Here is a 72,089-nt window from a genome sequence, read left to right on the forward strand (position 1 = left end):
ATTCCTTCAGTATATACCCATGATGGACACATTGCTTAAAACATACCAAACATCATGTTAGGTCTAAGAGTCTCTGCTAAGCTTGGCACGCGGCCACTGTTTGCAAAAGGGAGCTGATGGTTCACTTGGCATGAAGGGCTTGTCACTAACCTCTTACGCATTGTAACCCGGCCGACTGATTTAAAAGCATTAAAAATCGCTACATGAATTGAGCATAAAGTGGTGGTAAAGTATTAGCCTAGCTGATTATTTATTTATTCAATGCGCCTCAAAGTTAGATATGGTAGAATTTATATAGTAGTAAAGGTGTGGAACAGTGTTAAAAAGGTGGAAGGAAGTTTATCCGTTTATTTTAGTGCCTCTTTTAAAAGTAACTGAATAGTAACCCAAATAATGCCCTTAAAACCCCTTGAAAAATACTTTTATGGACGTTCACTAATAATGTAACACAAAAACTTCACATTTTATTGACACTCCTCGTAAGAAAGTCTAACAACTGGAGAGACACCACTGACTTAAATACGTAACAAATATTTTTTACTCTTCTCAATTATAAGAGCATCGTGCAAGTTAAAGGGAATATAACCTCTGGTATTTGGTTTGGAACACCAACGTTTGCAGCTCTGGCCGCTATTGCCTTTGGCTTTAGAAATGTTTGGGGCGACTCTACCGGGTAATTTGAAAAATTGTAGGCGTCTTCCATAAAGATTGCTTTGCAGGTTATATTCCCTTTAATATTATTAAATTACATAAATATTTGACTTTATTTTTTATAATGAAAAACTGAAGAAAATATTAGTAATTATAGTTCAAATAATTTATAATTTAGTGTTCCGGAAGTATAATGTGATTTATTACTTAACAATACTCCTTTCCCTTAAACAATAGAAAATCACTTTGTGAACGGCCCCTTATCCTTCATTCTGAGCCACTTATAGTACGATAACAGTACTTCAAATCAGCGGGAGAATTGTTTAGTGTAGAAGTGTTTTTAATTCAACAAAATATACAAAGGCTGTGTAGACGTTTTAGGTTATTTTTAAGATCTCTTACTACAGCTGGCTCTCCATGTTGACAACAGAATATACCGCGACAAATATGCTACTGGTTTTTTACAAGAGCAATTAATTTTTTGTACGTGCTTATTATTTAATACCCTAATAGATCCAATTAAATGAGTAAGGCACTTGAAAGATGCACCAGAGAACCGTCTTCGTAAACTGACCTTGAGGATATAGTTGGAACCGTGCCTAAGCGTTTTGTCTTTAAGCTAGCTATTCTTGAGGCAAAATGTAATTATAGGCCAACAGTAAAAATTTTGGATTGAATATTAAAAGTAGTTAGGAACCGTATTCCTAATGCGGTGGGGGTGGAATTCTTTGTGTCCATATATTGGGGGATGCCAAGTTGGAAACACAACAGTTGTTAAAATAATTTTAATCATTTCGTGTATTGAAATTTCATTAAATTAAGACGTACCATTTTTATATCAGAGTTTTTATGTCTAGAAACATCGTGGGGTAAAGGAGTAACTAGTGAAGTGCGGGAATATGTGTTTAAGTCATATTTAGTTTAATGAATCAATGTACTTCGTGTTCAAGGTTGTTTTTGAGCAGTGCACATTTTTCGCTTTTCATTTGCCAAGTGTAAATTTTACATTGTACAAGATTTCACTGCCTGCCATTTTTTCTACAATTAACTTGTCAGTTACACTTTCTGTTTTTAGTTTGCCTTATATTTCGCCAGTTCTAATTAGTATTATCTGAAAACAATGAGAAATATCTTTTTAAAAATCATAACAATAATATAACTATAAGTTCACCGCCCGTACATAATTAGATTATCATTTTAATGTATACAGGGTGTCTCAATTTGTTCGATCAGGCCATTTTTCTCAAACTGTATTTATGCTAGGGTTCTGAAATTTTCAGGGTTTATTTGTTAGGTATGGAAGGCTTTGGTTACTAAATTTCAGAAAAATCGAACGATTTTGTGCCGTTTTGGAAAATTTATTTTTTCACCGGTAGGTGTAACGCAAAATGATTCAATAGAAAAGTTGTAGGGAATAGTCGAAAGTGTAAAAATAATTTTGGTTCGGTTGAAAAAGACCTATTTTTCACTGAGTTTGGAGGTCGGCGGAAAAACAAGTTGTACTAGCAGGCAATAGCCTTTAACGTAAACAATCGTACATAATCACAACACACATGTACATTTATTTTAGGGAACTTATGCTTTCAGCTATGTAGTTAATAATCAGGTTTGCAAAAAGTTATTGTTAAAGAAAATTATTACGTTCAACACCTAATTAGACAAAGTAGACAAAGACCGCGTCTTCCATTTCGACGTGGTTACGAGTAAGATCTTGAAACAAAGATTTGTAGACCAAAAATTACGCTTATTTTTCTTTTGTTGTTTTTTAATGTGAAATATCAATTGTTCGAGTAGTATTTAAAGCGTTTACATTTCAAAGTTAAAACATTATCTCAGCTTGGCCGATTGTTGTCCAGTATGCCTCTTTACACTCGAGATCAGCGCGCTCATATGCTAGAATTATTTTACGGAGAAGGTGGTCGTAATGCTACTCTAGTAAGTCAGTTATTTAGACGAAGATTTTCCAATTGCAGACCAAGTCATACGACGGTTCTTAGAGTGGTCCGCGACTTCGACAACTGGGGTAATATCAATCCGAGGTTTCGTGGTCGTGGTCTCCAGGACATCGACATGGAAAACACCATACTTGCCTACTTCGTCGCCTATCCTCGAGCGAACACCATTTTCATCCTTATCGAGCGACACTTCACCAAGGACTGCATGACGGTGATAGACAGCGCCAACTCGACTTCTGCAATTGGTTTTGCCTCATGGCTGACGCACACCAGGATTTTCACGATCAACTACTGATGTCCGACGAATGTTCATTCGGAAGAGATGGGCCTTTCAACCGTCAAAACCAACATATGTGGGACTACGAGAATCCACACTGGGGATTTCCTAACCGCCACCAAGTGCAGTTTCGCTTAAATGTGTGGGCTGGTCTGTTAGGTGACAGAATTATTGGCCCGTTCTTCCTGCCAAATCGTCTGAACGGTCAAAACTACTTGGAGTTCCTTCAAAATGAAATATCCAACGTGTTGGACGACATTCCTCTGGCCGAGTACAGACGCATCTGGTTCCAGCAAGATGGGGCGCCACCTCACCAATATCGTGACGTGGTTGCATATCTAAACGACGAGTTTCCTGGAAGATGGATCGTAAGAACTGGTCCTGTTCGTTGGCCTGCAAGATCCCCTGATCTAACACCACTTGACTTTTTTCACCAAACACCTGTGACGAGCGTTGAAGACTTACGACAAAGAGTCATCGAAGCATGTCGCCGGGTGACTCCAGAAATGGTTCGGGGAGCATTTCGCAATATGCAACATCGCGCATATTTGTGCATTGCATCAGAAGGTGACATTTTTGAAAACATTTTGTAGAAGTCATTAAAAAACATCTGTCACTTGGGCTAATTATTATTTGTTTATTTTTCGAAATCTTATAACTGAAATGCATGTAACCTACAATTCGTTAAAGGCTATTGCCTGCTAGTACAACTTGTTTTTCCCCCGACCTCCAAACTCAGTAAAAAATAGGTCTTTTTGAACCGAACCAAAATTATTTTTACACTTTCAACTATGCCCTACAAACATTTTGCGTGACACCTACCGGTGAAAAAGTAAATTTTCCAAAACGGCACAAAATAGTTCGATTTTTTTGAAATTTAGTAACCAAAGCCTTCCATACCTAACAAATAAACCCTGAAAATTTCAGAACCCTAGCATAAATACATTTTGAGAAAAATGGCCTGATCGAGCAAATTGAGACACCCTGTATATTAATTACATCCTATCAATGGTGTTTAAATATTTGGAAAAGTCATATTATTATTATTATATATTTTATTGTATTACCATTTTTTAAATCAAAGACAAACGTTAGAAATTACAGCAAAAACGTTAGGAAACCACAACATTTTTTAAGTACCTGTTTGAGTTTTCAAAGCGTCCCTCTAGGAGCTATAGGTAGTATAAATAGTTACCTGTCCCTCGCTTAGGTACAATCTTCCCAACACTAGTGAAGTTTCCCGGAGTTATATTTGAAAAAACCAAAAAATGTAAGTATCTAAGTTTTCTATTTTAACAATTTCTTAGGTTTTTTTTCAATCATATGGAATCTTACGTAGCGATACACAATCTTTTTTTTAATTTTTATTCGGGATTGTAAAGTGTGGGACAAATTCAGTCCGCTCATCCACCTGATTAATCAGGGCGAGATATGTGTAGCGGCCACGCCAACGGGGGATACGTGGGGACAGGGGTGGGGACACCGGTGGCGGAAGTATTCCGACCAGCAGTTACAGACTGGATACAAAACCAATGATGATCGGGAAGATTTTTCATGGTTTAGGACACCGGACCCTCAACATTATACTAGGGAAGATAACAGAAAAATGAACGCCATAGGCTACTATGCAAATAAACTTCCCACGGCTCAGGGGCATTACAATACGGAGGACGTGGGACACCATATTGTAATATAGCGCGAATGCCCCAATATATTTCTGTCACAAAAAGACAATGAAAAAAGAACCTGGGAATCTTTATTGATTTTCATTCTAGTTGCCACGCTATTTAAATGCCCAATTTTCCAAATTTAGAATTACAGCCAGGGGAGTTTCATAACCATTTTGACAGCAAGCATACGTGGTATTTCGTTCACTTCTATCTTTGAATATAATTAAACTAATCTGTTCTTTCATTTAAAATAAATGTATGAAAAAGCTAGACAACGTATAGCCATAGTACCACAAACCACGGCCAACTTCGATCGCGCGTACCACGCTTTAGCGGCCCCGTCAATCGCCTGAATTAACCGGGGATATATTTTCCCACCAGGCTTTCGCTACGACCAAAATTTAACGTTAGTCAGATAGGAAAAATCCACAAAAAACAATTATTTTTAAATAAATTTAAAAAAACATTGAATTAAACCGAATGTAGGTTAATATTTAACTAATAGTATAATATTTTTGTCATGATTCAAATTTTTTAACGGTGTTTATAAATTATAAAAGAGTTAAACAGAAACCAAGAACATCCTCTAAATGCTGCCAGGAACATAGTGTTATTGTTTAATACTTGAAACACATATAAATAAATAAAAAAAAAGTGAAAAGAAGATTCACTGTAACTTCAGGGTAAATATATTATTAACATTTTTTATTAAATAATATTAAGTTAAAATATATTATAAGCGCAATAAATTATAATTTTAGGTTTCAACAAGTTTTAAGCTTTCGCCTTTTTAAACCTAGAATAATATTGTATATTTAGAAAGGGCGGTTCGTAAATTTATCTGACTGAGATTTTTTTCCATAACAAAGTTACAAACCTGAACAATAATCTATCGTTTACCTATTTAATTCCAAAGATGTACCTAAGCATCATTTATCTTCAATTATATTAGTTTTATGATTCTTACTCTTAAATCTAATTAGATTTACAGAAAATACTACCTAAGAACGTTTATAAACTCGTGAATTTGCTATATATATACTATTAATAAAGATTTGTTATTATTTAAGATTTATAAATTTTAAGAGATACATTATTTACTCGTCAAAACGCTCTAAGCACCTCTACAGCCTTCAAAACTATGTATTCTAATATGGCGCCTTCGCGTAAAAAACGCGTCTCTTTTTCTTCGTTTAATATTTATAAGGTAATATTTTTTTTAAATTATGAATTATACATAAATATATTGCGCAAAGATAGTTTCACTTACTATACCTTGTTTTTTCTAAATAGGAAAGTGGAAAACCGAAGAAAAAGCATTTTTCCGCGATTTCGCTTATATTCCCCGCCTTTGGTGATAGTAGGTTTTTGGTCGTATGTAGCGCCCCTATCGGGATTATTTATACACGCAAATTAACATTAGATGCGAGGCGATTGATGGGGCCGCTAAAGCGCGGTACGCGTGATCGAAGTTGGCCGTGCACAAACAGTGCCAACTCCAACCGCTATAAAAACTCAACCATATGTACAGACCGAGGGAGATTAATCTACGAAATGGTAAATATAATACCAAACTATAATTTTTCTTATTTTTTTTTAAGGGATTACTATCATAATATAAGGAGGTAAGCAAATTGTTTCCAAAAAATATTAGTAATTCAAAAAGTATATTTATTTTCAGATTATGAATTGAAAATTATTTCGTATTTTTGTACTATGTCTATTTATTAATGTTTATTATTTTAAAAATAAAGTTTTGTAATAAGAATAAAGTTTTTGCGTATGCACTTTTATACAAAATAAATTCGCTTAAATAATTTCAATGAGATTTGGAACAATAAGCTAGTTTATCTTATCAACGCCCATATACATTTAGATTGATATGTATTACGATGACGGGAATTGGTCTACACCCTAAACAAAAAACCCAAATAATCGCGCCCCCTCTTACGATTCAACCAGGCGGAGTTTCCCCAGTATTTACATATTATTTAATAGTATCATTTTTTGGAACAAGAAATACTATTTCCTCCTGCCATCGCGCTGTTTGCCAAAGGAATGAGAGCTCGTTGTAGGGATTCATCACCTGTCAAACACGCATTCCTCACTCCACTTTTTATACTTTTTAAATAAGCGTTGCTTAGCCAAGTAAGGAAGAACAATCTAAACATTAGATTTGAAATAAAATTGGTAAATATACTCTTTAGTATTATATCTCATAGCCTAATTAGCCTTGAATTACTTGAATTGCATTAAAATTTTTATATAAACTCTTAAACTAAAACAATTAGAAAATCGGTTAAATAATAATAGAAACTGCACCTTTGCGCGTTTTTCGACGTTTTGGAAGCTGATTTTTGACGGCCATTACTCGGATACGGGTGAATTTAGGAAAACGTTTCTTAGGACCTTTTCATTTCTTGTTACCCAAAGAACATGCTTGTAAATTTGTGCCAGATTTCTCTGAAACACACTGTATAGTGAATTAAGCGTGTAATATCTGTGTGGGGTGTTAAATTTTTATATATAATTAATTAATTAAAATTGATACATTTCAAGTTTTTAATCAAATATGCTTTAAAAAAACATTTTTCAATTGTTTAAATCCATTAATATTATACACATATAATCAATCCGAATAGGTCTGGTATAATAGATTGTAATTAAAAAGATTTTTCCAATCTTCATTCGTTTTTGTAAGCCTTTACAGTTTCATCCTTGTCAGCGTGCTTATATAGAAAAGACAATGTCTTTGGTATGGGAGGTTGACTGTTCAATGACTCTCTGTGACCTTCATAAGTTTTCTTAGCTTTCTCAAGTAGTTTGGCAAAAAGACTTTATTATACCAGGTTCTATCTCAAAATCCACTTTAAATAACACCGTAATAAAAAACCCTAAGGATGCCAATTAACAAAAATTACAGCGAAACTTTTTTCGTAATAGTATTGAAACAATATTCTGGGTCCAAATTAAAGTTATTATTTTACATATGCTAAAGCTATTATATAAAAGCTAGATAACCCAAGCTTTTAATCCCAGGTAAGGTTAATACCATTCTCACTAGCACAAGAACCAAATGAACCAAAATGATGGAACTTTCAAGTAAACATATGTCCTGTATTTGGCGGTGAACCCAGGTGAATCTGATCTATAAACTGGAAGGCTCAGTTGAAGAAAATAAGTTATAAAAAATATAACTCAGTATGATATGTTGGGGGGCCCCCTCTGGTTGCGCAACTTATTCAATCAATTATTAACTTATCTAATAGTCTGTAATACGTAACAGCGCGGAATCCTGAAAAATCTACTTAGACTAAAACATTCGTAGTGCTTGCGAAGGTTAAGTAAAGATAATAAAATACTTTACATAAAATGTCACAAAAAACCTGGCAGCATATTTTTTGTACCATTTCCAAAATCCGAGAATAATTTATTGAAATGCCAAGTGTGGGAGACTTGAAAATTTTAGCATTAAAAACGTAAATAGAGGAACTTTTCCCTTACACAAAATGTATAAAAAATCTTAAGATAATCCTAGATAGCTCTTAGTAGTTTGAACGTTTGGAAATAGTATCTTAAAGGCTTAGGATTTCTTCTGCCTGTTTTCCTTTAAGTTTACTTCCCGCCGCGCCAATATCCTGGTGGTAGGCCAACCGCAGAACGCGTTTGAAAAGATAAAGGGAAGTTTTAAGAGAAATTTCTTTAGAATATATTTTGAAAATATCTTTTAAGATTTCTGAAGAAAATCAAACGGAAATTTTGAGAGAGACCTTTTAGGGAAATTATAGGAAAATCGGTCTGTGGAAAACGTATGAAAAATGAAAGAAATTTTCAAAAAAAATTTGGTTTTATTTGGAATAGTAATCGTTTGAACTCTTAGCATCAGGCCCGGAGTGGCCAGACCGGCTGGGCGACGGCACCAGCGCAAGGGGACCTCAAATTGCTTATAATAAATTTTTCCTAAAGGTCTTTTAGACGCGTTTGACTTTTCAAATTAATTTGCACATGGAATCTAGTACACTTTAAACGTTATTTGCTGTCCAATAAATTACCATTTAGAATTTTATTCCATACCCCCCCCCCCCGCGCGCCCGGTAAAGGAGGCCTCTCTTCAGTCTCTAACCGGAGCATAAATAAAGGTAAGTTTTGAGATAATTTAAGTTTGATTATATTACTATTTTTTGAAAGACAAAAGCCCAATATTACTCTTTTTGAGACATAGGAAATAATGCAAATTTAACCAGATCTTGTAATATAAATAATAAAACATTTTATTGGGTTTAAATATTTTATAAACTTTTAAAAATTATCAAAAAAATATTGGATATTAAAATCAATTACCAGTTGATTGAGTTTTAATATTTAAAATTAAATCTTAAATTAACATGATTAAAAAATATCAAATCGAGATAGATCAATTTTAAAATAATTTAACATTCCGCATAAAAAATCAAAAATTATAATCATTATTCAGTATCATTAATTTCTGTCTAAATTCTTTGGGAAATGTTAAGATAATTTTATGGTTTTCTTTTGAATTTATTTTAAACATTTCTAAAGAAACTCTTAAGAACGTTCTCGGTAAATTCCAAAGATTACCGTTAAAACATTTCTTAAGATTTCTTGTGACATTTTTTATAAGAGATAGAAGCTGCTAAAACATATTTCCCATAGACTTTTGCTCAATTTAAGGTTGCCTTTGCCAAACATTGAGAAAGACCCTTTTTACAAACTGCCTCTACTTGCAACATTGATCTAAATGTAGTACTAAAAGAGCTGTAATATTGCACTTTATCTTTATAACAATTTTGTGTATCTTAAGTAAATATCCTGGCCCTGCAAGTGTTGAAAAATTCGTATATAAAATAATACAAATTTTTAACCTTAGTTCTAAAATGAGGTATTTTTTATTATAAAAATGTATATCCGCAATTCTTTTTAAAAATTAATAACTGAAGTTTTTTGAAATATTTTCGGTATAAACGAAGGCTGTTCTAAACCTCGGCCCGCCCCCAATCCGAATACTGTAGAATACAGTGATGCAGCCAGAAATCCATCAAGGGGGGTCATACCGTGTAGGGGTGAAATTTAGTAAGGTCAAAGCTTCAACAAGGGGGGTTGGCATGGTAACCCCTTGTCTGGTCCACTGAACTGTTATGTTTTAGTTTGTACATTTGGGCAATACTACTTCAAAGTAATACTAGCTCCTGGTGGAATTGTAATACAAGTATTTCATAAAATATATCTATGATACATGATCCTAACTATTAATAACTCAACGTGAATTATGAAGAGTGTGAAACCGCTACATTCACAAAAAGAACAAGCATTTTGAATTAAAAATAATTACATAGTTTGTTGCAAAATATTTCGGGAGATTTGGTAATATTTTTACGAAGTTGAGATAGGCTAGGATGATTAACGCATGTACAAACAAAATATCATCATCATGTATTCAACATCTGTCTATAATTTCATAAAATTCAAAATACATAATACGGAGTCAGAACACTTCCTATTCAAAGGTTCAAATGCTTTTTAAAAAGGCAATTTGTATAAATCAATTTACCAGGTTTGGTATTTAACTCACTCCTTTGAATAATCTTCTGGTAATTCTGAAGGAGTGTAGCTAGTGTCTAAAGGATTTATTATTATCCTTCATTAGGCTCCTCATCCAAAACACTTTTATCTCCTTTAAAAATTCAGATGGTTCTGAAGAACCAAAATATGTTTGACTTGCTTTACCACTCATTGATTTGGTAGCTTGACACGCCTGTAATTCGTGACAAATTCTTATAGCCCAAAAATAAAACGGTTTAATACCTATACGTGTGTTATTTTTTTCTGACAACACAATGGGTTGCACTGTCCTTATAATATCCTAAGACGTTTGGATGAATGGTCGCTATTACAGTCAAAAGTAGGCCCAAGGGGGGGGGGAAATACCCCCCCTTGTCTACGCCACTGTTCGCAGTTGATGTTGAAGCTTGGGGGTCAAGGGGGACTAAAGCAACCGGTTTAGTTTCTAAATATGTCAATTTCGTAGGAATTGCTCCTCGTTTTAGCATGATTATAATTTGAGACTGCAAAGTGTTTTTCAAAGTCTCATATAAGGCTTATATTCGAAGTTAGAAACAGCCATATTTTTAATCCACGGTTTTCTTAGTACTTCGTCTTTTGGGAAATGATGAAACGAAACTCCTTTATTTGTGCTGTTGTTCTTGCAGCGTGGAGCTTCGCAGCGATTTGAGACAAGCGACCGAGGCTAAGATGCCATAATATCATAACCGGAATACAAAATATTAGAAATAATACTCGTACATGCAGATACAAATTAAAAAAAAAATCATGAGACGCTAAAAACTATACCATAACAGTAAATTATTTCGCGAACATTTTCAACTCGAAATAACGTAAAATAACACCTGTTGTGGAAGTGGTTGTAATTTCAGAAAGCAGAGTAAAACAACTATCTCAGTACTTCTGTTTTTCTTCACATTTACCTTGAAGCAAACCTCGGAAAGTTTGAAGCTACAGCCATGCTTACTCAGATACATCCGAAAGAGGGCGCGTCGACGAAATTACTGCTTTTAAAAGTTTTTTATTAATATAGCCTAAGCCTTACTAAGTTTCGATCAGCTTCGCTAATCATCTTCAGAGACAATGAAACTCAAAACTCCGTCAACCCTACATGAAAAACTCGGTCGGTCGTCTTTAGAAACAAGTTGGCAAGCCAAAATATACCTCTCCTCGGAAAAGTTTCTAATTTTCAATGTAGTGTAACATGTATCCGTGGTTCTGTGGTAGAACGCTCACTTGTCGTGCAGGAGGGTTTGGGTTCGCATCCCGCCCAATACTAACGCAAATTAATAAATATTTAAACTACACCCAATGACAACAAAATGGGGGCGCTTTTGGAAAAACATTTTCCCTAATTCTAAGAAACTGCGTACGCAGCGATTACCCTTCGCTCCGAAAATGCGAACGCGTTCTCTGCCCAGAAACACACCCCCACACCCACACAGACACACCCACAGACACCCATACAGACACGGTGATTGTATAACCCCCTCCTAGGGGACGTAGTCCCCTCGCAGAGGTATAAACATGGTTATAAAAGTATAACAAACTTCAAAATTAAAACAATTATAATTTTTTATAAATACATCGAGGTCTAACATTTAAGCGGCAATAAAAAAACTTGTCGAAGTGAGAAAAAATGGTCAAAAACGCCATCAACCGAAAATAATATTTGCACTTTAATGATATTTATTATTAATATTTTTGAAAAACTAAAGATAAATGTTTTTGAAAAAATTATTCAACACAATAAAAAAATATTTAAAACAAAATATATACAAATTTAACTAAGTATTTTATTTCAAAAACAAATAGAATTGCTAACGAACTAACATTTCTAATTTTATGTAAAAGTTAAGCACGTACACAAAGCGCAGCATCCACAAAACATATGTTAAAGTTATGCATGTACACAACGGGGGGAAAGAAACGCCATTCCACGCTTAGTACCCCCCCCCCTTACGCGATGCCTATCACCGCGCGAGTGCGATACCTAACTACTATTATCGTTTGCGCTTAGCGATAGAGCAGATGTAGAACGTTGACGCGTTTAATCTACATTCAGTCCACTCGTACTTCGCTTTATCTTGATCTCCCAGTCCAAATCGCCGACTTTGAAGGAGAGGGCGTCATATTCGCTTTGGCTTTATTCACGTTCAGTTGAAACTGTTATTTCCTAGTTGACATGGAAAATACAAGTTCCTCTCAGAGCATCTTTGAGAAAGTAATAACTGACACCCTCGACGAACAGAAGGAAAAGTTGGCTGAGTTAAGTTTGAAAATCTGGAATAAACCGGAACTAAAGTTCGAAGAACATTTTGCCCACGATGTACTGACGCAGTTTTTGGAGTTAAATGGATTCTCCGTGGAACGAAAGTATATTTTGGAAACTGCATTCCGGGCTGAATACGAAAGAAAATCCATTGGTAGGAATAAAAGTTTGACAATTTGATTTATTTATACAATATAAGGGTATATAACCGACATTGATAACTATTAATTATTACGATAAAAACCTTGTGTTTTCATTGTAAGCATCATTAAACATTGATATTCCTTGAACCTTAATTAACCATTCATGAGTCGTTTAACGGTTTAGTTTCGTTAGAATCCTGATAGCCATTATTATAAGTGTTTTCCTCAAGTCGGTTAATCTTTGTACCGCAAAAAATTTACAGACGTGGTCACGTGGATTCTCTAACCCCATAGATGAACCCGTTCTTCGTCTATACTAACACAATCAAAAGCTCTTATTACGCCATTGAAATCTATGGGATTTAGAAGAATGCCATTAGCAGTGGAAATTTATCTTAAATAATTGTTTTTACACGTTTGACTCTCTAAATGAATATGTGATACCAATTTTAAGAACAGTGGTGGATTCGGTTATCATTTGAAATGATTATATCCATTTATGGTACTGTTATATGTACGGTACCTTTATTACACTGTTACATATTTTTTATTTATAAATTCAATTAAAGATAGAATTGTAATATAATTTCTTTAGAATTAATATGAAATCGTATAATACTCGTTAAAGGTACGGGCATTGTTGGTGCATGTTTGGTACCTTGATTACACCAAAGACAATATGGACCTCGTACCCTAGATTTGAAACCACTCTCAATAGCTTTTTCCCATATCAGCTCCATAGTTTTCATGGTAATAAACTGTAGATAGCGCCCTTAAGCAACTTATGGAATCAAATTTTTCGGAGGTCACGTGCGTTAAAATTTTCACAGCAAAATCGTCCTTCGGAAACATCGCTGAATTCGAATCTAGGGTACGGAGTTGTATATTATAATAATAATAATAATAATAATAATCAGCTAGGCTAATACCCAAGGCACCACCTTAGGCCTAAGTCATCATGCGACTTTTAAAGCCCTTAAATCAGGTGGCCGGGTTACAATGCGTAGGAGGGTGGTGGCAAGCCCTGCATGCCACGAGATCGAGCCAACAGCTCCCTACACTAACTATTACCGTTAACCTAGACAAGTTTTTATGGAAGGGGAAACCGAAGAACTCGGGTGAAAACCCCTTAAACCAGTGGGGAGAGAACTTGCAAACTCAACGCAGAAGGAGTTGTTCCGAGTTTTCACCCAGTGCCACAAGCTGGGATCGAACCCGGCTCCTCTTGCTGCGAGGCTAAAGTGCTAACCACTCCGCCACCCCACTAGACTATGATACATATTATTTTATATTAAATTCATTGAAACAGGGTCGGAGAATACAATATCTGGAGTAGTAATGTGTGAATATGACGCACTCCCACTCATGGGTCACGCTTGTGGTCACAATTTGATTGCTGAAGTTGGAATTGCTTGCAGTATTGCTGTGAAATCCGCAATGGAAAAGCATAATATTTCCGGAAAGGTAACCTTTTATAAAGCAAGTGGCGGCTTTGGTGTAGTGCCTAGTAATTTTCGGCGGATTCTACTACCTAGTGTATTAGGTCCGTTTGTTGGAGGTTATCAAGGCTTACGCACGGGGACTAAATATCTTTAGCGTAAAATGTCAATATTCAATTATAAAAACATCTTTTCGACTGACCAAAAATAAGTGAAATTATGGAAAGGTATAAACCTGCATTATGGTTATTCACAGAGATAGAAGTAGATTAAGTATTGTTAAAGAGTTACAAGTAATTATTTCTAAGAAATCGCCAAAACTTGTCCTCGTTAGATAAAATGATAATATTTCGCACTGCGTCTACGATATGAGGAGATACATAACGAGCTCTTTTCGGTGTAATACGGAAAAGCATTTAAAGGGTATTGTTTGGAGGCGCCACTTGCTATTTAGTTTTAAAATGTAGACAGACTTGGAAACTGCGCTAATGATGATGTTTGTGTGTTTCAGCTGATCGTGCTGGGAACTCCTGGCGAAGAAAGAGGCGGAGGCAAAATTTACCTCATCAATGGCGGCGCTTTTAAAAATCTAGATTTCGCCCTGATGGCTCATCCGGGAGTTCTCGATAATTCTGGGCCTCAGTACAGCGCCGCTTTGGAGGTAGTATATCTAATAACCAAAGTAACATAGGAACAAAAAGCGTGACAATGAGCAAAAATTATAATGGAACTGGTTTATTTGAGTTATTAGACAAGTTAAATAAGAACCAGAGAATGTGTAGGCGGAACGTGAAGGAGGTGCAAGCTGTACACACCAAGGTACGGCTATATTCCTACAAGTTCCCCCGTTCTCGTATTCAGGAGATGGCTTCGCCTTTCTATTGCGCAATCGAGGTTTATTTTTAAATATGTCCATAGCGAAATATACTACTTCTAAAGATATGATACTCAGTTCCGTTGTTTGTCCAAATTGGAGCAGGGCGAGTGTGTCATTGGGGAAAAAAGATTTGATATGAAAATTACCATTAAAACATAACTTCAAGCCAAAACGGCAAGGACCATAAAATAATGAAAAGTAGCTTGTAGGTCCAGGCTTAGTGATTTAAAACTTTTTATAGTTTAATCTTAGACCAAGAAACCGAGGGACGTCTCGCTCATAGCATACCCAACGCTTTATTTTTCGGCGGGGCTTTGTTGCGGCTGCGGTAGGGAGAGGGGGGTTAGGTGATACAGATAGTCAATAGGCTATCCATGAGATATAAAAATAACGTTTTTTAAAGATCTTGAAAAAAAAATAATCAGCTAAGAGTTACATATCTTTAAATTTTTTATATTTTTTTAAATATTTTAGGGACACAAATATTAAATTTAACATACCAGAAATTTTGGTTTTTGGAGCCCTGCTGTTGCAGGCCACGTACTGACAGATTGTAGGGCTGTGTCCGTGTCTTAAATAGCCAATAAAAATTGACTCACCTTCGCTACTAGCGACACAGCGCGAGATAAATAGGAAATAGGCAGCCGCAACGAAGCTTCGAGCGCGAAATATCTACCGTGCGACGTCCCTGTGTTTCTTGGTCTAAGGTTTAATTGAAGTGTTAATTGCGTTGGTTTCGGCGATGTACTTACTAACTTTCCAATAGGAAAGTGTTTATTTCTTATGGCTCTGATTAAGATAATATTTAAGGGAAATTACTATGTTGAGATGATTCGCGAGCATCAAGATCGGACCGAAGTGAGCTCCAATCACGTCGCTAGGGAACTTATGAGAAACTGGTCTGATATAAGTTAAAAGGGGGAAACATCTTATTGTTAGAGTGTGATGGAGATTGGGAGGAACGCAAAAATCAATTTAACAAAGTAATTATCCCTAAGTATCAATAAATATATACTTGATGCAATTTATATTTCTATTTCTTTCGTATTAGATCGGAGCTCATTTTCATGGAAAGGAATCCCACGCCGGCTTGGCACCTTGGGATGGCATTAACGCTTTAGACGCGTCAGTAGCCTGTTACAACAATATTAGTTTGCTAAGGCAACAACTTACTTCTGATTCTAGGATTAACAGTAGGTTTATTTGTTCTCAATTGAAAAGCTCGCAGCAAATACTAAGAATGATTGTCAGTGCCTTTTTTCAATAGTAAGACGTGATCAGAAACTTATAATAGACCTCCTTCGGGGGGAAGTATGGAAGTTCGTAAGCCCAAAAATTTCGAACCAGAGTTTCACCATAAACTATAAACGTTGGGCTTTGAAAATAAGATTAAGAGCAAATATATAGTAGTCGAAAAGACAGTGCTTTTCTTTCGCCTCAATGGTGACATCTACCGTTATTAATTTTAGTTTTAGCTATTTTTGGTCTAATGGACTGGTGCAGGTTCCAATCCATGGAAGAACTCAATATTTTTAAGCAAAATTTTCACTAGAGAAATCTGGAATTCATAACTTTAAACCACCTTAAAATGTACATGTACATAATGGTTATCATGTTTTTATCACAAAAGGAAATTTTTTAAGTAATTTTTAAAACAAAAATTATAGGTTTCAGACTTGTCAGCGCCAGGATTTGAACTCACGACTGTTTGACCTTCTCCACTCGACAAAATATATATTAGGATCCACAAAAATTAGAAGTAATCCACCCTAGTGAAACTATTACTACTGAAGGGGTTTACTATAGACTTCTGACGTGATGCTGTGGTCAAAACCGAAACAGTTACATTCACAAAAAATTAATAATATTTCTCTCAGGCCCTCAACCAAGTTAATGCACTTGTAGTTTCGACAATAACTGGTGGATTTACCGGGAGTCGGTGTCCAGCTCTTGTAATCCATAAGTTCGGTGGCACACAGGGATATGTTACGTGTGATAAAATAGTCCTATCTCAACCTCTGACTTGGCTCAGGTAGAGGCAGGAAACTGGGTTTCGCCTCAGCTAAAGGAGAGGTTCCAGTCGTCTTTGTCGGTTCGATGGAATTGGTTTTCAGATGTTTTGCGGCAGGTATCCGTATGAGGCGCTGTGTCTCAGGCTTCCCGGTCTTTTGGAACAACACTGAGGCTCCGCTGCCAGCTGTGCTCGGTTGCATTGGGTCCCAGTGGGTCCTTTTCCCGCCTTTTAGTGCCTTTTCTGAAGGGCTAGTGGCCCTCTACCTAAGTAGGGAGAGTGTCGGCACAGAATTTTCACTCTTAGTATTGCTACTCTGTGCTATCTTTGGTAGTTCAATATGTCCCTTCACTTTTTTTGGGATAGTAAGAACCCTTGGGGTATGCGATAAATCTTTGTCATATGACCATAATCTGGTAGGATAGCCCACCATTTGGCTAACGTAGTTGTAAATAGATACTAAAGTTGCAGTTGTATCTTGACCAAGGCGGAATAATTCGAGTTGGTGGTGGTCTTTGCCACTGGAAAATATTAGACAAACGCCTCCATCATTATCACCACGACAAAGCAAACTGACTGATTTTCTTATACGGAGATGCGTAACATCCCTTCCACAACCAGATTTCACTGCGAAACCGCTTATAGATTTCTCAGAGACAAGAAATTTTGAAGGAAGTACGTTTACCCTTAACTAAGGTTTAAGCGTTATATTGCGTATCGTCGTACGCTTTACCACCAAAGTGACAAAAACTAGTTTTTCTGGAAAAATAATTTATTTGGCTAAGTTATGTGGTTGTATTTTGATACTTTACAATACCGACATTCTGGAAAAAGTTACGACACGTAGTAGATTGACTCCCTATTGGTTAAATTTAGTTGGTATGTTTTTTGCTACACGCGTTAACAAAATAGCTGTCATTTTAATAGGCTGCGGATAATCCTTACAGATTCAGGTCATGTGACCAAATGTTTTCCATCAAAATAGTTGAAACTAAAAGCACATCGAAATAAGGACAGGGGAAGACAAGTTAAAGTTTATAATTTAAGAAAATTACGATTTTAAATTTAATTATATTTATTTTTGTTAGTTGCAATTCGTGACTGCGGCCATGGCTTGAACGTTATAGCCAAAGATTCAAAGGTGCAGTTTCTGATAAGAACAGCGTTAACTGCCGACATTGAGAAACTGAAAAAGAGAGTTTTAAACTGCGTTGAAAGTGCAGCCATTGCCACTGGATGCGAATCGACCACTGAGATCAACGAATATCACTTTTACAAGCATATTATCCACAATTCAGTAATTGAAGGTCGTTACGCAGCGCATGGCCGAGATAATGGTAAGTTTTACTTTTTAGATATTATGATTTTCATACATTTGTTCAAGCCAAAATGTCGAACCGTATTGACTATTCCACCTAGAATTAATGTAGAATTCGTCGTAATGATAACATGGTCTAAGGAATTTAGAGCTCTTCAAATCGTTACGGGGTTCCAAACTTTAACGTGAGCTTTCAGAATGATTCAGTTGATTACAATTTGTTTCTTTATACGGGGTGTTTCAAAATATTTAAGGAGTTGTAGGGTGTGAGTTGAGGAGCATGCCTGATTTTTTTCCATTTTCCTACGATGAGTTAAAATAACGCCAGAGAGCTTCAAAGTGTGGCCTACTAGCCCCTGGAAGTAGGCTGCAACAAGTGCAAAACCAAGCAGCAGGAAATTGCGAATATTGAGTTTTTTGGGTTCATGTGATAGTTAAAAAAGTAATTTGTAAACAAATCGAGGTAACCAGCGTAAAAAAGTAAACTTAAACAGTATTTAAAGTCCCAGCTGTTTGGTTTTGCACTTGGTGCATCCTACTTCCAGGGGCTAGTAGGCCGTGCATTGAAGCTCTCTGGCACTCTTTTAACTCATCGTAGGAAAATGGGGATAAAACAGGCATACTTCTCAACTCACCCCCTACAACTCCTTAAAATTTTGCATAATCTTTTCAAACACCCTTTATAATCTAAGCTGTAAAGTTATTCTAAAGGTATTATCTTTAGAAAACTGATCTTAAGGTATTACATATATATTTTATAGTTCACCTTGGAATAGGTGGGTTTACTGATGTATAACTGGGTAGTAAGTCACAGGGGCAGGGAGATGTTAGGATTTTGTTTTTATTTTCAGAAGTTCTTGAGGTGGCGCCACTAGTACATTTTCGCTACAATTTAGGAACTATTGGCTAGAGGATAGCGCCGCCGATCAAACGCCGCCGCCGCCGATTATTTAGATAACGCCGAAACGCCGCCGCCGAGGCCGAAACATTTTTATTTCGCCGCCGAATTAATTTCCATTATTAAAGTATAATAATTACGTTTTTAGATCTAAACTACATAGATTTTTCTTTTGGTAGTGCTACGATTCCTAGGCTGTTGGGTGCACCGTACTAGCGTTATAAAATAAAAATAATTAATAATTTCCAAAAGATCTGGCACCACTGCACCGCGCGCACCAAGATTTTCTGCAGCAGATAGCTGGGATAGGAGAGAGAGAAACGAAAACGGCTTTGGAGTTGCCTCGCCTCGTATTTTGTAATAAGTACAGAAACGTATCAGCTTCATTGGCTGCATTCAGCAATAACTATTCTATTACATTTTAAAAATTCCTTTGATACAAAGATAAAATAATTTGCGATAATAGACTTAAATGCGCGGGGAAAAAACCGGATTTGGGGGATGAAATTTCTGCGGTAGAGGGCTGGCTCGTTGGTTGTCTGTACGATAATGGCGGCGCCCAGCAAAAGTTTCTAAAAAGAGTGTATAGATAATAATACTAGTGAAATGGTAGTAAATTAGTACAGTATTGTTATTACTAGCGTAAATGTTTTAGTTTAATAGTATCATATGTGACATAGTTACTCATAAGTGTGCCTCTGTTTAACATATCTGTATTAAAAATTTAAATGATACCTTGTTTCACAGCCACCAAAGACTATATAAAGCTACGCGTAACTTTATATAGTCTTTGACAGCCACCAAAGAAAATACAGCACTAACGTCGCGTAAAACTGTTTTTAACTTCCTTCCCCCCCTACGCGAGAACTAGTTTTGATGACGATAAAACCGTCATCGACTGGGAATTGACGTCAATAACGTCATATCCTTGCAACAAGGTATCATTATGAAAAAAATCTTTCAGGCACACTTATGATTAAATAAGTTACCAAAGTTACCTCTTCTTTGTTTTGGAAACAAGTGGTTCCTATTTTAATAAAATACATTCTATTAAACATTTTTTTAAATGTGTTTAACAATTTAAGTTCTAGCGGTCTATTAAAAGGCTGGCGCTATTTCTGAGGGGGGGGGGGGCATTTTTTCCCCTTAGGCGCCGCCGCCGCCGATTTTTTTCAACGCCGCCGATTATTCTCTGAAAATCGGCGCGCCACGCCGCCGCCGAACTAATTATCGTTCCCGCCGCCGCCGTTGAAAATTGGTTCGGCGCTATGCTCTACTATTGGCGCCATCTCTCGATTGAAAGAAGCTAAAAAAATCCGAGTTTTTCCTTACCCCTGTAAAGCAAACTCGGCGTCTAACAAGCTGTAAACCGACCTATAGTTAGCTCTAGGATCAAATGATACATTTGACTGATTTGATTTTTTTGTGGGATGGAGCTTACTCTTTTAGCATGAGTGTGATTAGGAGAAACGTGAAAAATAATTTCAAAATAATTATCATTAAGTTGAAATTAATGCCGCTCCACCACCATCCATAATTCAAATGAAACTATTTTTTTTTATTTCGTTTCAGGTGTGAATTTTCCAGCGAATATAAAAAGAGGAGCAGCTAGCGATTGTGGTAATGTTTCTCACGTCTTGCCAACATTGCACCCAATCTTCCGAATTGGCACTGAAAGTAACACTCACACGGCACCGTTCGCTACAGCCGCAAGCTCTCCCGTCGCTCAACCATTCGCCATCAGAACCGCCAAAATTCTGGCACTGACGTTTATGGATTTCTTAACTGACCCGAAACTAGTTCACCTTGCCAAAGAAGAATTTCTGGATGCATCTAAACAACAATAGAGTGACAATACATACTACGGACACCATTTAAAATAACAGAGCTATTTGATGTTATGACAGACTGTTAATATTTAACATGTTAATTGATATACCTTTTTCACACACGTACCAGGCACATACGACAAACAGATAGAAAAGAACTGTAATACTCTATACTGAATTTGATAAAACCGGTCATTTAAATGATTTTGTCTTTTTAGGAAAGATCAGTATTGATACTCGATTATTGAATACTGTATGTAAGCAACTCATGTATATTATCCTCTAAATGTATTTTTCTCTTGTATGAAGACCACCGAGAAAAACAGCCATTTCTATTAACTATATTTTATTAGAAAAACCAACTATTTTCTATGAAATTTTATAGATGTTACTATTAATATTTTTCTTTGAAAAAATAATCTTTGCATCTTAGAAAAATAAACTCGTCTCTAACGAGAAAACCAAATAAATATCTCCAATGTTAAAAAAATGTATTAGAAGAAAAACTACAAGCTCAAATTGTTTTACTCTTAACAGAACCACAGAAATTGACATAACTTACGCCGATATTGACGTTTTTGTAACAAAATATCATGACAAAGGTATCAGAAAGGAGGTACTTTTGTAAACTAACAGAGCTGAAAATTACTGAAGAAAATGTATCTGTTCCAGTTCCGGATTTAGCCAAATAGAAGCCCAGAACTGCGAGATCCTTCAAGCTCCTTGAATTGTCTTTGGTTGAATGACGAGGTAGGGCCTGCCATTCAGCAAGTACGCCATCGAGAGTGCAAAAGTTGTGTGTACTATTTTCAAAAGGTACGTAGTCGCCGCCCCGTTACTCTGGAACCATTTGTTATAAAATGGTCAATCGTTAGTGGGTTCTACCCTCATTAGTCCAATATAACTTTCGGCAATCGGGGGCACAGAGGCTGGTCATTACCACTTTTGTGTGATTTTTCAATTTTGACCAGTATCAACGCCGTACTGGGCATAACTCTTCCAGCATTACCGTTAAATAAGTTAATGGTACGTCAGTCAATAGACCATTATAAACCCTCGATAGGCCAATAATAATTTCGGTGACGAGAGGGGACATGTGAACAGTACTCCTTTTCAACGTCAGTTTTAATTATTTTTCTATTATACATTACTCTCTGGCCGATAGGGATAAAAGGGAAGCTCCACTTTCGTGGCTTATTAATCTTACGTGTTTAACACCATTACACTAATATTGGATTTCACAGCGTATTTGAACTATTTGTTCCATAGGAGATTAAAGACTCTAACCGGATGGCTGTAATGATGGGTTACATTTTGTCCTTTTCTTAATGGACTAATACATTGTGGAGATATTTCTGATTTTGGTTAAAATTATTTTTAGGTTTTTATAATGAACACCGTGATTGAAATATTGTTCATAATTATTAGACGTTGCAAAATAGCGTTAGACTTTTCTTTATGATAAAATTACTGGTTGGTTCTTAATGTTTAGGATGATAATTATTTTAAACAACAGAGTGATTGAGATAAGGTTTTAATATACAGGGTTGTTTAGAAAACGCAAATTGTTGATAAAATTACTCTTAGCTTATTAAGATAATGTACAAGTTGGTTGAAATTTTTTTCATATTTAAAGTTGATATACAAGATATAATTAATACCTCTGTTAGATTGTGTGTACTCAAATGTCCGTGACATCCTATCTTTCTGACTTTTGGGATATTTTTGTGCCTGTTGACTTCGGTATTTTGGACTCTAGCCGGTGGGTTTGACAGTTTTTAGAGGATGTGTTTAGCCTATGTTTTTGAATTTACTTAGTTCTTAAGAATTTTCATGTAGAGATTTAACCAAAAAGAACGGAAGGTAACTGGCCAAAATAATTAAAGGAATTGAAATGAATTTAGTAACGAAAGTAGCGTAATGATCGAGGGTTAAAATTTCCAGATACTGAATTAATCTAGTGTTATAGTGTTAGCGCTATTTCTGTGTTGCCTAGCGTTCATTATTATAGCATTGTTGAAAATATATTTAGGACGAGATCCGTCGCGAGTAGCGCGGGATTATTTTTCCATAGTCAGTTGTCTTTTGCGCAACGTCTCGGCTAGTAGCAACTAACACAGCACCCCACACAAGGAGAACGCAACCCATCAAAAGTCCTGGATTTTCTTGTGTACATTTTTCATTGGTTAGACGCTTTAGCATATGCTGCCGTCGAAAGGGAAAATTCGGATATTGTCTTCCCCCCGCCCGTAAAACGTTCAGCGTTAAGGCTCGTGACGCTCGTCCAATGAAATTCGTACACGACCCTTCGTTAGCGTGTTTAAAGGCTAGCTGCGTTCTCCTTGTGTTTGTTGCTCCTAGGTCTCGGTAACATGTATCGTTGTTGTATTTTAAACGGAATATTAAACCATTTAAAATCTTAACCGCGTCGGACAATTAATAGTGGTAGTGATCGCTTGATAATAGGAGCAACGAAGAGGCTACTCTTACACGTCAGAAGTTGGATTAATATCCAAAATCGCCGAAAGAAATTGGTTAAGATTGGGAGTTTTGAAAGAAAACGAAATGCCTAAAAAGATATTTTTAAAACGTCGCGAGTGAGAAATATATTTCAAAAGCGAGATCCATTTCAAAAGTCATCGCGCGACGCAACAAAAAATATATAAGAACTTTCGTCGAATTTAATTGATGGAAGATGATAACTCGGAGAACTGTTTAACTTTAGAAGAAGCTCAAGATTACGCGATTCTCGATCCGCGAAATGCAACATTTGTAGGAATAACGCCATAACCGAGGGTCAAGATTTAAACGCCGAATTACAACCGTTAGCAGTTTCCATCGACTCGGAAGCTGCGAATCACGAAAATTCCAACGAAAATCTCGAACCTTACAACGACACCCTAAGCGAAAACGATAATCACTATCACTCAGTGAATCTCGACGAACAAATGAATAGAGCAGAGAACGAAAGCGACAATGATTCAGTCACCAGTCATAAAGGAGCCGGAGAGCGGGAACCTGGATTGTTTCTCTTCAAAGATTTTGAGAACGCTATCAAATTAGCGATTAGTACCGCCATCGAGCAGACGTAAGCTGCTGCTGGAGGACACGCAAACGCAAACGTCGTTATGAGTAGCAAGGACGCCAGCCAACTGATACCTCACCAAACTATAAATTAATGGATTAAAAAGATCGACGAAGCAGCCTCAGCTTATGGATGGTCTGAGCGTTTGGTCATCAACATGGCGATTCCAAAGCTCAAAGATACCGCTAAAGTATGGTATGAAAGTCAAAACACTGTAGTACATACTTGGAACGAATGGAAGACATTACTCGTTGAATGGTTTCCACCGTTTAAAAGCTCTCAAAAATTGTACTGTGAAATGGAGCAAACAGGGTTGCCATAGAACCAACCATACCGGTTTTAGCCACCTGGTTAAATCTGGTTATAGACACTTGAAAAATACAGATTTTTTTGGCTTTAAAAATAAATTACAATATAAATATTTTAGTAAATTAATAGTTTTAATTTGAAATTTAGTTCTTTTTTTGTTTCATATTTAGAAACCGGTTTAATTTTACCAGTTTTTTGGTAGGTTTAAAGTTCTAAAATACGCTGCCTCCCTTCTGTCGGTGCGTCATACACAAAAACTAAGGGGAATTTCCCGAGGAAATCAAAAGAATTCAGTTTCTTTATATAGTTATTTCGCTTTATTTGTTTAGTTTCTTATTTACGACAATAACTGCAGACAATTTGTACTTACATAAGTAGAAGGTACTGTTTATATTTTAGTCGGTTATAACCGAAAAAAAAAAACGTTTATAGCCAATTAAAACCCCTGGTCTGAATTTATTCAAAAAAGCCGGTTATTTATCCAGCCCTGGGAGCAAAGAACTCGTCGTCAAGGGGAATCCATTGAAGTCTATTACAGAGGTGGGCAAAAGATGTGAGTGTTCCTAAATTTATAATATCGCGTAAAGATTAAGATAACAAATATTATCCTTATCACATTAGCTCAAAAAGTAAGCAAACCAAAATATATTTTACTTAGCTTGCTAACAGCGAAAACTGGAAAAATCCTAAAAGTTCACGTGAACATGAGTAGTCGATTTTTAAGAGAGTGTCTTCAATGCAAGCGAGAGCCATGTCGCTTTGGGGCTGTTCGCTCTCGTTAGAAAGAGTGTGTTCTCTCAAATAGCCTCAGCTTCGCCGAGCGAGCTTAGTGCGAGCGGAGGACTTCTATTTTATCATTTAGCGCTTTCCGCGCCGAGAGTGGTCTATTCCGATCATTTCGACGTGGCGTTCACAAGCTACCTCTTTCGAACGGCGAGCGTTTTTCGCGAAAAGAGGGAAATGTTGTTCTCTCCTATATTGTTCTCCGAGTTGGATTATGTCACTACGGATTAAATCGGCGTCAGGTTCGCGTGCAGCTGCGGACGTCACGGCGAACAAATTTACTTCTCACGGCTACATAGTGTAGACGAGATAAACGTTTAAACAGCAGAATAAAGCATAACCAACAATTATAACGAACCAATTAGTGGTTAGCTTTGAATTTGCTATCCTCGCTAGTTTATTTTGGTGTCCTTAAATATATATCAAACGGAAAATGGGACACTCTTCAATCTTGTCATCTTCATACCTTAAATTACCTCTTTAGGGCTGGAAATACGTTAGGACAGATTGTGAGAGATCTTTAATAGAATTTCAAGCTTTATTTTTTAACGTACATCTACTAACTACTGATCAGCTCACTTCGGGAAACGTAAGTGGTAATACCATAAGTCTATAAAATTCCATAAATTTGTCACTTTGGGGAATATTTTACTGAGAGTTAGTAACCGAGTGACGTCATCACAAAAAGCAAATCTTCCCTAATCGAGGCGCTGTCAAAGGCTACGTGTGACGCGTTAGTAAGCGGACGCAAAACGTCCACGAAGCCCGTAATGCAGTCTGCCTTGTCAGTAAAACTTTTGCACGTGAAGAATAGGAAGTTTCACACTTATGTAACAAAAATGTAATACACTTATGGTAATACCTATATCCATTTTTAGTCTCACCCCTCTTGCATTGTTAGCCTCACCAGTCTTGTAATAGAGGAATTGTTAGCCTCACACCTCTTGTTAATGAAGAATTGTTAGCCTCACTTGTTATAGAGGAATTTAAGCTGTTATTTTCACTCTTACGGTGTTCGGTGTAATTAACGATGTCGTTAGCGGTGAGCTGGCTCCAAAAGGACTTCGTTAGTGAAAAGTCGACTGCTCCTCAACGGCACTCAATAGAAATGTAATTTATACGTCCTACGATTAGTATTATTTATCTCTGTATAACTACGCCAAAGCAGCACCGTTGTTACTAATCTTAGTGTTCGGCCCCAAAAACAAAAGTTACTTTTAAGTCGGGCATTGCTCATCAACGGCACTCGATAAGAAATTTATTGAAACGTCGTTTTCCCACAAAGATCACCCGAATATTCACGAAGATCACGCGTGTTTACGCAATTAGCGAATCACGTGAATGTCTTATATTTGAACTGTGAATATAAACTCTGTTTGGGACTCCTTGGCAAGAAATTTTATGCCGGGTGAATGTTTAATGTAGGACTCTATTCTATGATGAGTACTTCCAACCGCAAATTTTGGGACTGTATTGAAATTGAGTAGTCTAATGTGATACGATTTTTTTTTCAGAGTGAATGTTCTATATCAGGCTGTGATTATTTATTATGTTTATTACTTTTTCGTGTGACTTTTTGTACAGGTTGAATGTTATATGACGGAATGTATTCTTAACAAATCAGCGGGATTGTGTGTACGGAAATGTCCGTGATATCTTGTTCATGTATATTAAGGTATATTTCGAGACATCGGCTCTCGGACTAACTCGCAACTAGGAACGTTCTTTTCTCCCTCTTTCTCACTTGTTGCCTAAAAATATTGTAAAACCAATAGGAATTGCTAATATTGATAGGAACATTTTAAATATTTCTAGAAATGTTATTTAGATTTTTTTTGGTTTAGCACCCCATATGTATTTAATAAGTCACGAGACAGCGCGGTTTGAAAGAGCAATAAAAACCTCACGGCCGGCGATAGTTCTACCGTTCGGGTTTCGCGCTAAAATTATAATTAATAGGAAGCTAGCTCGTTATTGTGGCGTATTTTGGTACAACCATGAACCACAAAGCGACTTATAAAGCGGTAGTAGAAATGATTTACTGCCATGGTAGTATCATGCTATCTAAATTACTTGGATCGTCGGTGATGGTACTGGGAACGTCGGTGATGGTACTTGGACCGTCGGTGATGGTACTTGGACCGTCGGTGATGGTACTTGGACCGTCGGTGATGGTACTTGGACCGTCGGTGATGGTACTTGGACCGTCGGTGATGGTACTGGGACCGTCGGTGATGGTACTGGGACCGTCGGTGATGGTACTGGGACTGTCGGTGATGGTACTTGGACCGTCGGTGATGGTACTGGGACCGTCGGTGATGGTACTGGGACCGTCGGTGATGGTACTGGGACTGTCGGTGATGGTACTTGGACCGTCGGTGATGGTACTGAGACTGTCGGTGATGGTTCAAGTACTTTCATCAACTATGCTGTTCGAGTTTCGCGCAGAAAATTACAGGGCATAGTTACTTTGAGGTTGTTTTCTATAATAAATAGGAAACTCGCTCGCCGGTGTGGCGTAATTTAGATAGCATGATACTACCATGGCATTTCTACTACCGCTTTATAAGTCGCTTTGTGGTTCATGGTTGTACCAAAATACGCCACAATAACGAGCTAGCTTCCTATTAATTATAATTTTAGCGCGAAACCCGAACGGTAGAACTATCGCCGGCCGTGAGGTTTTTATTGCTCTTTCAAACCGCGCTGTCTCGTGACTTATTAAATACATATGGGGTGCTAAACCAAAAAAAATCTAAATAACATTTCTAGAAATATTTAAAATGTTCCTATCAATATTAGCAATTCCTATTGGTTTTACAATATTTTTAGGCAACAAGTGAGAAAGAGGGAGAAAAGAACGTTCCTAGTTGCGAGTTAGTCCGAGAGCCGATGTCTCGAAATATACCTTAATATACATGAACAAGATATCACGGACATTTCCGTACACACAATCCCGCTGATTTGTTAAGAATACATTCCGTCATATAACATTCAACCTGTACAAAAAGTCACACGAAAAAGTAATAAACATAATAAATAATCACAGCCTGATATAGAACATTCACTCTGAAAAAAAAAATCGTATCAAATTAGACTACTCAATTTCAATACAGTCCCAAAATTTGCGGTTGGAAGTACTCATCATAGAATAGAGTCCTACATTAAACATTCACCCGGCATAAAATTTCTTGCCAAGGAGTCCCAAACAGAGTTTATATTCACAGTTCAAATATAAGACATTCACGTGATTCGCTAATTGCGTAAACACGCGTGATCTTCGTGAATATTCGGGTGATCTTTGTGGGAAAACGACGTTTCAATAAATTTCTTATCGAGTGCCGTTGATGAGCAATGCCCGACTTAAAAGTAACTTTTGTTTTTGGGGCCGAACACTAAGATTAGTAACAACGGTGCTGCTTTGGCGTAGTTATACAGAGATAAATAATACTAATCGTAGGACGTATAAATTACATTTCTATTGAGTGCCGTTGAGGAGCAGTCGACTTTTCACTAACGAAGTCCTTTTGGAGCCAGCTCACCGCTAACGACATCGTTAATTACACCGAACACCGTAAGAGTGAAAATAACAGCTTAAATTCCTCTATAACAAGTGAGGCTAACAATTCCTCATTAACAAGAGGTGTGAGGCTAACAATTCCTCTATTACAAGACTGGTGAGGCTAACAATGCAAGAGGGGTGAGACTAAAAATGGATATAGGTATTACCATAAGTGTATTATATTTTTGTTACATAAGTGTGAAACTTCCTATTCTTCACGTGCAAAAGTTTTACTGACAAGGCAGACTGCATTACGGGCTTCGTGGACGTTTTGCGTCCGCTTACTAACGCGTCACACGTAGCCTTTGACAGCGCCTCGATTAGGGAAGATTTGCTTTTCGTGATGACGTCACTCGGTTACTAACTCCCAGTAAAATATTCCCCAAAGTGACAAATTTATGGAATTTTATAGACTTATGGTATTACCACTTACGTTTCCCGAAGTGAGCTGACCAGTAGTTAGTAGATGTACGTTAAAAAATAAAGCTTGAAATTCTATTAAAGATCTCTCACAATCTGTCCTAACGTATTTCCAGCACTAAAGAGGTAATTTAAGGTATGAAGATGACAAGATTGAAGAGTGTCCCATTTTCCGTTTGATATATATTTAAGGACACCAAAATAAACTAGCGAGGATAGCAAATTCAAAGCTAACCACTAATTGGTTCGTTATAATTGTTGGTTATGCTTTATTCTGCTGTTTAAACGTTTATCTCGTCTACACTATGTAGCCGTGAGAGGTAAATTTGTTCGCCGTGACGTCCGCAGCTGCACGCGAACCTGACGCCGATTTAATCCGTAGTGACATAATCCAGCTCTGAGAACAATATAGGAGAGAACAACATTTCCCTCTGTTCGCGAACAACGCTCGCCGTTCGAAAGAGGTAGCTTGTGAACGCCACGTCGAAATGATCGTAATAGACCACTCTCGGCGCGGAAAGCGCTAAATGATAAAATAGAAGTCCTCCGCTCGCACTAAGCTTGCTCGGCGAAGCTGAGGTTATTTGAGAGAACACACTCTTTCTAACGAGAGCGAACAGCCCCAAAGCGACATGGCTCTCGCTCGCATTGAAGACACTCTCTTAAAAACGAACGGAAATTGTAGAATTTGTTGGGACAAAAAAATCCACGTGTGAATTGGCGGCGTCGTGCGCTGTTTTTAAGAGAAATGTGATAAGGCTTAGGAAACTAGACCATTTATATTATAAATTTGATTTGATACAGTTATTAGTCAAAAAAATTTACCAAACTTAATAATGATTAGAAGTAATCTCATGAAAATCAGTTAATTCTATTAAAAACCTTTAAATTATGAGCTTGAATCGATGAGTATATTCAAATAAAACGACTGTTTAAACATATCTTATAAAACATAAAGCTTAAGTCTGAAGTGCAATAAGAAACAAGTTTTGAAAACTACTTGTGCCGGAAAAGCAGAATATCACATTGTTTGTTATAGATTTCTACTGTAATAATATCCAGTTTTGAATGGGTCACAACTCATAAAAATTAAATGTGTAGAATAATTTCTAAATTTAGACTTTCAAATATATTTAAAAAACATAAATAAGTATAAGATTAAAAGTTTAGTTACCTGTGAAAATTATTGAATTGAGGATTTGAGGATTTGAGGCTAAATAAACTAATATTTAGAAGTGATTTAAAAAAAACCTTATTGTCATTTAGATAATTCAGAGCATCTTGAGCTCTCATGCGCCATTTATTTTTTTGAGTAGATGGGACGATACAGTCCGCTAACCGCTATGCGATTAATAAGCAGTGAGATACGTGTAAAGGTTACGCCAACGGGGGGATACTTGGGGCATGGCTTAGGGACAGGGTTCGGACACACGTGGTGGAAGTATTTCGACCACCCGTTGGGTGATAGATGGTCGTCCTCAAACGGCCATCCACAAACTCTGCCTCCCAGACGCTTGGGATTACAGGAGTACGCCACTACACCTAGGGCGCAATTAACCTCAATGAAATTTTTATTTCACTAGGAGTGTAGGTGAAGCAGTGGCGATGGAAATTTTACGTCTGCTAAACCCATTGAGCTGGGAATATTAATCTAGAGCCACAAGTCGAATGATAAAGTTTTCTCGTCATTATAGGTCAGACGGCACATTTGTAATTTTTAAAACTCAATGGCTAAACCTACTGCTTTGAAATTCATAGGCCGTTGAAGCCATTCATCTTTTAATTATAAGCTTTTATTTTAGATTAAATTATGGAATAGTTGAAATAATTATTTTTACCCTAATTTTTTGCCACCTGCACTCCTGCAGTGATTCCCACGCGGGCCACCTCTTCTTGATCGCTATTGCGATGGGGCCCCCAAAAGGTCGGGGCCCAGGGAAACCTGTCTGGGAAACCCCGCGTACGCTACGTCACTGGCTGAACCGTCTTTTAACCCATGCCTTAGCCAGTATGATAACTCGCGAAGATGACAAAGATTGGGACACGCATATCTCTCAAATCTAGTGGGGTATTAACAATACTCTTCACAAGGCGACCCAAAGGACGCCATTTTAACTTCTCTTCAACTTTTCGTCTAGAAATCCGAACAGCAACGTTCTCGAAGACGCCGTAAAAGAAACGTTTGACAATGAAATACCCAAACGCCGAGAAGATGCAATAGAGGCAATTCGTAAAGACCAAGAGAAGCAACGAATAACGCCCGTAGAGCCAGGAGACCTCGTGGTTGTGGAACGAACACCCCAAGCCACTAGAAACCCACGAAAGACGGCGGCAATTTACAAAAGCCTTTATGTTATTGCCGATAAATTGAAGTACGATAGGTATATAGTCGAAAATCTGCCGGAGAATCAAAGAACGCGGGAGTTTTACAGGAACGTGGCTCCCGTCGACAAGCTCAAACGATTTCTAGTCGTAGACCACTCTTTCGAGGGTTCAGGCGAGGAATCCGAAGACGAAAAGAAAGTTGCAACCGCTACTGATCAAAACGGACGCACCAGAGACATCGAAGTTATGACGCCAGAAATAGAGGACCCTGAAGAAAACCCTCTAGAAGAAGTTCAAGGTGAAGAAAATCGCCCAGTCGCTTATTGTATCACAAAAAACTCTAGTAATGTGTGTATATATTTTTTTCTTGCTAACGTAAGCCAGGAGTTTAAAAAATATATTGCATGGCCGAGTGTTAGCGCTATTTCTGTGTTGCCTATAGCGTTCATTATTATAACGCTGTTCAAAATATAATTAGCACGAGATCCGTCGCGAGTAGCGCGGGATTATTTTTCTTTGGTCAGTTGTCTTTTGCGCAACGTCTCGGTAGCACGTATCGTTGTTGTGTTAAGGTATTTTCAGAATATTAAACCATTTATAATCTTGACCGCGTCAGATAATTAATAGTCGTAGTGATCGCTTGGTAATAGGAGCAACGAAGAGGCGACTCTTATGAATTATGAATTACATGACTGACACACCTATACACTGACAAACATACAAATAGAACATACCTTGATAGATATCCCAACCACCTGGGATAAATGCATTAAAGTCGCTAGATGACTAGGGCCTAGGATGGTGTCTTTGGTATTAGCCTAGCGGATTTATATTAATATAAATTAAATCTAGGGTTGGGTCCTACGATTTGCCAGAAGTGCTAGAAAATTTAAATAAACGTATTATGATGATATTTTGAGGGGAGACCATGGCGCATTTTTATCCCTGAGCTGCATTCTGCTTATATCTAAGTTCATTATTGGGTTATTATATTATTAATTATTAGGTATAATTTTATAAATTCTGCTCGAATGTTATGTCAGTAGTTCGGTTCATATCAAGTTCATCAATTTATCGAATAAATTGTAATACATAGTGAGACTAACATAGGTCTGAACGTGTAATTTATAAATGAATTTATTGAAAGTAAATTGTTTTAAGACTTAATTGTACGTTTAGATAAAAAGCGATTTTGTATTAAAAAACAAAATAAATTGGGTTAGAACTCCAATTCGATTTTCGGTTTTCGGTGATAAGAACAATTTCATACATCTGGCATCGTAAACAGTACTTGTACTTTATTTAAAATTGTCTTAAAAAATTATACCCGAATCGCTAAATAGAATCACCTTCCTATCTAATTGTCCATTGACCATCGCTTTGTAACGTGGTATTTGATTGAATTAAATGTTTTAATACTGTGTTTTAAATAAAACAATACTTGATTCCATAACATTTCAAACATTTCAGTGTTATTAACTTGTTGCATGTCAGGGTCGTGGTAACACTAAATCGATATTTGACTTCGCCTTTATATTTTCACAAAAGCGATGCAAACTCGCTTAGTAAATTTATTGATTATAAGTCAATAATTTAATTTGGTAAATTTCCAATCAAACCTTTTTATAGTTCCATTTCTGTAACTTCAATAGTGATTCAGCAATTAATCTAAGGATTCATTTAAAATTACCTCGGGACTCTAGAAACGTTGCTCTCCTAAGTAGTGGGTAAGCAATTATTCTATGCACTATGGCAATTGTGAGGTTTCGAATTTGCGTCTCCTACATTAATAATAGTCTACAGGTGTGATCCCTTTATTTGCTTCGTCAAACTATTCCTTTTATTTCGATCTTCTTCCATTTCACCGAAGATAAACCTTATGAAACTCGACGAAATCAATGAATGAAATAAAGATTTCTTCAATCCCAAAGATATATTTATAAAAGTGTGTCTGAAGCTTTCGCTAATGACGATATAAACTAGAAATGTCAAACAATTCGCGATCAAAGCTCCAATGCGTGAATGCGCGAGTAATACGAGCGTCATAACTTCAGACCGATCCCCCAGATCAAGTATGTCCATACCGTTAACAATGGAATCGGGCGTGTAAGCCAGGATGTTTAAAACACACACAAAAAGCAACGTGACGGTGATTTTTTCTTCGCAACCAGTCCTTGTCGAGTTGGAATTTTGTCTGTGGAATTCTACTTCGTTGGCATTGGGGAGTTTCATTAATAACGCTCGTTCTCTTCTGGCTTTCCAAAGGCTAACCAACAAGAGGACTGTTAGAATAGTCGCCACGGTGCAAGGAACGAAGGTAAGTCCGAAGATAGTAAAAGGCATCGCGGCGTAGGCCAAATCCGTGTTGTACACGTCATAATACGACACGTTTCGCTTTCGCGGACCCGATTCACTAAAGACTGTCTCTTCTTCAATACCAATGATTGCGTTACCAAAGAAGAAAATAGCGAACACGGCAACAGATGATAAATTTATAATCGACACAACGCAAACTGTTCTCTGCTTAGAGCAAAGTCGTGCCACCGATAAAGGCCATGTCACGGCGATGTAACGCCAGAGACTGACCGTCACCATCAACCAATTTGAAGTATTTACGGCGGATGGAGCGAGGCAGAGCGATAACAGTTCAATTACCGCCCACGAATACGTTAGGAGCAGGTTTGGATAGTAGCAACTTATTATTTCCGGAATGTAAGTGAGGAATACCACAATGTTGACCGATTCCAAGCAGCACAGTATGAAGCTGGTTGTGGATTTCATGGATGGTCTCGTGTACACGACTATGTTGAACACGTTCAGAACTATTCCGATGGTCACCAGTACCGCGTACACCGGAGGCGGAATGCCGATGGCGATTATGTCCAGTTTGCTGTATCTGTTTTTAAGGCGGTTCTCCAATGTACGAACGAATTCAACATCGCTTGAGATCAAAGAGACGTTGTACTTGACATCCATTGCCATTATACAAAGGGTCATTCAGGCATATTTTTAAACAGCATGATTTATGTTTTGAAATAAATCGTAATATTCATTATGTATTGAACCAAACCAAAAGCCGAGCAGATCAGAAAAGGAAACGCTGTTACGACTTAACTAGTTGTTTGGAATGAAATTGCATTAAAAATATAGAATCAGGGATTAAACAGTACAAAATCGTAACACTTACATTTAATCATAGTACTTTAGGAAGAGAATGCAATTGAAAAAGTCAACCAGCTTCAATGAAAGAAGGAAGAGACGTTCTGTATAGCTCGCCTGAATCAATGTATGATACGAATCGTCAGCCCGAAGGAGTATGTAGTCGTGTGCCAAACTGACAAGGTCATTATAGCGCTCTTGTAAGGCGACTTTGATAAAGTTTTATTTTTCAAGCGTAAGAGGAATCGTGCGTAATTGGCGGAGGTCTTCACAATAAGTACCCTTTCGCGCCTTCCAATTTGTTCCAACGAATCTTGAAGTAAGGCAAAAATCCAATTGAAATCTAAGAAGGTTATCAGTAAGAAACCATTTTCTTAATATCTTTATTTAGAATTAACAGTCGATTGTTATATGAAACCGTTTTTCGAACGAAAAACCGGATGGGGAACAATTTCAGAATGTATTTATACTTACAAGGAGAGTGCCCGAGGTGTTTATTGCCAATTTTATTCAATGTAGACCTCTATGAGGTATGAAATTTCCCAAAAGGAGACGTTGCACTAACCATTCAATTTGCCATGGCAATCGAAAATGTTTTTGAACATTTAAAACAAAAATAAGATTTTTTACTTATTTAACCCAAAAATTGTTTCAATTTTACCCCAAAAAGTTCCCATTAACTCAAATTTCATGAAATGTACCTAAATGTGGTCCAAATTACCCACTTCGTGATTTTCAAATTAGAAAAAATTTAAGTGGGTCTCCTTTTAGGAAATTTAATATTGCATATAGGTCTACATTAAGCCCGACTTTGAACACAATCGGAAATAAACACCTCGGGTACTCTCCTTGTTAGAGACAATGTCTATGTGAAGACGATCGATGAGAATCATGAACGAATTCATCTAGTCCAGAGGGGGGGGGGGGGGGCGTAAGCGACACCGACATGCCCTGCAGTAAGATTGAAGGAACCAATAAGAGCCCGGGCTGATTTGAATTTTATTGAAGTAAAGAAGACTATTCTTCGAGCATGATGGCCATTGGGAATAACGCGACAAATTGTTTCTAAATGTTACTTATCCCTAAGTAAAAAATTAATACGTTCTTGCTTGAGGTATATACATAAAGATATTGCCGAGACAAATAGGGCACACATAAATGCGACCCTTCATGATTGTTATCTACCTCGAAAATGTTTCAGTTAGTGAGATGTGGAAGATTTGTGGAGGTGGTCGTAGATATTGTAAAGAAATAGTACTCTAAGGAAATTCAATATCATTATTAGAAATAAATGTTACCGACTAGATTTCAACCTTCTTCATAGGCTTTCGTTTGCACGAGTTGATTCTTGAATTATCCAGATTGCTCCTAAGCAGACAAGTTTCAAGGACCAAAGAGGATAAGGAAGTACTTCTTACAGGCAACGTTTTTTTTATTATAAATGAACCGTGACCGCCCTAATCTTTGTTCTGTAAGTCCGTCTTATTTAAGGTAATAAATTTATCAAGCCTCGTTCATCACGTAACGTTTTAGGACTGTCACATCACCCCGTCCATCTTCATAAACTCGCCCCCTCACTTTTCATCACCTCAAATTACGAGTGACTTACAGCGGCGGTAGATGTTTAAAGAGGACTCGAAATTTTATAAGCAGACCTCCTGAAATTACACCGACCTTTTCTGATGGAAAATTTCGAACCCTCCATGCCATAAAAGCAATATAAAATTTCTAAAATAATCTTTGCTTAAATTATATTAACAATTAAACATTTATTAAAAATTAATTTGTATTAAAACAAAACATAAGATAGCGTATTATCAGACGTAAATGAACCGAGTCATCAGACTGCTATACTCCCCATGTTGGAGGCGTTTTCCTTAAGAAGTTACATTTTGACCTCGAAATTTGGCAAGCTCCTAGGCCAAAAAAAAAGGTTTTTTTTATGAAACCATTTTTTGTACATAGAAATAGCTATACCCACAATTCTCAAGTGCAATTTATCTTGTCAAAAGATGGGGATGGAAATTAGCTTTTATTTGACTCGATTTTATCATCATTTTCATAAGGAAGACGCCCTCAGATTCTCAGCGCTATTTCGATAACTTCGGTTCATTTACTTCTGATATTATGTAATGGTAATTTTATTTCTAATAATTTCTTAGTTGTTACACGATAAATATAACTCAATTTATTTTAAACAGGCTATTTTCAATTTAACTGATGAATTTCGTCAACCAATTTTTTTAGTTACTGGGAAAAATCAATAGCTATACAAAAGCACCACAAAATAACATTTTGAGATAGTCTTGTGTTTTATTATTTTGTAAATTTGGTAATACTTAGAAAATCGTGATGATTTCGAAATCTGGAGAAGACAATAATCAAATAGAATATTCAATGAGTATCACAAATTTATAATTGGCTTGCGTTTTCTTACTACATTAATTAAATTAATTATACAAAATTTACAAAGCAGAATGACATTTCCGCTTATAATTTAATCAATTTCTACGTCCGAAATAAAAACGGATATACACTACGTAGATCCAATTATGAGTTTTATTAAAGTTTCAGATATTTATCAATTAACGTGCTATATTTAGAAAACAGAGCTATAATCGAAGACTTATTTTAATAACTGCCTTTTTTAAACCAGTCAAACTTATTATGAAGTTAGTTTTTTTAACTGCCTTGCTACTTCTATTAAAAGGTCTCGTACTCGTCAATTCAGAATGCGATATTCACGAATTCAAATGCGCTAATTCTACGCACTGTATAAGACTAACTTGGAGATGCAACGGCGTTTTCGAATGCCCCGATAAATCCGACGAAGAAAATTGTGGTAAGTACTAGGGATTGCCATCCAGCAGGGTTTTCAATCCAGCTGGATTTTTGCTGGACCGACATCAATCCAGTTGGATCCAACGCGGATCCAGCAATTTATATATTTTTCAAAAAACAAAAGAATTTTAACAAAAATGCCAAACAAGTTAGAAAGCCAAAATATACCTCTCCTCGGAAGTTTTCCATGGAGAACTAACCAGAGTTTTATTTTTGAAAGGCGATGCTAGCGTTACCTGGCTGTCGCACTGTACTAAATAGCGTGTCAAATTTAAACTTCTTCTGTTATTCATCCATGGTATGTTGATGATATTATTTATTTTCAACAGCATTTTTGGATTTTTGTCCAAGCCAGTGGAAAATACTGGCAAATAGTGCCTAATAAAGACAATATGCCTTTTGAAAAGAGAATAATTTGAAAATCTAATTATTAGATATCAATAATAAACTTAGGACTAGCACAAATTCTGACAACTATTGGTATAGATATTTGTATCTTATAGCCCAAATTGCAAACTTTAATGTTGAAATCTTAATAAAAGTAAAAAAATATATTAAAGGATTAAATTAAATTATACAAATAACGTTTGTATAATTGGTAACGCACGTGGGTTGGGGGTATCTATCTACACCAATTAGTTAAGGAGATTCTTGTTCATATCTTGGAAGAATAAGGCAGACAATTACAAATAAACCGGACTATTGTAAATATTGGCAACTAGCTACATTTCATTAAATATTAAACCACATACATTAATACAAGAGGCATTTTTTAAAACTTTTATGTAAGAACAATCTCAAGAAACAAATGGTATTGATGGTCTTGTCTCACGCAGGGCCGTAGCCCACCTATCGAAGACGCAACGTTCACTTTTGTGCCATTCTCTGCGCGCGAATCGCGATTCACGTGCCAATTATTTAAAAGTTAATTACTTGCGAATCCGCATCGCTGGATCCAGCAGACCGAAAATTGCGCTGGATCCAGCTGGATTGCTGGATGAGGGATCCAGCAATTGCAATCCCTACTAAGTACGTAATGTAATAACGGCCGAAACTAACACGAATGCTAATGGGATTTAGGGATCATAAAATTAGCGAATACGTAGATTAGTCCATTAGAAAAGGGATAATAAAGCTAAACCCTAAACAAATTTGAAGAAATTTAAAAAAAAAAACTTACTAATAGCTCGTACCGATAGGTCTTCAAGCAAACAAAAAGACGCGAAACTCGGACCAAATAGATCTGCGAATGAAAAACTAAATTAAATTAAAGAAAATAGCCAGAAATTCCAACGGTAGACCGGTTTCGTCCTTTTTGGGACTCGTCAGTACCGTGCGGGAAATCTGGCTCGCGACTATAACACGAAAAGAGAAACTAAGCGTAAACATTAAAAATTTCAAAATCAGTTGCGTAGCAACGGAAAACCCAATAGGGGGAGAGTAGAGTAATTTAAGAGACAAGATACTTCATGACGGGTATATAAAACTAAATTTAATATGTATAAAAATACATAAGTCTGACGAGTTTTTGAACCCGAAGTTCCTTTTAAAGTCGTGGTTTACCACAATAATCAACTGGTTTATTGTAGTAAACCTCGACTTGAAAAGGATCTCCAGGTTCGAAAGCTCGTCAGACATATTAAATTTAGTTTTATATACCAGTCATGAAGTATCTTGTCTCTTAAATTAGTTTATTTTATAATAAAGTATTATTTTTAAAGAAAGCTGAAGTTACGTGTTGCACAAGAGCAATTGTAGATGGCAGTATATTCCGTTTTACCAAGAATGTTTTAATTCCATCTTATTGAGCATGAATATGTTGAGATTAGACTACGATTCAATCTCTCTCATTCTCAGAAAATAAGCTCCTTCCCCTTCAAAATATCAAAATCTTCGTCAAAATAGTCCGCTTTTTTATTAGTTAAATAAAATTGACTTTTTCCCGAGCTATTGAAGCATCAGACCATGATGGCCACGGGTCGTTTTTATCCCCAAGTATAAACAACCACATTCTTTTTATTAAATTTTCATGAACAGTGATATATAATATTTTCCATGGTTCCTTATTAGGAGCAATGGTATGTCCCGAGGAATTTATACGTTGTCCTTCCTCGAATTGCATTCCGTACTGGTGGCAGTGTGACGGCAAAAGCGATTGCGAAGATGACCACGATGAACTTGATTGCCGTAAGAAACGGTTTGTTTCAATTGTGTTTATATTTTAATTAACGCAATCTATTGTACGAATAGCATTAAACCGAGTTTGTGTTTCTGGCGATTTCAAATGCCCTTCCGGGAACTGCCTTCCAATCAGATTATTGTGCGACGGTCGGAATAATTGCGTTGACGGCTCAGACGAAATCAATTGTTATTGAAGTTGAATAAATGTACGATTCATTAACTGGAAATTTTTACTTTGTGGGTACTAAACTAAACACCATTTCCTATAAACTAGAAAAGACCACAGCATTTGTGGAATCACAGTTTAAATATTTAAAACTTAATTTTATGTGATACGATAGCCAAGTAAATGGAAATAATCTGAAATTGTTAACGCATGACTCAGCTTATTTAAAATTTAAGTGTTAAAAACAGGGCGTAACACATGTTAGCAAACGATTTTTGGCTTTAGTTCATAATCCCTTTAACTAAAATTATTAAGCAAAATTTTTAAAGGTAAAAAAATTAAAAAATTCGAGTGAAAGAAAAACCAAATTAAGTATTTTCTAAAGAGATTTCCGAAAATTCGCGAAGTCGATTCGAATTGAAGACCTATGATTATTAAAAGTATCCCAAAAGCGTCATATGTAAGAGCCTGGAAATGTTCATACTAAAATGTCGGGGATTAATTTCTCGGGGATAAACAACTGCACGCGAAGGGCAGTGATCTGACTCCTAAAAGGAACCCTAAAACGATAAAAGAAGCTTCGTGTAGGGTACTTTATGCAAACAAGCCAAAAGCAATGGCTTTTGTGGTATATGTTGAATAAGTTCGGTGGTTTGCTGTATGAGGGCGCCACAATGCAGGCTATCGAGATAATGTAATGTCAGTCTAACGGACGCCATTGGCACTTTTGGTATACCGACGATGGAGCCACTCGTCAGGATATTAAATTTTGCTTGCAACGTTTGAGTAAATTTGAAGTTATTTAAAACACCTTTCTCCTCCGTATCGTGCGGGTCCATCGGAGAGTGCTATCAACCAGGGTGAATTCAAACTGCTACATGTATGTCCTGGCAATGACCTCCGAATACTTTCACTCGGACAATCGCCCCCCCCCTTCTTTTAATTGAAAATTCAATACTCTTTATAGATTTTGGTATTTCATCCAAATATATTTCAAAAATTTTGCTTTTCAATGAAATAGATTGCAAACATTTTGTGTTTTATCACAGAAGATTGCCAAATATAGGTATTATTCTAATTATATTTTATGTTTCATGAAATTAAAATGCAAACATGTACTATTTCATGAAATCAGATTACAAAAATACATCTATGTAGATCAAGATCCAGCACGTCTTTTGCCGTAAGAAATTAGTTTTGATAAATATCAACAAACTTAATATTTCTTAAGTCCACCCTACTATCTTGTTAATACATAGAAAAATCACGAAATCAAATTTTATTGAATCTGCAATGTTTTGGACTTCCAAAAACCATATATTTTCGGATAATACGTTTTAAATAACGTAACGTTATTTATTGATATGCTCTAATGTTATCATTAGGGCTCAATTAATTTTATTTAAACAACCCGAAGAATATTTTCGAATTGATTGTACTTTGCAAATGCATCTATAAAAATCGTTAGTTAACTCTTCCATTCGAAGTCCAATTTGGGCAACCAAGATGTCCAGGTGAAGTTAAAATTGTTCGGGTTGGATCTGGGATCAGACGGTACTTTCAATGGTTTGACGGCGCTTTTCTTGTAAAACTGAATTCGATTGAACAATCTTTTTACAACCTAAAACGAAAGACAAGTTACATTTAATTAATTTAGATAATAACTTCAATCTGGTACTTTTAAAAATATTTCCCTAAAGCTAAAAAAATATTTAATTTATTCATGTGATACTGCTTACTGCCTTACCACCGATTCTCAGATAAAAGTTGCATTATCAGAACTTATAAAATAATATCGTTGTATCAGATTATCTGCTCAGATATTATCAAACCAGTTGATTTGAGTCAATATGAAAACCACATAGTTTAAACCAGAAACGAATCTGAATACGTCGTAAACAGATAGGTGAGCAGATTAAAGATGCACTGAATGAAGATTTTACAAATCCTCCGATTGAATTCCTTTTCAAATTTTAGTTTATGTTTATTTTGATTTGCTTTTCGGAATATAATATATATACTAAACGTAGCAGTCGGATAACTGTGCAGTAAACTGAATCTGATTGGATTAATTAAAGCAGATTAGCGTAGATAGGTTACTTGAAATAATGAATCAGATACTATTTGAAATCGGTTTGATGGATGCAGGGAATATAACAGATTAACCTGATCTAAAGAATAACGTTCAGATATTTGAAAATAATGACACGAATAACATGATCAGTTTGTCGTTGAAGCGCTATTAGATGATACATGTAATCGCAAAATGTGTAAATAATAAAAACTATCAATATTTCCTTTGATTAAACTCTAGTTGCATTGAGGTCAAATATTATTAAGAAAGATTTTCTTTGTTCCCTACCATTGATTGCGAGTCCGCTATATTGTGGTATTCACACGGATCAACCAAAATGTCAAACAAACACGGAAACTTTTTTGGATTGCAAGAGTTTGTCGTATTAACACCACAATTAACTTCGTTCCTCAAGTACCATTCAATGTGGGGAATCGTAAAAGGTCTGCCCAAGCTTCTAAGAGTGTCTGCGACCATCGAGTTGCCAGTCAGCGTCGGCAGAGTCGGAAAAATTCTTTTCGTGTTGTTATTACGGCCACTAGGTCCAAACCTAAAAGGCAAACAAGTTATTAGTCCAATTTAGTTAATTTTCAAACGAAATAGAAAGGTAAGGAATTCTAATTGACTTTTCCCCCCACCAAAATATGACCATTGTAGTGATAATGTAACCGATTTCAGATATTTTTACCAAATGCTTCTGGGTTTCATACGCCTCTAATCAGTGAAAATTGTTTTGGACAGATGTTAACCCATAAACATTTTTTTTTATAAAAATTAACCATTATTACCTTATAAGCAGAAAGGTAATACAATTTAATTAAAAGATTGGTTAATATTTTATACGTTAGTTATTAGAAAATTTTAAATTAACAGGTTATATATATTGTGGCAGGAACTCAATATTAATTAATAATAGTTTTTAATAGAAACCATTTATTATGCGTTGAATCGTAGGTTCCACTGAGGAGTTTGTAGTTGTTGGACCTGATTGCCCACATGTTCAGGACGGGGTCAATGTTTAAGAGGACTTCTTCCCTCGTCGCTGGGGTGCTTCCGTCGATAAACGATTCCCACATGTTCACGCCATCTATATCTCCCAGTTCCTCCACGATCCCACCTAGAAACGTTTAAGCAGATTGAATTTTAAAAACAGTGTTATCTGCGAGTATAGTTAAAGGATTAAGAAAACTGAGATTAATAATTCTAAAGAACGTCTGATCTGATTTTTCCCAGGCACTCTCGTGTGAAAACATGCGCAGTGGTATACTGGACTCAAAATAAATATCGTTTTAATTAAGATTAATTATACACCACAGATATATAACAACCTTACTAAACCCAGAATTTAAAACGATACAAAATATTTTAACTACTTAAATATGTTCCAAGCAAAAAGTCAACTTCTTATTATCTGAAAAAGTATGCTTGCATTTTTCTTAGGTTAATTTTTATATGCGTATTTCCAAAATAAAATAGTCTACTAAGCATTTTTCTGTAACTCACACATATGGAAGTGGGTTTGAATAACGTCTGCATACTCTTAGGAAAAGACTTGATAAAATTTGCAAATTAGTACACTCTAAAAAGGTTTGTGTAAAAAATTATGGTTAAATGTATTTGACCCAAATTTGTTAAATTGGGACCCATTATGGGTTTTTATCAATAATTTAGGTAGTTCTATTTCCCCGTTTGGATTTGGCTCAATATGGGAAGAACATGTCTAGCCCAACTTGGTTTAGTATTATGCAAAATTGGAGGGACATAAAGTTGATCGTCTGCTATAGCTTCTTCCACCTCAAATTCTGTAACATCATTTGATAATATCTCCCGCTCAAACTTATAACTCCCATTTCTTAATATTTTACGAAAACATAAAGCAACTAACAAGGAGACATTTCGAAGTGTAACCCGCCGATTTTGTTCAAACTCGGGGATTGGATTCATGTGACTTGTAAAATCCTAAAGGGAATTTATTCAATGGGCAACCGTTTTGCCATGGCAACGAAAAGTGTTTTTGACAACAAAAGATGGAAAGTTTCCCATTGAAAATAACATGGGATTCTGACCGATTCCTAGAGCCCCCAATGTGAAAAATTTGAACAAATTAAAAAAAAATTAAAATGCCAAAAATAGATAAAGAAATCAAAATTTATCAACTTTTGATCAATTTGAACAAAATGGTTGAAAATGAACCAAATGGCTAGAATTGGAAAAATGGTACAGAAAATTTAAAGAAGTACAAACTTTGAAAAAATATTTCAAAATTGTTTGAAATAAATTATTTTTTCAAAATTGAAAAAAAAATAATAAATTTAAAAAATCTGATTGAAAATAATTTATTTCAAACAATTTCTGAATATTTTTTCAATGTTTGTACTTCTTTAAATCTTCTCTAAAAGTTTTCCGATTTTAGTAATTTTGGTTCATTTTCACCCATTTTGTTAAAATTGATCAATTTCCACATGTGCGACCCTAGGAATCGGTCAGAATCCCATGTTATTTTCAATGGGAAAATTTAAATTTTTTGTTGTCAAAAACATTTTTTGTTGCCATGTCACAACGGTTGCCCATTGAATAAATTCCCTTTAAGATTTTACAAGTTACATAATGGTCTATCAATCCCCCGAGTTTGAATAAAATCGGTTGGTTACACTTCGGGATGTCTCCTTGTAAGTGAACTAACTACTAATTTTGAGTCTTCTTGACTGGTAAATATTTTTTCTTCACTTAAACATTTCTTTTTGTTTATAATAATTTAAACTTTACTTGTTAAATATACTGTTATGGAAATAATATAAATTTAACTAGCATATAATTAATCTTTAAGCCTATAAGAAGTTTAGCCTAATATCAAGGTGCCAACATTTGAAAGATTTATCTGTAGATTAAAGCACATACATACCCCATGGCTTATCCTTAAGGGGGAAGACTATAGTAAAAACCTCTTTTTCGTTCAAGCTGAACGTTTTAGTTTTAACAGTTACACAATCTAATTATATTTTAATTAATAGGCTGAACCTTCCTCTAGTGCTTAAAATAATTTTGATAATTCTAATAGTAATAGTTACCGAGATATAAGGCTATAACTAAAGGGTAATTTGGGCGCTTGCCCAACTTGTTTAGATCCAGGGGTCCGAATTAAAACGTAATAATTGAATTACTTTGAAATTTAAAATTTTCAAAATAATTTTAAGCACTAACCAAGAGGCTGTTCTACACATAAATATTAATTTTATAAGTTAAAACACAAAAATAAAACAGTTCAGCTTGAAATAGCGTGAAACTAGACAATGGCCACTGTAGTCTTCCCGCTTAACATATTCGAAGATAGGCCTAATTAAAACTTAAAATTTATCAACTTGAGTTTTTAACATCACTTGGCAAACTTAAGGTTAGTGTAAGGTAGGGTAAGATTAGTTAAAAATATTTATGTGTCTACACATTGACATTTCTGGAAATTTTCATAAATATATCAGCCTTATCTCCGTTAACTTCGGTCAAAATGAAAATGTACAAAGAAAGACTTAATACCGGGATATAACATAGCGTGCCTGTGAGCATTTTCTGACTATTATGTTGACTGGAAAATTATTATCCGAGTTAAAAAAACTTCAATCGTTTTGATTTGTGTCATTTTATTCTATGACTCTTTTTTGGGTTATTTTGAAGTACCCAATTCTTGGGTTATTTATGTTTGACCCAAAAGTGGGTTATAATTTGACCCAAATTGGGTTGTTTTGACTTTTACCCAAACTTCTGGACTGGAGCAATACGGACCCAGATTCTTGGCTAAATTTTACTCAATTTGGGTCATTGATCCAACCTTTTTAAGAGTGTATTAAACTGAAAAAAGTGTAATCAAATATGTTTGATGGAATAAAGTTGAATTTCGTACTTTGTAATTGGAAAAAATATAACACATTTTGGATTGTATTTTACAATCAAAGTTAAATTTGAGTATGACCAATTTTGCATAGCATTTGGGAATCAAATGTGATCCACCATTTTGGTAAGTGTACTACTGTACTTGCTATCGTATTTAACGTAAGGTCTTGTTTTAGTGATGTAAATAAGTAATAAATTTGTGCACTTATACTGTTACTTAAACTAAAATAAAATAAAATAAACGACGGATACTTTATGGTTTGTGCATTTTTATTTAAAATTTAAAAATAAATCTGCACAAACCATGAAGTATCCGCCGTGTATTTCATTTTATTTTATTTTAGTTTATATATCTTGACCATGGTTAAAGAATTTAATTTGTATAATTATACTGTTACTTATTTTAATAAATATCTAAATACATAACTTTATAACTGAACTCCAAGATATTTTTATCGAGAAGTCCTCTTTTAAAGGGTCTTACCTGCCGCGTGATATAATGTGGGAAGCCAGTCTACCATGTGCATCAAATGAGACCTCGTGGCTCCTTCCGGGTTACCGAGCAACGGGCTCCAGACCAGCCCTACCCCTCGGACGCCGCCCTCCCACAGAGTTGCTTTAGTGCCCCTTAAGGGCCAGTTGGAGCCGATACTGTGGTCGATTCCTCCGGACGCTCCTCCGTTGTCAGTAGAGAAAACTACGATTGTGTTGTCCAAAAGTCTCTCTTCATTCAGAGCCCTTATCACTTTTCCAACTGAATCGTCCAAAGCTCCCATCATACCTACAATACAAATAAGCACTTTTATAGCAATTACTTTTAAATTTATTAAAACCACGCTCGAGGTATAAATGCATCTGTTCAATTTTTACATAAGCATTTTCAAGTTGGGTAAAAATGGCATTTAACGAGGAAAACCACAATGAACGAGCTTATTAAGTGTTATTTTAAATACATTTACATCATTATGTTTTTATACAGGTTGCTACTGTACCTCTTGGTTCCCCACGGTCTATTTTAAGTTTTGGTGAATACACTAAGCTCGTTTGAACGAAGAGGATAAACAAACATGTGATTCACTAAGGGGAATGTATTTTCCAGTCGCTTATCTTAGACTACGATTAATTCCGTACCCTCTCCAAACTAAAAATTGGGTGCGAAGGTATTAAAAGGAGCAGCCACTTTTAAAAAACAGGAGAAGCTCTGTTGGCGTCTACGGGCTGTTAAAAATGACCCTCCTGTTGATACGTTCGCACTTTCGCAGTCTCTGCTACGCCAAATTTGCCGATAAAGGGATTCAAAATTGAGAGTTTTCGCGTCTGATTAAGAAACTATGTGGCGCGTGAACGTCATTATATTAATTAGCCGAAGCCCAAAGTGTTTAGATTCATGTGCTTATTTTTCCTTCTTTTGAACTCGTGAAATGCTTTCTGCTAAAAATTATAATTTATCCCTGTATTACGGGTTCATGGCGCAGAAAAATACCAATCGACTAAACCATAGTATTTTAAAATCAGTCATCATGAGGTTAATATTTCACTCGATTAAAAAACAATAACTTAGAACGATATATTCCTGGAAAAATATTTTAGCTGATAATTCAAATTTATGTATTTTACATTTGACTGTTAGCCTTGGTTTCCACTAACGCGTCATTCCCTTTTGGGACGTACAATTGTTATCAGGCAAGTAAAGAAAAATACATTATGATGCGCTCTAGTGGAAACCAAACTTAATGATATCAAAAATAAAATCATAAATATTCACATAGTAAACAGCGTAAAGCAAACAATAAATAAAAAACTTTAATTACGACTTTAGTTAGTACTTATTGGACACTGACCAGCGAACAACCTCCTTCTCACATCAGGTATTTGACTAAATCTTGCAGCAACTTGAGGCAAAGTTTCTAGAGCAGAATAATCATTTGCAACATGAACCGCCAAATGAGACAGGTACAAGAACAGTGGCTAGAATAAAAATCAATCACATTCCTCTTAAAGGCAAGTTCCGGGATAGTTAACTTTTGGTCTTAAAACAATGGCACACGCCTAAAATTCAAAATAAAATTTGTTATACGAAACAACAAATAATTGTAATTAACTTAGAAGCATTTAATTAATTATTATGTGCGCCGCCATAACCCCCTGTATTTCGGTTTCCCCTCAAAGTTTTCGGACCGTGTCCTAATTGGCTGCTGTAGCAAGGCCAACTTCGTTGACGGGCTGTTCGGGCGAACAGCTCCTCATCGAAATTGGCTGTAGTATTCAATGAAATCAGTAGATAATCCGGGCACCGGCTTCAACAACATCATAATGCCAGTTTGTATAATAAAAGGGTGTAAAATTTTCTCTGCAAAATTTGGGATTTCTTTATATAGAGTTCCTAATTTTTTAAAAAACCCCGAACTCGCGCAAAAATGGCTTCAGTTCGCGGAAGAACATGTAAGAGCTCCGTATTTTGAGTCACCGTCTGCGTCTAAGCCTTTGCCACCCAGCAGTAACCTAAGGGTTTGTGAAAATCATTTTACTAGTGATTGCATAGAAATCAGAGGCACTGGTGCTAAAAAAAGTAAACATCTCAAAATTGGTTCAATTCCAACATTAAATCTTCCTGAATTGATTGAACAGACCACTGAAGAAACTTCTGAAGTTGAATTAAAACTTCAAACTCAATGCGATAGTTTATCAACTGAGTTTAGCCATTCAAAAGTAATTGGTTCTCAAGTTGAAAAGGTTCATGCTGGAATTAATGCAATACCCATTACAAGGTCTATTTTCGTACAAACTATCTCTGATGTGATGGTTGAGACTGATAAAATTAGTGTTGGAACTGATACATGTACTGAAGAAAGTATCAAATTGGAATTGGCTACTCTCAAAGATAAATTAGTCACTTTGGCTGTGAAAGATCATTCTTATGCTACAAAATCAATTCACACATTTAGTCCAAGTCGTACGATAACAACGCCAATGGTTTTTACCTCTACTCCATTGAAAAATGTACGTGGTGCGCATTATAATCAATCACCCTTTTCTCTTGGTGAAATTTCTGAACAGTCGGAGCAGGATAATTTTGCCTATTCTAATGACTCATTATATGCGCCTAGTTTGGACTCTCCCTCTGTTATGGAATCAGACATATCTTTGCAAACAAATTTACTCCAGGAGAAAAAATACATTATCTTTGAAAGTCAACTTGACAAATTGTTATGTCGTTTGCGATGCCACGAAAGTAGTTGCTCAAGCCCAATTGATATTTCAGGATGTTCGAAAAGCGAGAACGAGGGAACACAATTGAGTATTAAATTAATTTGTACAGGTGGTCACAAGAGTGTTTGGAAATCTCAACCAGTCTTAGGTAGAATGCCTGCCGGAAATTTGCTTCTAGCTTCTAGCATTTTACTTTCGGGGTCAACTTTCCACAGAATAAATTCTATTTTTCAATTTATGGGCTTGAAGTGCATTGCCAAAAGTGTTTATTATGATATACAACGAAATATGGTAATTCCTGAAATAAAAGCAGCCTGGAGAAAAGAACAAACTAGTGTTATAGCAGATTTAAAGCAAATGTCAGAAAAGAAGGTCGCTGTTGATGGTCGTTTTGACTCGGTAGGTCATAGCGCAAAGTACTGTAGTGTAACTTTCATGGATCAAGACTCAAACAAATGTGTGCATTTTGAAATCGTGAACAAGTCGGAAGTTAACTACAAATCTACTAATATGGAATTGGAAGCAGTTAAAAGAGGCTTAAAAAAGTTGGATGAATTTGGAGTCAAAATTAGTCAATTAACAAGTGATCGCCATATTCAAGTTAGGAAATTTATCAGAGAAAATTATACTGAGATTAATCATCAATTTGATGTTTGGCATCTATCTAAGAACATAAGAACGAAACTGAAATTAATTGCTCGAAAGAAATCAAATCAGGAGCTAGAGCCATGGGTGAAATCGTTGAGTCGTCATTTGTGGTATTGTTCAGAACACTGTAACCAGAATGTTGATGTATTAATAGATATGTGGAAATCAATTTGCTTTCACATCACTAACGTACATACTTTTCCCAACCTTCCTCACTATCAATCTTGCATGCATGAAGATTTATCACAAGATGCGGCTAGGAAAAAAAAATGGCTTAAGGCTGACACACCTAGTCATGATGCACTTGTAAACATTGTTCTGAACAAAAATCTACTAAAAGACCTTAAACAAGTAAATGCATTCTCACATACATCAACTTTGGAGTCATATCACAGTTTAATGCTAAAGTATTGTCCTAAACAGAAAGAGTTTGACAGTGACGTCATGGAAGCTAGAACCATGCTGACTGCATTAGACCACAATTTTAACATCAGCCGAAAATTTTATTTTGAAAAAGAAGAGCATTTAGATGCACAGAAACAATGCAAAGAAGAATTTGATTTTTATTTCTCCAAAGCTACCGGTGAATGGCACGCTAGGCCGCTTAAAGAGCCTAAAACATATGGTTTCATATATACTATCCTAGAAAACATTATGAACAGAAAATTGATGGACGAAGAGGATATTCCTCTAGTAGATTTGCCAAAAATAAGGAAAAAAACTAATATGGCTCCAATTCCTTGTCCTGATAAGACCGAGTTAATCGCTGCAGCTAAAAAGCGTAGATTTGTTTAGAGAGATTAAAAATGCCAAGTTTTGAAATATGGTAATGTAGTTTTATTGAAAATATTTTCAGAGAGCCATAGTTGCCCTTAATAAAAAAAATTTTATAGGAACCATAAAAATAAAAATCATTTTTTTATATTTATCACTTTAATTGATAATTCTGTTTAATAATAACTATTACTAACATTAAAGGCACACTATCCAGTGCATTTTTGCCAATAAATATTTCTAGTGTGTCGCAACGCAGCAGTGGCGCCACCTGGATTAAAAACAGAAAGCTCATCTTCGATTTTTTTTAAATGCCCTTGACAGTGTGCCTTTTATGACTTTGTTTAAAGAGTTTGTTAAAATAAACCATCCATATCATATTTCTCAAACAGATTTGTCCCTTTATTTTATTAAGGTATGATCACAAATTTATTTATCACTTAGATCTTTTTTACCTAAAAACATTTCTCACCTAGGTCTGTTTTTAGTATTTCTCAAATTTTTTTAACAAATAAAAAATTACTAATTTTTGGACCAAAGGTTAATGAATTACTAGTAAAATTATTGAGGCACTTGTCAATATCACTAAAAACAATAAACATTATGGAACAAAATTAACTTGGTTTTTAATTTTAACTGAGTTTGTTAAAATAAACCATTTATCTCGTATTTTTCACACAGATCTGTTAAATTATTTTTGACTAAAAATTAAGTTATATCACAAATTTGTTTCTCACTTAGATCTGTTTCACCTACAAACATTTCTCATTTAAGTCTGTTTTGACTAAGCTTTTCTAAAAATTATTTTAACAGAAATAAAAAATTACTATTTTTGGCTCTAAATATGACAAAAATAACCAAACATTTAAAGGTTAATGAATTACTAGCAAGATAATTGAGGAACTTGATAATATCACTGAAAAACCGTTAGGGAACAAATTTAACTTGAATTTTAAAACTAACTTTTGAGTAAAATATTTACCCTTACTAATATGGATCAAATGGTAAAAGATCTTAATCAATTATTCTAGGTTAAGAGCCTAAAGTGTTCAACTTCAGTCCCAGGCTTGTAACTTTTATAATCATTCACGTTAGCTTCGGGATAATTCTTTCTTACATTGAGAATTACGCAGACTGGCAAAACACGTCTAACATTTCTTCCAAGTTTGTCGTAAACTAGATGAGTGCAGCTCCTATATGCAGTATAGCGATAAGTACGATTGGCTAACACAGCTGGGGCACGTGGAAGTCTCCTAGAATGTAAATAACTTGTATAAAATGCCCTTAAAATTCGCACTCTAGTACCGCACAAGACTTGATAATCTTCCTGTTGAGTAATGCATTGACAAGGATGATCAGTGTTTTCATTTAACAATTGAAGAATGTTATCAATTTGTTGGCAGCAAATGAACCCAGCTCTTATGTCTCGCTCATTCAAAAATTTCTTCAATATTAGTTTTTTCTTCATTGGTACCAAGGCCTAACCAGTCTGGAACACAATTTCCACAAGAACAGTTCTCAATCATTTCCTCGATATTTATATCGCCTAAATTTTCATCACCACGGCTTTGTTCTACCCTCTCTAACTCTCTTAGCTCTTCTTCAGTGTATTCTGGTTCAACGTCAAAAGGATTAATTCGTGGCATTTTATATTTACATGAAAACTTGAAAAGACGATTAGGGAAAACTAATTTCCTACAATCGTGAAAAAGAGACGAACGAAAGCAGCCAATCCCAGCCTTGCGTCCCCTTATCCAATAAACATCCTGTCCAGTCGTTTCACGGAGAAGCCTATCGCTTAGGCGTCTACTCTTCAAGTTTAAAGTTAATTATTTAATGATAGCAATTAAACTAATTGCAATAAAAATATATTAAAAGTTTTATTTTGCATTTTAAGTCTATGCCATTGTTTTAAGACCAAAAGTTAACTATCCCGGAACTTGCCTTTAAAATGTCGTCAAGAAGGAATATAAGAATCGAATAATAAATATTAGTAGGGGTTTCAAAACTTTGAGCAAGTACAAAATTTTGTGCTCAAGATATTTAAAAAGAATTCTTTTATTTAGTCTCAAAGAAAACTTTAGCTCTTTGGCAAAATAAATCAAACCTTTGATGAATCGTGTTTCTTAATGACGTCCACTGCTTTTTCCGTAAATATGTCGGTTGCGTATTCGCCAGCTTTTTCCCAAGCTACACGCTCATTGTCTCGAAGATCGTATCCCCAGTAATTTATCTAGAAAGTAATATTGGGAATTTATATGTGTATACACTAAGAATATCTGTATATACACTAGGAATATCTGTGTATACACTAGGAATATCTATGTGTATACACTAGGAATATCTATGTGTAAACACTAGGAATATCTATGTGTATACACTAGGAATATCTGTGTATACACTAGGAATATCTATGTGTATACACTAGGAATATCTATGTGTATACACTAGGAATATCAATGTGTATACACTAGGAATATCAATGTGTATACACTAGGATTATCTACGTGTATACACTAGGAATATCAATGTGTATACACTAGGATTATCTACGTGTATACACTAGGAATATCAATGTGTATACACTAGGATTATCTACGTGTATACACTAGGAATATCTATGTGTATACACTAGGATTATCTACGTGTATACACTAGGAATATCTATGTGTATACACTAGGATTATCTACGTGTATACACTAGGAATATCTACGTGTATACACTAAGATTATCTACGGGTATACACTTGGAATATCTACGTGTATACACTAAGATTATCTACGGGTATACACTTGGAATATCTACGTGTATACACTAAGATTATCTACGGGTATACACTTGGAATATCTACGTGTATACACTAAGATTATCTACGGGTATACACTTGGAATATCTACGTGTATACACTAAGATTATCTACGGGTATACACTTGGAATATCTACGTGTATACACTAAGATTATCTACGGGTATACACTAGAATTATCTACGTGTATACACTAGGATTATCTACGGGTATACACTTGGAATATCTACGTGTATACACTAAGATTATCTACGGGTATACACTAGAATTATCTACATGTATACACTAGGATTATCTACGTGTATACACGAGGAAAATTTAAAGCTTCCTTGCCACGGCTGGAATGTACCGCGTATAAGCTACACACACTACAACTTGTTTTGGTTTCATTTTTCTACGCTTGATATAGCTTTGGTGAAGGTTGCTTTTTCTACAATGCCTTGTTTGGATAGTACATTAATTAGAGACTTACCGCGTGTGTTGTGTGATCATAATATCCAGCGTGTCCGTTGTAGTAGCCGAAAAAACTGTCGAAACCCCTTCGAGTGGGCGTGTAATCTAAGTGGCAAAAACCAAGGTGCCACTAAGAAAGCAGTATTACTATCTTGAATAGTTCGGAGAACATTCTTAAAATAGTGAAAGAAAGTGTTATCCACTACCTTTCCAACTGCGTGCGTTGAATAGCCAAGTTTTTTCAAATGTTGTGGTAAAATGGTAAGGTTTAGAGGGAGGCCCCAAGGCTCACTGGCGTAAATCACGTCATGCTGCATACCTATAAATCGGAGTATCTAATAATCACCGCCTTTATGTTAGGTTATATTTAAAGCTTGTTAACGTTTCAGGTCTAACCCTCTATTTTCGCTCTAATATATATAAAATAATTAAAGACAAACATGGGATGGATTTAGTTTCAGCGTTACAAGTTAGTTATGGCTAAATTAACAGGAAAAATAACTATTTCTTTTGTCTCATAAAAAAGTGACTTTTTTATTTTCCTAACGTTGTAATGATTTGTTTTCCAGAGTTCTTCACCACCGATAGTATGGATTACGTGCTTACAAACAATTTGGCTTAAAGTACAGTCTGTCTGAAAAGTTTGTTCGTCCTATAATTTAAAAATTTAAATGGGGATAATTTATTTTCTAGAACTGCTAGTAACAAAGTTCCTAGCTTGTTGAAACGAACAGAAAAAGCCCTACAATACACATATTTTGACATAAGGAAACGTATAGGTTTTGACCTATTTTCGTCTAAACTTTCCAAAATGTGGAATAGTAACTTTTTTTGCCGCTTAGAAATTTGATTTTTAATTGTGATTTTCATATTCCTCTGGGTCGATTTAAATAAGAAAAGTGTTTGAATTTTTAAATTTCAACCAATAGTTCGCGAGCTACGGCCTTTTAAATATTAGGAGAGAATATACATTTAACTAATTGGCGTAGCACGCAAAATTACTAACATATCAAGAAGTCGATGAATAAAAGTGCGACGCCGAAACAACCTTCTTGATATGTTAGTATTGCGTGCTGCGCCAATTAGTTAAATGAGTATAACCCCTCCTAGGGTACAAAGTCCCCTCCGAGAGGTAAAAATAGCGTCGTGTCTGATCACGGAATGCACTAAAATGACCACAGTTATTACAACTCAGAAAGCTAGAGGAAATGGCATTCACTTTTACATCCATCTTTGATGTTGGGCTCGCTAATACTTAAAGCACATTTACAATTGCCGTGAACAGAGATTTTGGTTTTGAATCGTGAGAAAGGAAATAGTTCAAAGGAAATCAAGTTAGGGCGCTCTTACAGAATATCATAAACAAACTCAACGTTTTCGATTGGAGGAAACTTCAAAAAATATAATTTAACCTAGGCTACAGTGTAAGAATCGTAGGTAATCAAGGGAAATCGCTTTAGAAAATAACTAAAAATCACCGAGAAATCAACGATTGATTTTCGAAAATCCGTAATCAGGCGTACATGGATTTTACGAGTAACTTGCCCCTCGAATTTATCACCAACATTTTGTGAAATAATAACACAATTGACAATGATGGTGTGTAATATCAAAACTTGCACTAACCATTATGGCCTTTGCGTTATCTTTAATGATAATTCTCTAAGCTAAAGCACGACACCCGATGCTACAAAAATAATATTGGAAAATTTACAAGCCAAAACGTTATACCGAAACAAACTAATCTATAGGTAATTACAGATTCAGTATCTAATGGGAGCTACATTCGTTGAATTTAGGACGCTAAAAAAGGAAAGGTCTTAATATGGATAAAGTGGAGCAAAGTAGTTTCCCAACTAACTTGATAGGATATCCTTCAGAAAGACACTGACATAAACGGTTTTCTACAGTGAATGACAAATGTTTAAGTAAGAAGTTTTCAGTTTAGCAAACTTAATATCTTACGTTATTGTTCTCCAATTTGACCTAAATAATTTTGCATATATTGAAACCAAATGAGGGGTAAAACCAAAGCCCTTGAAAAGTTTTAACTGGAAGATTTGAACCTATAAGGTTTGAATAATACCTTATTTAAAGGTAAACTGATAATATATTTAACTTAAAGCATTTGCGTAAATATGACCTAGGTATAAACTTATTGAGATAAACCTTAAGGTTTTGCAATATAATTGTTATTATGTCTATATTTAAATGAAAATATTTTATACTATTGTTAGTAGATTTCCAACCTATTAAATTATTAAAATATTATTATTTAGAATTCAACATAATGCTAATAAAATATTAATGTCTTCTAGGGAATAGCTTTTTGCTCATTTATTCAAGGTACTTAAAACATATCGTGTGTAAATTCTTCAAAGCTTAACATTTCAGCTGTGGCTGAGACATTACCGGTATGGATTGGATAGAGACCAGTCATCAGGGCGCTCCTGGAGGGCGTACAAAGGGGATTGACGTAATAATTTGAGAGGATTACTCCATCCGCAGCCAAGGCGTCGATATTGGGTGTCGGGATTTCTGGTGAACCGTGAAAACTCACGTCGTTCCATCCCTGCAATTATTCAGTGAGATTTTGAATTTAATTAAAGACTTTGAACAGCTGCTTGACATATCTTAGCTTAGTTCGGAGATCAATCTAGTCGTACCTGTAAATTTAGTAAATTGGTAAATTATATTTTATAATAATCAGCTAGGCTAATACCCAAGTCAGCAAGCGACTTTTAAAGCCATTAATTCGGGTGGCCGGGTTACAATGCGTAGGCGGGTGGTTGCCCGCCCTTCATGCTACGCGAGCCAACAGCTCCCTACACTTACTATTAACCTCTTCAAGTTTATATGGAAAGGGGAAACTGAAAAACTCGGGGGAAACACCTTAAACCAGTGGAAAGAGAACATGCAAGCTGTGTTTGAACCCGACCCCTCTTGCTACGAGGCGAAAGTGCTAACCACTCCGCCACCCCAAATTAAAGGAGTTAATGAATTTGATGAAAAAAATAAAATTATATTTCTTTTTCGTGAAGGAATGAAATAGGAAATAACTATAACGGGCTTGGTTCCTTTCACTGAACATAAAAAAAGATTAATTAGACTTAATAATTTTGAATTTATTTATTTTAAATAAATTTATATATCATTGGTGAGGGTAAGGCACTGATTTCACAAAAATTAATTGAGATTAAAAACTTCAAAAATTATTTGTAAAATAATTTTATTTTGACTCTTATATATTTAAATTAATTATAATAATTTTATAACCAGCTGAACTTAATTACCAATCGGAAATGTGTTAAATGATAGCCAGTCGAACTTGATTAGTAGTATCCGAAAATTTGGTTCATTTTAAAAACCAACTCAACTAAATTTCTCACTTAATTTTTTAATATTTAAAACCACTTTAACTAAATCACTTTTAGAAAGTATATTATAATTTATTACACCTCCAAACATTGGTTAATTTTCTAATTACATGTACTAACGTACTCACTGACACCAGATTTTTTAAATTTCACAGCCATCTTAACTACATCACTGTTTGTTAATTTTAGAAGCAGCTGAACTAATTTACTCACCAGATCATCTGCAAGAATTACAACAATATTCGGACTTTTGACGGAAACAACAACGCACGAAATCAAGATTCGACAAACCAGACTCAATCGAAATAGAGTTTCCTCGGACATTGAGCTCCACTAAAACACTTGAAACGATAATAAATAATCTACACCCGAATAAGGGATTAATAGGTTTTCACAAAAGAGGAAATCAATTGAAACTATCCGTTATCGTTCTACCGAAGATAAATGCTGCAGTTATGATCTCTATTAGACACAAAATGAGAAGGAAATGATGGAGCATCTACAACGAATAACAACGCTTTTATCAAATATGTAATTTATTCGGTAGTTTATTTACGAAAGCCATTCTTAATGTAAATTAGGAGGAGTGCGCGTGCCGTTTTCATAAATATAACGTTCACAATAGAACACTCTCTCTGCTGGCCCACCGCACTTTTGCTTCTTTGAGTTCTATTGTCATTGTAATGACTGAGAAGAGGATCATTTCCGTGTTTGTGATTCGTATTCAATTGAAACAATTTGTTTTATAAGCTAACCCCGGTAGCAAAAGCACGTTGAAATAATGTCGAATTATGGTAATTTTCGTGTGTAATACGTGTTCGACTCAACGAAAACATTTTTCTTACGTGGAATTAAGGTGTAATTCTACACGACGTGAAATTTACAATAAATACATGTGTTGATAACGTTTTGTTTTGGTACATTGAATCACGATATTGGTTTTCCTTGATTAAATGGTGTTAATAATGTGAAATGTAAGTAAAATCAAACACGAAATTAATATACTTTTAAAAAACGTGTTAATGTAGTAATATTGTATATTTCTAGAACACGTGTAATATAAAACGGGTTACACACGCTAATATTTTATGCATTTAAACACCAAAAACACTTCTTTCTAATAAAAACGTAGTAAAACCTTGAACTTAGTTCAACAAAACATGGAGCGAACTTGTTTAAAATTAGCGCATTTTTTTTATCATTTTGCTTTTGGGGTTCAAATATACGTGTGCAGAACGTTGAAAGTTGATCGTGTTTTTTGAAACGAATTAAAATCGTTCCGGATAGGTTTTAGAGACCATGCGGTTATTTTAGTGTTAATACGCACGTGTCAAAAACGCCCCTTTGTAATTTCATTTTGCACGTTGGGATCCGTTTATACGTGTTGAGAACGAAGCCCAGGCTGCCCAGCGTACCTTTTCTGTTTAAGAATTGTCAAGTTACGTTAAGGTCTACTATACATTCTCGAGACTAAACGAAATCGATAAGTTACACCTCGTGTCGTCTATTTGTGCGTTATAGTCAAAAACAATCACTATTACAAGTAAAGTGGTAGGCATTTAACATTGCGGAATTTCATTAATGATCTGTAGATGGCGTTAATCGTCTGCCGTTGTTTTAGTAGCGCTTTTTTTAAATAAATACACCAACACAACAAAAGAATAACTGGCTTTTTATGGACTATGCACTGAAGCTCGTACGAAAAAAAACGTTTTAATTTACATTGAAAAATCAAATGTTTTCTGTCCAATTATCTTTCGTCTTTGGTAGCCCATTATTTTCAAACAGGTTTGCCATGTTCATTTTAACGAAAAAGCTGCTACTACGTATGATGATGGTCGACATAGTGACGTCTTACTTTAATTTTGCGATTTAGGGAGAGGAGGACTCCATCGGCTGATTCCGCCAAGTTTCAGTAAAGACAAAGCTAAGGTTCTAATCGGCGGGCATTACGCCATTTCAAAAATCGTTCTAGTTACCTTCTGATTTCTATGGTCAAAATTCTATTTTTCTTAAAGTCGCCAGTTCGCTTCCTTTATTGCGGTATTATATCTACATTCGCGGAAAAAATCAGTCCTTGGCTGGCAACCCCGACTATACTTCTGAATCTGCTCCTCATTAGTCATTTGTCTCTAATTTACAAATGTATAACGTGCTAAAATATCTGCTTTTGATAAATAACCAGCGGTTAACGAAGAACGTTTAATAAAGTTCTTGTCCATCTTTATACCTAATATAAAGTATTTGGGTAAGATTTTTATGTTTTTATATAAGGAATTGTAACCGTGAATGTGTTGTCATGGCATAAAGGCCTAATATAACGTTTTGTAACCCAGCTATGGATTAACTAACTAACTCAGCTGCGATATGAAATTATGTTCAACAAATTAAATAGTAACTTGCCATAATTAAGCCACGGTCACACGACTGCCGAAACCGATTCAATAGTAGATTTTAAACTAGCTACTAAAAACGGTATTAATGCTAGGTGTAACCCTTCAGGTACTTAATTTTTTTAAATTTTCTGTGTGTTATTTATTTTTTGTTATTACATTTTCCTCCGCACTCTGACTACCGATTCTCAAAGCCCCCGCGTCAGACCAATCTGGTCTTGAACATATTGTTTTGTATTAATTTAATCAATTTTAATGGATATTCTTGACCCCTCGTAACGTACCATATACCAAACTTCTTATAATTTTAAGATCTAATACATAAAATAACCCACGCGAGTTAGAAATAATTAAAATTAACTTAAACTTAAGAACTGAAATAATATATGACTGGTATATAGGAATCCGGTATAATTTACAAAGCTCATAGGATCTGGTCTAACCTACCCTTAACTATAAAGATGAAGTTAATCAATTAAACCGTTCTCTTAAAATAAATTAAAAACGAAATCCCTGCCTTCAGCAATACCAAAATTAATCCCTGGCTAATTAAAGTGTTTTCCTCTCGGTCCCAAGACCATGGTGCAATACATTCCGCAAACCTTCCCAGCCCAGGTTTTTTCCTAAATTTTCTAAACTAGACCAGTAAAATCCCCTCAGCTAACAGCGATCCCATAGAGCCATTATCATGTTCACGGGCATCTAATCCACTACCAGGTAGCGATAACCCAACAAAAAGCGGTTGATTTCCAAGGCCGTCGCCACAGGGTCGAGAGGGCGCCCGAGCCGACGTTTCCGCTTGGTGACAGAAAATCCGGAACCTCGAGACTCTCTGGCACTTCCCCCCCCCCTCAATCCCGAGCGACCTTTCGTATCGGACAACGTCACCAACACATGATTAGACACGAGTCTTAAGTACACCAATGACCAACGTAAAATGGGAAGACGAGTCTTAAGTATACCAATGACCAACGTAAAATGGGAAGTCACCTGTTGCTTTTTATTTCAACTCCGCCCCCCAATAACCCGAACAAAACCAAGAGACAGAGCCCCAAAAGGGTAGAACTTGGTAGAACTTGACAGAACTGGACAGAAGTCTGCCATTGCCACGAGGAGAGAACTCTACCTGGACCCGAGATGAGCTTCCGGAGCCCAAGTCCGGAATGACCGCCCGCTAAATCCATTCGCGGCCTCAACCGTCAGACCCCTCTATACCACAAAAGTTAATTCTGATGAAACTAAATCTTCGGACAGTCAACCAGAGCCGTTTCATGAGTCCCCTCGAACGAGTTAATTCGCCGATGATCACCAATCTTCCGATGATTCCGAGAGTCAGCATCCGACGATAAGAGATCCGATCCCTCGCCTAGCCAGATGTTCTAGATCAAAACCCGAAGTACCTAGGCCGCTTGTAAGAAGTTCGTCGTCGTCATCCGGACACCCGTACCGTAATCCAGACGAACGGACAGTTTGGAACTGTCACCACGAAACAAGAAGTCCCCCGTGGAACCCCTCCAAGAAAACGCGTGTGCGTGTGTCTTGCGTAATCCGGAACCCCGTAACCCGGAAGCTCCCGTAACCCGGAATCCCGTAAATCGAAGAGCAGCCACGAAGAAAATCAAGTGTTAAGTACCAAATATCGTTTCCCCCCTCCCTTGTAGAATACCCAGGGTCAAGTCTGAAATAACTGTTTAAACGTAGAGTGAAAATGTCTTAGAATGGTGCAGTCCCTCGCTATTGTCCGAGGAAAGGTTAAAATAGCCCCCCGAGTTCGAGAGCTTATATCCACTTTATATAATTGTACTGTTAAGAATAGATTTCGTCAATCGTGTTTTTCCCCTCGCTGTAGTATTTTTTGTCAAGTTTTTGGAGTTTAAAATTAATTGTAGTCGGCCATAATTGTAGTGTTTCATTTTAATTGTAGTTATCAGAGTTTAGTGTATATTGTTTATTTTATTTCCCCCCGCTGATCAGAACGTCAGAACGAAAAGAAGTTTTGACTGATCCTATTGAGAACCGTAAGAGAAACCTTTAATTAACCAATTAGTCAAGAGTGATTTAAGTTTTGGTCTCTATTGTGCATGTTATCCCCCGCTTAAAAGTAAAAATAATAACTAGCATTAGTGATTGCCCAACTATCCTACTAATCAAAAGAACCATAATATCTGATTTCCCCCAAATTTTATTATTTTGTGTAGTGTTTTGGTTATAAGTGTTAAATAAATATTTTGTGATTGATTAACGACAAAGGGTTTCCATTCTGAATTCGAATCTCCCCCCCCCCCATTTTTCTATTATTTCTTTTCCCCGTATGTAACCCCCTCTCTCGGATTTAATTCACTCCACGATAAGGCCACGACTCGCATTTTGTCGCCATCTTCCTCCGCCTTGGTGAATTAATATCTTTGAGCAAGGGCCTTCAATTGTATGACGATTTCCTATAAAGGTTTCATAGTTCATTAAAAAGAGTTCACACGAGTCTTATATAACAACTAGTATTCGTTCGGATAAATAAGCGAGACTAGGTTAATTTAATTAAAAAAAACTGTTTTTTCCTATAAATAAACGGTTATTTCTACCTAGTCTCGCTTATTTATTTATAATTGTTTGACCGTTGGTGGTTTTTAATGTTTTAATTCATTAGGATAGCCTTTAACCATATTTGCTACAGCGGGATACATGACGACGGAATATTAAGCATGGACTGTAGTCCTATGTAGTTTTTACCATTGCTGGAGTATCGTTCAATACATTTTTCTTCTTCGTGTGTCCTGCTTTATCGTAAAAAGTTGCAAGCGAGTTCTATACTCGCCGTAACTAGTCACCGAACATTTTCGCGAACCAGCGCACAGAAATCGGTTTGGAAGTTCCAGAGGTGGGCAAACATTGTGAGTGTTCAATTTTGAAAATCCTCTCGAAACGAGTGAGCACTTCAAATACGAAGGTCGGTTGGTCTTGTTAAGCGAGAAAGAGAAATTGAACCAGCTCAGGGTGATCGCCGATTAGTTCGCTCAGTCACTGATCGTTCACGGTGCGTTGAGCGAAATCAACAGATCGACACGCTAGCCTGCTCAATTTCAAGCGCCACGTCCTCCAGCGGCGGGATAATTCCTTCACTAGAAATTGCTGACGGCGGGCTGAGTGAGATCGCGCCGAGAGAAGCGCTAGTTTTTTAAAACTGGAATTTCTCATCCCACTGAACGTTGGGGTAGACTGTTTCCTGGAATTCGCTCAAAGCGCTGTGAGAAAAAAGTTTCTTTTCTTATAAATTATTTCAAAAAAAAGTGCATTAAATAAAAAAATCGACAATAAAATATTATTTGTATATTTTTTTTCTCACCGCGCTGTGAGCGAATTCCGGAAAAAAAGACTATCCCGTAGCTCAGTGCGTCGAGAAATTCCAATGTTAAAAAACTACCGCTTCTCTCGGCGCCATTTCACTCAGCCCGCCGTCAGCGCTTTCTAGTGAAGGAATTATCCCGCCGCTGGAGGACGTGGCGCTTGAAATTGAGCAGGCTAGCGTGTCGATCTGTTGATTTCGCTCAACGCACCGTGAACGATCAGTGACTGAGAGAATTTCACGGCGCTCGGCCTGAGCTGGTTCAGTTTAAGAGAGATAAAGTAGCATCGCCAGTATTGAGCCCAAGCTTACTTGATCGCTCAAATTAAAAAGGTATGAGCGCTCATTTCAGAATTCGCTTACAATTTTTGCCCACCTCTATTTGGAACTGACAACGTAGTAACCTGTTTTGATCTCATGATGACTGAAACCGGTTCGAATCTAGTTGTTTAGTGGGCTTAGGCTCTCGTGTGACCGTGGTTTTAGAGAGGTGAAGCAAAACCCTATAGAAATTTCAACGTCAACGTCAAAAATACTTCGCCGTTCACGAAGAATAATTTTTTTAAATCGGTAAAGTTTGCTTTCATTTCGAGGGACATCGAAAAAGAATACGTTTCTGAGAGAATTTCAACAAATTTTACTAAACCTGAGGACACGACGAAAGAAAAATGTGTTTTGAACGGTAATAAAACATAGGTGCGAGTTGACAAGAGTAAATGTAGACCGAGTAGCTTTCGAAAATTAGGATGCTTTTTTTAAGTTAATATTACACGATTTATGCGCTCTTTTTTCTCATTTTCGGTATAGTTTTCTCGAACTTTGTGTCTTCTAAGTGTTTTTAGATGAAGGGGGCGCTGCACAACATTAGGGAACTAGGCAGCCTTTGATATAATACCCACCACGAGACAGCTCGCTGTTTTTATTGTTTGCTCGCACTGTCTTGGGTAGCGTATTGAATCAAGGTTGTCAAGTTCACTAATTTTGTGCAGCCGCCCCTTATATTTGCAGCGCCCCTTTTGGTCTAAAAACATTTCAAGAACCTCCTTGTCTGCCATCTTTGGTGTTAAGAACAGCGTTGCCAGACAAATAATTGAAGAAATTCTATGAACCTTAAGAATTGTTCGTAAAGCAGAATACACGAATGGTTTTGCACGATATTATAACAATAACTATACGCAACTCATTTAAAAAAACCAAATCTTATTCAATTGGGTGTTATTTAAAAGGAAGGTCTGTTGTCAAAACACATAATATCATCGTGTATCCAGTTTGAGCATGGAAAACTAAACCCAGCCACCTGTAAATAAGGCATTGTAAGTCGCTAGCAGAGCTACGCCTGCGGTGTTGCTTTTTCTTATTATTTACTTAAATTCTAGTACAGGGACTTCATATGAAAAAGGAAAACCAATTGACAATGATATCACCTTTAACATAATGATAATTTATTGTTTTTTCATATAATAGCGAAATGGATGTTTGTAACTATGTATAGAAATCGTTTCTTGTGGGATTAGGTAGTAAAAATATTGGTGATGGAACAAGACGAGTGTTATCGACACTATCGAGTGACCAAATTGATCAAACATATAATTGGGCTGGGCATGGAAAAATGACATTTAAATCTTTATCGACGAAAGAATTGGTTATTAGTAAGTGTTTTACACATATATTTGGGACTTTACGAATAGCTAGGAGCAACATACACAAGGAGAACTCAACCCGTCAAAAGTCGTGTATTTTCTTGTGTACATTTTTCATTGGTTAGACGCTTAAGTGCCTGCTGCCGTCGGAAGGCGAAAATTCGGAAATTGTCTTCCCCCTTTCCATAAAACATTCAGCGTAAAGGCTCGTCCAATGAAATTTGTACACAACACTGCCTTAGCGTGTTTAAAGGCTAGCTGCGTTCTCCTTGTGTTTGTTGCTTCTAGACAAATGGGCACTACCTTCTCTTTTGTGATAACGTGCTGTCATTTCGTTCTACGGTGTAAAGTTAGAAGCACCTGTATTTTTTTAAATTTTTGCTCAGAGCTCGTTCCAAAACGCACGAGCTATTTTTATTCTAAAATATTATATAAAGCGGCTGCGCGTGATCACTGAATTTTGAAAAGATAGACATTTTTAAGCACAAATTGTTAAATGGTTTTTCATTTTTACATATTCTAAAATATGCAATGATAATTGTAATGTGTTTAACTTTTCCACAAATAAGTAACGCAACAACAATATGTAAAAGTATTTTGGTTATTAATAATTATCTACCTAATTTTAAGGTGCTGACGAGCCAACATCGGATTTCAATACGCGCAAGAGTCCGAAATCGAAGGTGTAATAAAGGGACGGCAGAAACAGGCACCTGTCAGACTTGCTAAAAAGGGGGCCAAAAAAGATAAAATAAATGAATAGTTTTTTCTCTTTAACTTGTTCCAAAAAAATTAAAATTAAAATTAAATTGGTTAACAAGTATGAAAGTTGTCTGTTATCATTTATCAGGTGTGTTTGGAAATGTGTAAAGGTGAAGTTTGGCAACGTCCAACAGGCATATCGACACACGTTATAAGGGCGGACTTTCCAACGTGGAAAGAACGTTAAAGGAAACGTGTACAGGGCTAGTTTGACAATATAACACAAGCGTAACACGTGTAAGGAGCGGGATTTCTAATGTGTAAAGGGTAAGTTTGGCAACGTACAACAGGCTAGAGGTGTCAACGAGCCGAGCAAACTCGCAAGGGCTCGCAACTCGACACGCTCAAAGTGTATCGAACCGAGTCGAGCTAAGAATAAATGAGTCGAGTGTCAAAGCGAGCAAAAACGTATCGAGCCGAGTTCTAGAGCTCGCTCGTTAATCAGCAGAAAGCGAACAATGTCACGAACCGAGCCTATTTCATATCGAGCGAACAACGAGTCGAGCTAGTTTCTTGGCGAGTGAGCACCGAGTCGAGCTAGTTTCGTGGCGAACAAGCAATGAGTCGAGCTAGTTTCTTGGCGAACGCATCGAACTACGAGCTAAAAAGTTGAGACCTGAAACGAATCAAGTGCCCTCGTTTGAAAAAACCATTGGCTCGCTATTTAATAGCTCGAAAGCTTACTTTCTAAGGTTAAAGGAACGCATATCGTAACACCTTTCTTAAAACGGATATTAGGTTCATATTATTCTGTATTATATTTGAGGCATTCAAGGACGCTCTTTGGGGGTGGGAGCAACCAGGTGGAAGCTCAGCGATAATCATGGATGGTGATGAATATATAAAACTTTTTGTACATTATAGCTGGCCTTTATTTTAAACCCAGACAATAAACCGTTTAAACAAATGTGGTTTCCTGGAGCACTAAATTAAATGTATTCATTTCATTAGTGTAGCTTGCCTAAGCAAGGGTCAGACTGGGTAAGTAAAGACTCAGGTGAAATTTGCTGTAGTCAGCAGTAGGGTTTCAAACTGGGGCGGCAAAACTGCTTCTTGAGACCAGGGCAAAAGGGCGATCGCTAATTCGGCCTATATATCGAGAATGCTATTTACAATTTTTATTCTAGAACCAAAAAAAAAAGTAAAACACGATTTACACAGTAATAGTTGATTGTGAAAATTATAATTAGGCTTGGACAGTTCCTTTTTATTTTACTTATTGAAAACAATTTCTATGCATTTTTTTGTGGATTTCTACATTGCCTCATTGACTTGAACGTGACGCGTTAACTGTGCTTTTACTTGGTCTGTATTTGCACTGATTTAAAGTTCTAAATGTTTAATGTTATTCATCAGTTCACTTTGAAATCACCCTTAAGGCTCATTCTAACTATCCAACTTTAGTCAGCTGACCAAATTAGGCAGACTAGTCAGCCTGACTTATTTAACATTCACACTAACCAACTGACACGTTCACATTACCCGCCTTGTTCGTCCGACAAAAATCTTTCAAGTTGTCAGATGACTAAAGTTGGATAGTGTGGATGGGCCTTTAAACTGTCTAGTTCGACGATAAGTTTTACTTTATTTTTTGGTTCTAGAATAAAAATTGTAAATAGCATTCTTGAGTGGTGACCAAGATTTCAATTAAAATAGCCGCATTTATTATTGTTCGGGTAATTAATTTTAAAACATAAATTGACGGATTTTAAGTTGTTATTTATTTTCATAAACTCGCTCGGTACAACTATGTATTTTACACAAGTCGAACAGAGCAATTTAAATCGGAAACCATTTTGAGCGAATATACAACTGTGTTGCCCTATATACACAGCTTTTTATTAGTTTTAGTGATATCGGTAGTTTTTCGAGAAAAGCCAGAAATCCTACACAGTACTGATGAGTCACAAAAGGGCAAAACCGGTTTACGGTTGGATTCTCCGCCTGAAATTTTGACTTTTAGACATTTTGAGCGAGTTATGCGGCGAGCGAGTCTTAAACTAGTCGAGCGCGACTAAAATAGGGTTCGGCGAGCTAAAACGCCACCCGAGTCGAACTCGAGCCGAGTCAGTTTTTTTCGAGCCTTTGTCGAACCGATCAATAAACGAGCTGAGCACATATCAAGTCGAGCCTAAACCGAATCGAGCATAAACCGAGTCGAGCCTAAAACGAGTCGAGCCTAAAACGAGTCGAGCCTAAGCCGAATCGAGCCTAAGCCAAGTCGAGCCTAAACCGAAGCGAGCCTAAGCCGAGTCGAGCCTAAACCGAGTCGAGCCTAAGCCGAGTCGAGCTCGAAACTTGACTCGGCTCGCTCATTGACACCTATACAACAGGCATATCGACACACTTTATTAGGGTGGGGTTTCCAACGTGTAAAGGACGTTAAAGGAAACGTGTACAGGCCTAGTTTGACAACGTAACACAAGCGTTCTGACTCACGTTTAAGGAGCGGAATTTCTAACGTGTAAAGGGCAAGTGTGGCAACGTACAATAGGCATATTGACACACGTTATAAGGGCGGTGTTTCCAACGTGGAAAGGACGTTAACGGAAACGTTTACAGGGCTAGATTGACAACGAATCACAAGCGTACTGACGTCAGTTTGATATCGACACAAGGGCGTATTAAAGGGGGGGATTAAAACGTAAATCAATCCTATTTACAAGCGTGTAGAGAGCGGGATTGCAAACGTTTTAAAGGTTAGTTTGACAACGTCAAACAAGCCTATTGACACACGTGTAAAAAGTGGGTTTTCCAACGTGTAAAAGATTAGTTTAACAACGTACAACAAGTCTATTAACGCACGTGTAGAGAGCTGGATTGCCTACGCGTAAAGGGTCAGTTTGATAACGGCACGCACACCTATTTACACACTTTTAAGGAGCGGGTTTTCCAACGTGTAATGAGTCAGTTTGACAACGTACAACAGGTATATCGAAACACGTCAAAGGGATGGGATATCCAACGTATGAAGGACGTTGAAAGAAACCTGTGCAGGGCTAGTTTGAGAACGTAAACCAATCCCATTGACACACGTGTAGTGAGCGGGATTGCGTACGTGTAAAGACTTCGTTTTACAACGTACAACCGGTATCTATACACACGTTAAAGAGGCTGGGTTTCCAAAGTGTTTTTTATTATTAACAAACTGTTCTAGAGGGTGCTCTGATCAAACCAATTAAAAAAAGAGTTGCACCATTCACCCTCATGCAAAGGTTCCTAGAAGCAAACCAAATATCTGGGAATTCAAAGGCTTATAACCTTCTTCGTTATCTCTTTATGATATACATCAGTTGCTATCACAACGGACCCATTACCCCCCTCTAGACAACATATAGCCTTTCACTGGCTCCGGACATTACCTAGCCTTCTTAATGGCCCTACATATCACTCCTTCGTAACTCCTTCGATCATATACATTTTTACGTACACTAGATCCCATTTGACCCCGTTGCGGGCCCTAGTCATAAAATAGGTTGAAAATGGACCGTTCTCATCATCAGCATTAGCATACCATAAGTTAATAATAAGGTCCTCATTAGTATGATTCCGCCATAAGGTCCAATATTACCGGCGTGGTACTCGTATGGAGATTTTATAACCATAAAAATACCTGAAATTAGGTATCACTACACTTCTTTCGCGAAGAACATTATATTTACTTTAAAATATTAAGTACGATAACACATTGAGGTTTTTAAATCCATTGTTTTATAAGCCTATTTGGCGCGGAAAGATCGCGTATTTGTTACCATGATGACGTATTCTTTTCGCGTCAAACCTCGAGCAAATGAATTAGAAATGTCGTTTTACATCTTACAATTAAGTTAAGCCCCGCCTTTTTCTCGACGCGCTTTCGTATCACCATCCCAATGGAACCTTAGACATTCCAAGTGTACACCTCTATAGTTTCCATGGCAGACAATAATGAGGAGCAAAAAACTAAACCAAAAACTGAGTATTTTTACGCTATTAAACTTAAAGCCAACTAAGTTCTCAGCTAACAAATTTATTTTTTATTCTTTTCAAATCGAATAAACTAACCCAATGCTGTAGAAATGATTTGCAAGCTACGACTGAAAGAAAAGTGACCATTAAAACCAAAACGAAGTTATCTCAAACTGATATTACACCCCAAAATTATGACGATGTAAAAATGTCCAATCTCTTTTTTTTTCATTGGCTTTGAAATGTTTTGACAAAAAACTATTCCATGACTTGGAAATTCAAGTTAAAAGAGATAATAACAAGTGTCCGTTAATCCGAATAACTAGAAAATATACGATCGGCATTCTCGGTTCATCTTTGGATCCTGTAACAATTATATTGAATCGCGATGGCTCTTTAATTTTGTCTGTGTTGTTTAAGTCTGAAGAGGTGTTTAAAATCTATAAAATAATGTGCTTAAGAAGTGTTTGCTTAACTCGATATTAACGAAAGTGTCGGGTATTGGTGATTACGTATTTTTCCCGGAAAGTTTTTCAATAATCGTGGTAGAAGAATAACCTCACAGTATACTCTGTTTAAATCATCCATTTCAAAGATATAAATCTAAGCGCTATGAAGTCAAAGGTTTATAAATTAAATCCACGCAAAGAATGCCATTCTACAACTTCAAGCTTATAGAAAACTCGCAAGCGGAAATTTGGAGAAACGCCGATCAGAAAGTTTAAACGACAGTGGATATTTCGCTATTTCGCTTTAAGTAGATTATCACCAGCAAGCAGAAATATTCGACTATCCCGGTTGAAAAAAGCAAGGGAGTCTTTCCAAGACCAGGGTGCTAAGCTAGAAAAAAGCTTAAGAAATTCGAAGTCACCCTGAATAATGACCATTCCGAACAGATGCAAACAATCACACGAATAACAAAAGATCAATTTTCAGACGTTCTTGAAGATACTCTCAATGGTAAAGATGTCTCTGAACCTAATCGTGGGAAATTAACTACGACAGAGTCAAGAAAAGGAAGACTTTCTGAATGATGATATTCAAAATCAAAATGGGAAAAAATTAAATAAGTGTAGTACCATCACCCTTCGACTAGTTTTGGCTATTTACTCTCAAAGTAAAGCTGCTTACCATCAATTCAGAGTTTTCCAATTGCAAATGTCCTCTGAACATACTTTGAAATAAAACGCAAAGAAATACCATCACGAGCCGGGAATAGATCAAGTGTATTTGGCCGACCAAGAGAGAAAGTATAAATAGTTGCAACGCAAGAAGCTTTCACGTGGTGATCGAAAACCATTAGGAGTAGGTGTTCCCGTGATTGAAAGGGTTCTTTGTTATTCGAAGAGCAATGAATTAACTGGCTTCGCAATGAGTAAAGAAGAATATAAAGATATAAATGACATGATAAATAAGGCTACCGAAGACTCGGAAACTGAATCTCCAATTCAATATGTTCTTCAGTTCCTATGGAGAGATCTTTCCGCTCGGATCTTTCCTCCAAGTTTGATTTTATTGTCCCTAGCTACTATACAACCACATCATAATTTCAACAGCACTTAAATTCCGAGGCTCTCTTCGGGACTATTGAAGTTCTTCATGCCTTTTCCTTCGTAACTAATGCATTGGTTTGTGATTGGGCTTCGGAGAATCTGGCACTAATAAAATCTACAATATAATAATATTTAAGTGCTACAATATGTCTTAAAGGTCCATTTGGTTACCAACAAGATGAAGACGGAAAAATCGACTTTTATGAAAACCCAAGCTTCGGCAATCCCTTTTTTGATGGAGGAAAAATGCATTGGAACTTATGCTCGTCTCATCAGTTGTAAAATACAATACAAGCTTTATTTTTCTCCTCGGAAAGCTCGACCAAAGCAGTTCATACGAAATGGAACCAATTTTGGGTGGATCGAAATTCAAGGTGTTAAAAAAAGAGACGAAAAAAGAGCTTAAAATTGCCAGTTGCGATTTGTTCGAAACCTTCTTACAAACTACAAAATCCGAGACTCGTGAACTAGATTAAATGTAGTTCATATGGTAAAATCATTGCAGCAGGAAGGTGTTCTGTCGGAGTTGAATGGTTCAGATGGGAGCGTGACAAAAAGGAAGAGCGGAGAGGTGGCCCCTGACTTCTTACGTGCTGCTAACCAAATATTTGAAAATGGAATATTGCCCCACAAAAAGGTTACTAAGTGAAGTTCTGAGGTCTTGGATTTCATTCGAACTGGCTTCGAGTATTACGAAGATTGGTTAACGAAGTTTTGCAGGAGAACTCTGACTATGCCTTTAAAGAGCCGAAGCAAACAAAATTTCTAAGATGGCAAACATGGAATCAAATGAATTATGGTCTTTGAATGTAGAAACCTTTGTAATGAATTTTTCACCATTACCCCGGATTATTTCTTATCACCACTGCGCACAAATGGAAGCCCTGTCGAAAGTTTATTTTCACATATGAAGTACGCAACCGGTAGCAAGCTATCAAGCGTAAGCTATTCTACCGCTAAGAAGGCCGTACTTACGAGCAAAACAAGCCTGGCAAAAATTCTAAAAATAAAAATATTAGAGATGCTTATCTTTATTTAAGAGATAGTATCTGAAGTGCTTAAACTAAATTTTGTAATATTGAAGGCAATAGAGTGTTCTCTAAAATCGGTGTGGTGTGCTTTCCCCTCTTGAGTTCGGTGGAGGAGAAGGTTTCGCCGCTTTTTCATGTGAGAGAAAATTATTTAGCTGGCAAACCCGTAAGAAATTGAGAGCAGTTGATTTTTAGGAGTAGCATAGTTGCTAGCCTAGACTTCACTAATTTCCGTCTTTCCGCGCTAATTTCCGTCTTTCCGCGCAGTTTTTCTTGTCTTAAATGATTTTTGTAATAAATTTATGATGGAAAATTAGCAAAAACTTGTCCCAAATCCACGGGTTTAAAAATAAACTTAGATCATGAAAATATTCTTGACCCCAAACATACTTCAACACTTAGGGTCCCTCCTACAACTCCTAAAAGGTACGTCCATAGAGATAG

The 72,089-nt window shown here is 36.3% G+C and overlaps 3 protein-coding genes and 1 long non-coding RNA gene across 7 annotated transcripts; 1 reads left to right on the forward strand and 3 right to left on the reverse strand.

Annotated features, from left to right (window-relative positions):
• Nucleotides 1-12,189: 12,189 nt before the first annotated feature.
• On the forward strand, nucleotides 12,190-21,266 carry LOC149963369 (xaa-Arg dipeptidase-like). Of its 2 annotated transcripts, none has more exons than XM_090180482.1 (6): nucleotides 12,190-12,559; nucleotides 13,858-14,012; nucleotides 14,499-14,648; nucleotides 15,916-16,057; nucleotides 17,964-18,212; nucleotides 20,664-21,266. In XM_090180482.1, the coding sequence occupies exons 1-6, from the start codon at nucleotides 12,319-12,321 to the stop codon at nucleotides 20,936-20,938; spliced, it is 1,212 nt and encodes a 403-aa protein (XP_090036608.1). In that variant the 5' UTR covers nucleotides 12,190-12,318; the 3' UTR covers nucleotides 20,939-21,266. The 2 variants fall into 2 exon arrangements, with proteins under 2 accessions (XP_090036608.1, XP_090036609.1); XM_090180483.1 differs by lacking the exon at nucleotides 12,190-12,559 and adding an exon at nucleotides 13,248-13,419.
• Nucleotides 21,267-33,201: 11,935 nt separating this feature from the next.
• Nucleotides 33,202-34,386, reverse strand: LOC149963370 (uncharacterized). The gene has a single exon (XM_090166515.1). It carries the CDS (start codon nucleotides 34,384-34,386, stop codon nucleotides 33,202-33,204), a length of 1,185 nt encoding a protein of 394 aa, XP_090022641.1.
• A 6,779-nt stretch (nucleotides 34,387-41,165) lies between these two features.
• On the reverse strand, nucleotides 41,166-57,301 carry LOC149963371 (arylsulfatase B-like). Of its 3 annotated transcripts, XM_090180484.1 has the most exons (11): nucleotides 56,014-56,087; nucleotides 55,567-55,667; nucleotides 55,463-55,505; nucleotides 53,808-53,920; nucleotides 53,621-53,731; nucleotides 52,450-52,575; nucleotides 47,552-47,678; nucleotides 46,195-46,491; nucleotides 42,756-42,942; nucleotides 42,114-42,375; nucleotides 41,166-41,372 (listed from the first exon to the last, which is right to left on the reverse strand). In XM_090180484.1, exons 4-11 carry the CDS (start codon nucleotides 53,916-53,918, stop codon nucleotides 41,220-41,222), a joined length of 1,374 nt encoding a protein of 457 aa, XP_090036610.1. In that variant the 5' UTR covers nucleotides 53,919-53,920; nucleotides 55,463-55,505; nucleotides 55,567-55,667; nucleotides 56,014-56,087; the 3' UTR covers nucleotides 41,166-41,219. The 3 variants fall into 3 exon arrangements, with proteins under 3 accessions (XP_090036610.1, XP_090036612.1, XP_090036611.1); XM_090180486.1 differs by lacking the exons at nucleotides 55,463-55,505; nucleotides 55,567-55,667 and adding an exon at nucleotides 57,192-57,301 and having other exon boundaries at nucleotides 56,014-56,173; XM_090180485.1 differs by lacking the exon at nucleotides 55,463-55,505.
• LOC149963372 (uncharacterized) lies at nucleotides 51,352-52,440 on the reverse strand. The gene is made up of 2 exons (XR_016482236.1): nucleotides 51,648-52,440; nucleotides 51,352-51,595 (listed from the first exon to the last, which is right to left on the reverse strand). It is a non-coding gene; the product is annotated as an uncharacterized LOC149963372 (long non-coding RNA).
• Nucleotides 57,302-72,089: the final 14,788 nt, after the last annotated feature.

Source organism: Leiobunum rupestre, chromosome 1, assembly GCF_980474605.1.
Source record: "Leiobunum rupestre chromosome 1, qqLeiRupe1.1.hap1, whole genome shotgun sequence".
NCBI classification, from domain to species: domain Eukaryota; kingdom Metazoa; phylum Arthropoda; class Arachnida; order Opiliones; family Sclerosomatidae; genus Leiobunum; species Leiobunum rupestre.

Coding starts and splice junctions, on each gene's coding strand:
- LOC149963371 (XM_090180486.1), bottom strand. CDS start 56,041: ATGACTGGTCTCTATCCAATCCATACCG. Junction 47,679..52,449: donor AGAAACACGATTCATCAAAG/GTTTGATTTATT, acceptor TTTTTATTCTAG/CCACTGTTCTTGTACCTGTC. Junction 41,373..42,113: donor TAGCGGACTCGCAATCAATG/GTAGGGAACAAA, acceptor CTTTCGTTTTAG/GTTGTAAAAAGATTGTTCAA.
- LOC149963370 (XM_090166515.1), bottom strand. CDS start 34,386: ATGGCAATGGATGTCAAGTACAACGTCTCTTTGATCTCAAGCGATGTT.
- LOC149963369 (XM_090180482.1), top strand. CDS start 12,319: ATGGAAAATACAAGTTCCTCTCAGAGCATCTTTGAGAAAGTAATAACT. Junction 12,560..13,857: donor ATACGAAAGAAAATCCATTG/GTAGGAATAAAA, acceptor TCATTGAAACAG/GGTCGGAGAATACAATATCT. Junction 14,013..14,498: donor AGCATAATATTTCCGGAAAG/GTAACCTTTTAT, acceptor TGTGTGTTTCAG/CTGATCGTGCTGGGAACTCC.